Source organism: Canis lupus, chromosome 13 (assembly GCF_003254725.2).
Source record: "Canis lupus dingo isolate Sandy chromosome 13, ASM325472v2, whole genome shotgun sequence".
NCBI lineage: Eukaryota > Metazoa > Chordata > Mammalia > Carnivora > Canidae > Canis > Canis lupus.
In genome coordinates this window covers 23,974,887-24,046,975 of record NC_064255.1, presented here as the reverse complement: position 1 = coordinate 24,046,975, position 72,089 = coordinate 23,974,887, and the positions used below count along the sequence as shown (strand labels likewise).

At 38.8% G+C, this 72,089-nt stretch overlaps 1 long non-coding RNA gene across 2 annotated transcripts; it reads right to left on the bottom strand.

Moving 5' to 3' along the window:
• Positions 1-36,480: 36,480 nt before the first annotated feature.
• On the bottom strand, positions 36,481-52,168 carry LOC112662248 (uncharacterized). Of its 2 annotated transcripts, XR_007401551.1 has the most exons (5): positions 45,710-52,168; positions 41,618-41,697; positions 40,926-41,101; positions 38,920-39,179; positions 36,481-37,780 (listed from the first exon to the last, which is right to left on the bottom strand). It is a non-coding gene; the product is annotated as an uncharacterized LOC112662248 (long non-coding RNA). The 2 variants fall into 2 exon arrangements; XR_007401550.1 differs by lacking the exon at positions 41,618-41,697 and having other exon boundaries at positions 45,710-52,163.
• Between the last annotated feature and the right edge of the window lie 19,921 nt (positions 52,169-72,089).

Below are 72,089 nucleotides of genomic sequence, written 5' to 3'. Positions count from 1 at the left end.
TTCAACACTTCATACATCACCCAGGGCTCATCAAGACAAGTGCATCCTTAATCCCCTTCACCTATTTCCCCATCCCCCCACCCACCTGCCTCTGGTAGCTATTAATTTGTTCTCTGTATTTAAGAGTCTGTTTCTTGGGTAGACAACTCTGTATGTTGTGCTTTACTCACTACAAGTGTAGTTATCATCTGTTACCATACAACAATATCACACTACCATTTCTATATTCCCTATGCCGTATATTTCATCCCCATGATTCATTCATTCCATAACAGGAAGCCTGTATCTCCCACTCTCCTTCACTCAATTTGCCCATCCCCCCCCACTCCACCCCACCCCCGCAACTATCAGCACAATCCTTTTTTTCTTTTTATAAATTTATTTTTTATAGGTGTTCAATTTGTCAACATATAGAATAAAACCCAGTGCTCATCCTGTCAAGTGCCCACCTCAGTGCCCATCACCCAGTCACCCCCACCCCCCGCCCACCTCTCCTTCCACCACCCCTAGTTTGTTGCCCAGAGTTAGGAGTCTTTCATGTTCTGTCTCCCTTTCTGATATTTCCCACTTATTTTTTCTCCTTTCCCCTTTATTCCCTTTCACTATTTTTTATATTCCCAAATGAATGAGAAATATGTTTGTCCTTCTCCGATTGACTTATTTCACTCAACATAATACCCTCCAGTTCCATCCACGTCGAAGCAAATGGTGGATATTTGTCGTTTCTAATGGCTGAGGAATATTCCATTGTATACATAGACCACATCTTCTTTATCCATTCATCTTTCGATGAACACCGAGGCTCCTTCCACAGTTTGGCCATTGTGGACATTGCTGCTAGAAACATTGGGGTGCAGGTGTCCCGGCTCTTCACTGCATCTGTATCTTTGGTGTAAATACCCAGCAGTGCAATTGCTGGGTTTAGGGCAGATCTATTTTTAACTCTTTGGGGAACCTCCACACAGTTTCCCAGAGTGGCTGCACCAGTTCACATTCCCACCAACAGTGCACGAGGGTTTCCTTTTCTCCGCATCCTCTCCAACATTTGTTGTTTCCTGCCTTGTTAATTTTCCCCATTCTCACTGGTATGAGGTGGTATCTCATTGTGGTTTTGATTTGTATTTCCCTGATGGCCAGTGATGCGGAGCATTTTCTCATGTGCATGTTGGCCATGTCTATGTTTCCTCTGTGAGATTTCTCTTCATGTCTTTTGCGCATTTCATAATTGGATTGTTTGTTTCTTTGCTGTTGAGTTTAATAAGTTCTTTATAGATCTTGGAAACTAGCCCTTTATCTGATATGATAAGATACCTAGGAATAAACCTAACCAAAGAGGTAAAGGATTTATACCCTAAAAACTATAGAACACTTATGAAAGAAATTGAGGAAGACAAAAAGAAATGGAAAAATATTCCATGCTCATGGATTAGAAGAATTAATATTGTGAAAATGTCAATGTTACCCAGGGCAATTTACACGTTTAATGAAATCCCTATCAAAATACCATGGACTTTATTCAGAGAGTTGGAACAAATTATTTTAAGATTTGTGTGGAATCAGAAAAGACCCCGAATAGCCAGGGGAATTTTAAAAAATAAAACCATAGCTGGGGGCATCACAATGCCAGATTTCAGGTTGTACTACAAAGCTGTGGTCATCAAGACAGTGTGGTACTGGCACAAAATCAGACACATAGATCAATGTAACAGAATAGAGAACCCAGAAGTGGACCCTGAACTTTATGGTCAACTAATATTCGACAAAGAAGGAAAGACTATTCACTGGGAAAAAAGGCAGTCTCTTCAATAAATGGTGCTGGGAAAATTGGACATCCACATGCAGAAGAATGAAACTAGACCACTCCCTTGCACCATACACAAAGATAAACTCAAAATGGATGAAAGATCTAAATGTGAGACAAGATTCCATCAAAATCCTAGAGGAGAGCACAGGCAACACCCTTTTTGAACTCGGCCACAGTAACTTCTTGCAAGATACATACACGAAGGCAAAAGAAACAAAAGCAAAAATGAACTATTGGGACTTCATCAAGATAAGAAGCTTTTGCACAGCAAAGGATACAGTCAACAAAACTAAAAGACAACCTACAGAATGGGAGAAGATATTTGCAAATGTCGTATCAGCACATTTCTTAATTTTTAAGCAAAGAATCTCACATTTTTGTTTTGCTGGGCCCACTGTCACTGCTTCTGAGGAGAGTATACATGAGTTGCACATGAGAATACACCTATAGCCACAAGTTGTAAAGAAATATTATTGATTTTTGTTAAAACCACTATTTACACAGTGCAGGGGCAGAAATAAATAGGCTATAAATAGGCTCTCTCATTGCTTACATTTTTAAGTAGAGAGGTTCCCCCCCCATAAAATGTAAACAGAAGTTGCACTTTTTGCATGTCTAGGTTGGTCAGGTCTCTCCACTTTGGTTCCCTGACTTCACCAGACACTAGCGATGTGCTCAGATCCCCTCTGATCCAGTCTAACCTAAGATCTTCTTCAGAAGACTTTCATTGAACTGCTAGAGCCATTGTACTGGGTCTGCACAGAAAGCTAGAAGTTCCTAGGAGTTTATCCCCACAACCTCCCGCCACATACCCACTGATAATCACTGTTAGGGACAGGGCTTTGAAAACCCCATTTATTTTCCTTGGGTCATGATAAATTATTATAATATTATATTAATTTATTATAGTAATAACTAATCTCAATATATTAACATAATATAGCAATATGTTATGGTAATTTATTATAATATTATATTAAATTTAAAGATAATCATCTATAATCACTGAATAATAACATTAGAAGCCCTCTGTGAGATCAGAATAAGTACATTCAGAGGATTTTGTTTGAGATACACACCTTTTCTTTTGTCCTTTCTCTCGTTTCTTCCACTCGTTAACTGGCTTCCTCAGGCAGTAATTCCTTATCTTCCTGCACAACAATCCTTATTTGGGGGTCAGCTTCTAAGGAATTCAATGATCGGGTCTGGCCCTGGAGACTGGCCCCCTGCCCTCTCAGGCTGGAAGAATTCTGAGCTCCCACTAGGGGCTTAGATCCCAGAGAAACATGGGTTTGCAGGTTCTCATTCAGTTATCTCTGTGGTTTCAGAAGCTTTCCCTTTGTTACCTTTGCCCCTGAGGAATTCCCATATTTTCTTGTGCATTCAGAAATATATTTAAAATAAGTTTATTTTAAAACAATTATATTTATTTTATTTAAAATAAGTTATATTTTAAAATAAGTTTATTACATAAGTTAAATTACCCAGAATGCACATATTTTAAGGCAGCTGGGCTACTTTTAGAACACCTGGACTGCCATCCTGCTGGAAGTATAAGACTTTCTGCTTGTATTTCTAGATTTCATGCTGAATGCTTAGCTCAGCTCTCGATTTTATGCTGAATGCTTAGCTCAGACTGTATTTTCAGTATTTTTGGTTTTCTTATCAATGGATTAAAAATATACATGTGTACATATGCATATGTATATATATGTATATATTTAGCATCCCACACATTTTGTTCTGCATTGTTTCATTGTAATTTAGCTCTGAGTATTTCGTCATTTACTGTATATTTTCTTTAACACAGGGATTTTTTTTTAAGATTTTGTTTATTTGAGAGAGAGAACAAGAGAGAGAGAGCAAACAGAGGGAGAGGGAGAGACAGAAGCAGACTCCCTGCTGAGCAGAGAGCTCAATGTGGGGCTCAATCCCAGGACCCTGAGATCATGACCTGAGAGCTGAAGGCAGGTGTTTAAGCAACTCAGCCACCCAGGCACCCCCAACATGGAGGTTTTCTATAAGTACTTTGCTGGTTTAAAGACAGAAGTAATTTAAAATTTTATCTTTTTGGACATTAATGTCTAACTATGTATATCTTATGTGGTAAGAGAAATTGTATGGTACAATATTAATTCTTTAGAGATATAGAAAGGGAAATCCTCTTGCACCATTGATGAGAATGCAAACTGGTGCAGCCACTCTGGTAAACAGTATGAAGATTCCTCAAAGAGTAAAAAATAGAACTACCTTACAATCCAGCAATTGCACTACTAGGTTTTTACCCAAAGAATACAAAAGTACAAATTCAAAGGATACATGCACCACACCCAATGTTTATAGTAGCATTATTTACAGTATGCAAATTGTGGAAATAGCCCAAGTGTCTATTGTCTGATGAATGGATAAAGAAGACGTGGCATATATACACAATGGAATATTACTCAGCCATAAAAAATGAAATCTTGCCATTTGCAATGACATGGATGGAGCTAGAGACTCTTATGCTAAGCGAAATAAGTCAGTCAGAGAAAGACAAATACTACATGATTTCACTCATATGTGGAATTTAAGAAACAAAACAAATGAGCAAAGACATAAAAGAGAGAGAGAGGCAAACTAAATTTCTTAACTATAGAGAACAAATGGATAGTCACCAGAAAGGTGGTGGGTGGGGGGCTGGGTGACATCGGTCATGGGGATTAAAGATGCACATATTGTGATGAGCACTGGGTCATGTATGGAAGTGGGAATCACTATACTGTAAACCTGAAACTAACATTACATTGCATGTTAACTAATTGGAATTTAAATAAACGGTTAAAGAAAAGAAAATACACTGCATAAAAACAATTAGATACATCGGTGGTCTGGTACATGATAGATTTTTGTGACTGTTCCAATTGTTATGGAAAGTTCTCTGAGTATCTCTGGATTATTCTCATTAATCTACTCGTACATATCTATAATCCTGTTTATTTTTCTCTGTTCCATCACTTTCTTTTTTTTTTTTTTCTTTTAATGATAGTCACACACACAGAGAGAGAGAGAGAGAGAGGCAGAGACACAGGCAGAGGGAGAAGCAGGCTCCATGCACCAGGAGCCTGACGTGGGATTCGATCCCGGGTCTCCAGGATCGCGCCCTGGGCCAAAGGCAGGCGCCAAACTGCTGCGCCACCCAGGGATCCCTGTTCCATCACTTTCTGAGAGTGATCTGTTAAAATCTCTAATACAAGATTAATCACTACATTAATCTGTCACTTGTCACTTTAATATATTTTGGATTTATATATAATTGCATGCATTTATTTGCTGATCTATCCTCTGGTATCTTACTGTTTTTCATAGTAAGCAGTGTTTCTCTTTGTCACTGATTATGCTCTGCTATTCAAATCTATCCTGTGCTCTACTGAAATTGCTACTCCATATTTCTTCCGATTTACATTTGCTTCATATTTTTAACTTTGTTAAAATTAACTGTGTTTTTCACTCTTGTATGTCCATTAAGAAGGTCTCCTACAGAAATAAGTGATGAAACAGGAGTTTATCACATGCTTCTTGTTTTTGTTGTTGTTACAGAATACAATCTGAGTATAGATGATCCCCAACTTGATGACAGTTTGACTTAGGATTTTTTGACTTTAGAGTGGTGTGAAAGTGACACACGCTCAGTAGAAACCACACTTGGAATTTTCAATATGGATCTCTACCTAGCGATGAGCAGTTCAACCCTCTGATCCTCCTTCATGACTCTGGGCATGGAGAGCAAGCCACAGTTCCCAGTCAGCTAGCTACTGCAAGGATAAACAACTGATACAGCGACAACCCATCCTGTACCCATACAACCATCCTGTTTGTCATCCGATATTGAAAATAGCATAAATTTCGCAAAATAAATATCATGTATCAGTGCACTAGAGATACTCAAGCAGTACACATTGGAAGAAAAAAATTGCAGCAACAGTAAAGATTTAACACTAGTGGGATTTTTTTCTATTAAGAATTTGTTGCACGCTCCTTCAGCTTTTAGAATGTTCAAATAAAATTAGCTGATCACAGTATTAATTGAGTGGTTGCTATATGAGAGGTACTATTCTTAGAGCTTTACCTGAACTACCTTGTGCAATCCTCAGAAAGATCCCATAAGGTCCTAAAGATTCTTTACTTCAGGTAGTATGCATAACACTGCCATGGGAGTCAGAGAAACACTGCAACCCATTCATATTGACTGGTAAAGAGCAACTCTAATTATTGAGACTACAGATCACCGAATGATCTCATTCAGCAGTAGACTGAGAGTCAAGTAATGGGGTCTGGAAGTGATGCTGGGAGGCAGGAGAAAAGATGGCCGTTGAGCCCAACTAAGGCTACAGGGATGGATTTGATGGCATAGGCTGCTCCTGGGAAGCACACCACTGGCAGGGACATCTTCTGATCAGGTGATAAAATATGTGTCATTAATAGCAGCATTGTCAGCATGGACCAAGGTTCAGGCAACATAGGATACTTTAGCATCGAAGTGAATGCCCAGCTATTTTACAAGCAAGCATCCAGCCACCTCCTGGCTGCAACAAAGCATTAGATACCAAGGACTTAATGACAATCAATGTAATAGGGCTGTCGGGAAATTTTGATGCAGTTCTTATGTCAAATCATGGCCTAACAAGAGTCTCATTTAACCAGTTAAACAGAAGTTCACAATAAGAATTTCTAAAAATTAAATGATTTGTGAATTAATAAAAATGATTTGATAAGGAATTTACCCTGTAACATTTTACTAACACATTACTATATACTGTGTGCATCCTTAGAAAATAAAAGGGAATATGTTTCAATCTATTTATTTATTTAAATAGTAATTTATTTTACTAGGTGGTATTTTGAATACCACATCTGGGCTCTTATTTTACAGATGAGCAAACTAGGTACAGAATAGTCGAGTAGCTTGCCAAGGTTATAGACTAGTCAGTGTCAGAGCTGAGGTTCAAACACAGGCAGACTGGCTCTGATGCTTAGGATCCTAACCACTATGTTTTACTGCCTGTCAAGCTATCTTTCTAAGTTATTTTTCCACTGCTTTTTAACATGTCATTTTAATATTATTGCATGATGCTAAATTATCTTTTTAAGAGAATTACTGCACATTTGAAATTCTATTCTTTTGTCATAAATATCGATAAGAAACTGCATTTATGTTCTTTCATTACTAAAACTGTTTTTTTTTTCTTTTCACATATATACAAATCAACCCAGAAGCAAAACTATAACAGATATTTTCATTCTTCAACTGATTGGCAAGGCCTATTTAAGTAAAACACAAGTTTTTCTGAGCCAAATATCCTGCTTAAACTTATTTTCATTTTTAATTCCTAAATTTGTCCTATACCAGATTCACCAAAACACATGAAACATAGATTGAAGCTAAGATTTCTAAACCCCAAAAGACATTCATAAGCCAACCAGGTGAAGTATTGGGTATTCCAATTAAGTGATTTTCCTTCCAGCTGCTGGGGTTGACATTTCTTCTATTACTCTCTTTTGTGCTGTTTGCTTTTGTGCTTCCTTGCTCTTTTATGTTATTTTGTATAAGAACGAAGTTCCATTTGCTTTTATTTTCCCGGTGTTTTAGATAATTCATATATCTTGTTTTTGTAATTCTACAAATAAAAATTACTAAGTTTAAAAAAATACTTCTTAATCTCTAGTTCTCTAATTATCAGTGGCAAATGAAATGCTATACTTCTAAAATATAAGATACAGAAAGTCAGCACATTTTATTCACTTTCACCTTTATCACACCACTACAATACATACTTCACAATGTTCACAGAAGTAATCTGGAATTGTAAATTGGTATTATTGTTATAGTCATTTATTATTATATTAAATATCTTGTGCTTGCAAGTGGTATAAGCAAACATGAAAACACCAATGACCTTCCCTCACTTATGAAATAAAGCTTCATGAAGATAAATGAAGGTTTTTCTCGGACCACAGAGTTAACTGCTATCTTAAATTGAGTATTTTTCTTTCACTACATTTAAAAATTACTACATCTGCACTTTACTATAAATATGTGTATATATATATGTGTGTGTGTGTGTGTGTGTACATAGACATAATATATATCCATAAACCACATATAAGTGTTTTACATGCTTTTAAGCTTTATGAAAATGATGTATTCCACAAACTATTCCGCAACTTGCTTGTTTCACTCAACATTATTTTTTAAGATTATTTATATTGATATATGTACTTTCACTTGAATAACCTCAAAGTAATATTGAATAGAGTACAATTAATGTGATCATTGTCCTGTAAATGGTCATTAGGTTCTTTCTTATTATTACAATGTGGCTGTAAATATTCTCATGCATATTTACTCGTGAACAAATATCTAGGGTCTGAAACTCAGAAAACAGCAGTAATTTACCCCCTCCAGGGCAGCTGGAGTTTCCAACTTCATTTTTGTCCTTGCAAACACTTGGCTTTGCCTGAATGTTTTTTTTTTTTTGCTTGGCTGTGACACGTAAAATGTATCTCATTATGGGTTTTATTTTTACTTCTCTGGTTACTAGCAAGCCTGGACATCTTTTCAAATTTGTATATTGTCCATTAAGGTTTCTTTTTCCTGTACATTACCCATTCATTTTTTTCTTTTTGGTTGCTTTTTTCTTATGAATTGATAGGAGTTCTTCTACTTTTTATTCTGGATACAAAATCTTTATCAGTTGCATGTTACTCAAATATTCTCCGAGTCTACTGCTTCTCACTGTATTTTTCTGCAAAAAGTATAAAATTTGAAAATAGCCAATGTATTCTTTTTTATTTAGTGACTTGGGGTTTTGGGAATCTTTCCTCCTTAAACATTTTTTAAATTTACTTTACACATTAAGCCGTTAATTCACTTAGAATGTACTTTTGTGTACCATTTGAAGCAGAATTATATCATTTCTATGTGTTCATAACAGATTATTAAAACAACATTATTGAATTAATCTACTCTCTCTCCAGTGGTGTTAATGCCCTCTCTGTCATATATCATATTTCTGCATATTTGTGGGTCTTTACCTGGGTTCCTTATCCTACCTAGTCCAATGATCTAGGTCTATGAATTGAGTTTGGGAACAGTTTTAAACTTGCTTAAATATTATATGTCATAATACATCTTGACATCTGACAATGAAGCTTATATAATATTGCAATTCAAAAATTTAAAGTGTCCCTTTGCATCAGTTTTGATCAGACTTTTTCGTTCTAAATACGAGGCGAAAAATTCAGCTCAGAATGATTTTCTTAATTTTTTTATTATTAATGTTTCAGAACACTTACCACCCTGGATTTCTGCTTTACTCTTCCATGTCCACAGCTCTTTGTTTTCATCCATTTGTCTTTTCCTTCAGTATTCCTGGAAAGCTTATCAGCTGTGTCTTCCACATATCCGATCTAACATTTTATACTTTAAATTTGGCTTTCACTTTCTCCATGATAGCTTTGAACCTCATTTCATTTGCATTTCCTGTGGTCCTTCTTTATAACCTCTACCTTCTCTTGCAATTTATTTTCTTAGATTTCCCAGTCAGCTTATTACATCCTAATAGCATTCTGCACCTGTCTCATAGAGCTTTCTCTCTGCATTCTAGAAGGATTCCAAACAGAGTCCAAACATTTCATTCTGAGTCCAGCAGTAGATAATTCTCAGATATATCTTTCTCTTAGACTCCAGAATTTTCTTCTTATTCTCTATTATTTTGCCATAAGCTCTGTTTATAGGCTGGCCTCTGTACTCAAATGAGATGAGGTTTTGAGAGCCATTAGGTGTTGCCAGTTGGCAACAGACAGGGTACGTGACTTGTCAGGTTTCTGGCTGGATACTTGTCTCATGTCCACACCACTGGGCAGGTTATTATTTTAAGTTTCCAGAGTCTCCCAGGTAGAGCAGATATTCATCTAATGGAACTCATCTGCATTTAGACAGAAAGAGGGCATAGTAGTATCCTCTCAGCTCTCTTACTTGTTTCTTCTTTTGGTTTTGGTACTTTAAATTAATGGAATTTATGAAAATCTGTCACCCTCAGCATGTCGTGTCTCACTAGACCTTTAGTTTCAGAATGGTTACACGCCATGTCTAATGGACTTTGACACCTATATGTCACACCTCAACAGAGTAGTCTGTGCTCTCTGTCATCAATTTCCTATGCCATGCACTTTATCCACTCCCTTGGGACCAGCATCCCAACACTGCACTAAAACCATTCATGACAATTTACCAATGAACTTTGTCCACAGGGGCAAATCCAGTGATCAATTGTTAGTCCTCATCTTACCCTACATATGTAGAATTTGACACAGCCAATATAGTCTCCCTGTCAAAACACTTCTTTAATTGCCTTCTAGAAAGCTCTGCCTTCTTGGTTCTCTTCTCAGGCTGGCGTCCCTCTCTGTCCCTTTCCATTTGTCCTCAAGTCACTGCCTTCTTAGTGTTGGCATGGTCCAGTGCTCCGTGCATAGAATTTTTCTCCTTCACATACACTCACTTGCTAGTATCGCCTGTCTCATGGATTTAAATACATTTTATACACATATAAATTTTTACATCTACCCTGCACACTCCTCTGAATGGCAGACTCATTTATCCAACTGCCTGTACAATATCTTTATGTTGAGCATCAATAGGCATATCACACTATATGCATCCATAACAGGAACGACTATTTTCTCCCTCATATCTGACCCGAAAAATACCCTTCTACTTGTTGGTTAATGACTGAATTAGTCTGTTCAGGTTACCAGAGTAAAATATCATAAACTGGGGACTTTAAATGACAGAAATTTATTGCTCACTGTTCTAGAGGCTGGGAAGTCCAAGATTAAATTGTTAGCTCATTTGATTTCTGGTGAGGGCCTGCTTTCTGGCTTATAGCCAGCTGTATTTTTACTGCATCCACACATGGCAGAAACAAAAGTCTTCCTTTTTTAAAAGGATATCTGCCCTGTGGGATCAGGGCTCCACTCTCATGACATTATTAGTTATCCTTAATCACCTTCCTTTTTTTAAGATTTTATTTATTTATTCATGAGAGACCCAGAGAGAGGCAGAGACATAGGCAGAGGGAGAAGCAGGCTCCATCCAGGGAGCCTGATGCAGAACTCAATCCCAGGACCCAGTATTATGACCTGAGCCAAAGGCAGATGCTCAACTGCAGAACCACTCAGGTGCCCCTGCCTTAATCACCTTCTTAAGGGCCCCATCTCCAATACACTCCCATGGAGGGGGTAGGGTTTAGGGCTTCAACATGACTTTTGGAAAGACACAATTCAGTCCATAACAATGACATTTTCGTTCCTCTAAGTGCTTGATCAAAATACCTTAAAATATCCTTCACTTCTTTTTGTTTCTTATACATTGTACGTGCAATTTATTAGAAAATCCTGCTTTCCAGATGTTTCCAATGTCTTCAACGCTCTCACTATCATGCCTGCTCCCCAAGCAGCCATAACTCTCCACCTGGGAATAACCCCCTGGCTGGTCTCTTTACTTCTGTTCTTGACCATCTCCCTGCTGTTCCTTCATAACACAACAACTGGGATCATCGCTAGAAAAGATAAGCAGAAATATAACATTCTTCTCCTCAACCTTCTCCAGTGGCTTCCAATCCCATTTAAAGTAAAAGTCAAGCCTTTACAATGAGCTCTTACTCTCTACAATCCAGCTATCTGTGCCTCTCTGATCTCAATCATACCAATCTTGGTCTTCCTTTATTGTTCTTTATCAAACATTTCAACCAAGCCCTCACCTCAAGGATCTATGATTTGCTGCACCATCTTCCAGAAACATCTTTTTCTAGAGATCCCCATATTTTACACCCTTGAGAATCCCATGACAGCCTTAAATAAAAAGTCTAAGTCCCAACATTTCCTTTTCCCCTTACCATCTTTTATTTATTTATTTTATCTGTTGTCTTATCCTGTAGTAGAATGTAACCTCCATGAAGGCGTGATTGATTTTTTTGTCTTATTACCTACTTTATCTGGACCACCTAGATTACATGGCACACAGCTGATGCTTCATAAATGATGAGGAATTAATAGATGTACTAAAGGAGTAGCTGTTCACAATCCTGGTTGGCACATACCCTTGAATGAGTTAATCCCTTACATTTTTAAGTAGGCTGTCCTTTGTGAGAAATCAGTGAATTAGGATGGATAATGTTCTTCCATTTGACTCACCCCATGTTGGTTTTCTCATCTTTTTCTTTTCTTTTCTTTTTTTTTTTTATTATTTTTACTATGAACCTGGGACCTGCTTCATGATAGGCTGCTAGCTATTTGCAATTTAAAAATAGAAATTGAAGAAGCAAACACTTAACTGGAAGGGTGTATTGCTCTATGCTGGGTCTAAGCTATGAGGGACAGTAAAGTTGGGGAGGGGTCCAGGTCATACTTGAGTCACTTCTGCTGAAGACTCAGTGGCAGCCGATAACAAAGCGAGGTAATTCCTAAAAGTGACTGGGCCAGATGTCAGGTTCCATGTGTGAACATCACTGTCCCACTGTGAAGGGCAGTCTTCTCTGAATCCAACACAGAAAATAGATGATTTTGGTGGTACACTGAAAAATGGGAGAGAAATGACTCACTCATCTTTGGGGATGGCATCAAATGAGCGTAGAGGTTTGCATTGCCTTTCTGAAACGGGTGAACAATGAACACTGTCAACTGAGCAGGAGGAACATTAGTACTATTGTCCTTTAACATAGAGAATACCTAGTTTCTACAGTCCAGTATCAGTAGGTCACAAATTACCAAAGGTAGTTAGATGCCTATGAATCTTCCCTTGGCGCTGGATTTGTGGAAACACACTCCATAGATTCAGAAGATGGATTGCAATTCCTTCATCTTCCCCTAAGAAGCTAAAGAGTAAGGCAGTCAAAGCAAATGTCTACCACAGTTCCAGAACGGACGCTGGAGAACATGAAGAAAACAAGAGTGATATGTAACATATTTTGGTGAACAAACATAGCCTTCGCTATCTTTAAAGGCATGTGACTTGCTGGATCAGTTTATCTTTCCTCTAGCTTTCCCAAACATGTCTCCAAGTAGAGTGACAAGATCAGAGAATATTCCTGCATGGAATGGTGGTATACAACTCTCTCCTACTGGCTTTGAAACCCATCACAGATTGTTCTTCCTCAAAAAGTCCCACCACACAACCCAGGGAGTCCCAGAAGGCAGACAATTTATCTCATTTTTGTTTGTAAACTACATCCCTGGCACAAACCAGGTATTCCAGAATATTCAAAAGGACTGTTGAACATAGGAATTAGTGAATGTGGATGTTTAAAAATGGGGATAGGCAAATATTTATTGAATAAATAAAGGAACAAATGAGTTCAGCATTTATTGCACATAAAGTATTTACACCCTTACTTTTCCCCACCTTCAAGCCATGGTCCACCTCCATTTCCAGAATCAATCATTATGTGACTTACAATACATTTTACGTGTTCATTTTCCCTCAAGCACACTCCTAAAAGCATATGTTCCATTAGAAATGGATGAGTGCAGTCTATCATATTAATGGAACTACATAGAAAAATTTCACAACATCCCCATTGATGAGAAATATATTTGACAAAATTCAACACACAATTATGTTAAAACATTAAATAAAATATAAATTTGTAGATACACCTCTAACATAATAAAAAACACCTCTGCCCCCAAACTGGCATCTTCTTTAATGGGAAACACTATAGGCTGTATCATCTTTTCCACTGAAGTTAAGGAAAAGACAAGGTTGCCCACTATCTTCCTTATCATGTAACAGAACATTGATGACATTATGAGCCAATACGATGAGACAAAAGAAAACAATTAGGGGCATAGGGTTTAGAGCATAAGATGTAAGTTAATCATTATTTACTAATGATAGAGATAAAAATCAAGAAAGTTCTCCTTTTCTCTTTTGCACTCTCTGCTGTCAGCACATCCACACGAAGCCTGCTTCTTTAGAGCAAACCACCTCTATTTGGCTTGGCAGTGGCAGTAGAAAAGTGCCAGGATGCCACTTTGTTTTGAAGCCCTAACTGCTGGCCCAAAGCTAATTGATTTCCCCTACACCGAAGGCTATCAAGTATCCTCCTGATTACACAATTTGCAATTAACCCTTGTGAGTGTAGATCTGCCCATCAGTGTAAGGAAATGAACAGTGAAAGCTAAGATTCCCAGATGCTCACCCAGAAAACTTAATAGCAGCTGCATTGCAATCGGCTCTCAAAGGTCTCTGTATTGCTACTGCACCAAAGTACTACCACACACTGGCATTACTTTAGGGTTCTGGAGGGCGGAGCCCTGAAAGGAGAAGCTGGGGCTGAGATCACGGTGTTGGCAGGACTGTGTTCTTTCTGGAAGCCCTAGGGGAGAATCCCTGTCCTTGCCTTTTTCCAGCGATTGCAGGCTGTTCACATTCCTTGATTTGTGGACTTTCCTCCAATTTCAAAGGCAGCAAGGTTGGACATCATTCTCACACTGCCACTTCTCGGGTTCTCTCTTCTGCTTCCTTCCTCCACTTAGAAGATCTCTTGTGATTACATGGGGCCCACTCTGGGAATCCAGGCCACTCCTCCCATCTGGAGACCTGCTAATCAGCAACTGTAATTTCACCTGCAACCTCAACTCCCCTTTCTATGTAACCTAACATGTGCAGATTCTGGAAATTAGGACTCAGATCTCTTTGGAGGGCCTTCATTCTGCCTACCACAGGCTTTTAGATGAGAGGGCCCGAATTTTACAAATCAAGGCTCCGAGATCAATACAGGTAAACTGACCCACCTCAAATCACACAGCTAATTCTCATCCTGGTGGAGCATGGATAAGAATCCAAAACTCTCATCTCTCAGATCAGAGTAGTCTTCACAGAGCAGACCCAAAGCATATTGCATACGGAGTCCTCCCTCCATTAAAGAATTTTTAAAAATCACCCCATTTGTAGTATACAGACCATTTTCAAAGTGTAGTATGCCATATGGAAATTCTATATGCATTTTTCCTTTTAGATTCAAAATACAGTGCCTAATAATATTTTTAGTATACCAGGTGGTAATGAAGATGACAGCAAACACAAATAGGGAATTGAGGTTTTCATGGCTGTTTCTTCGAGTGTAACTTAACAAATCTGAGCACTGATATCAGAAAGAAGTTGTTCTATTAAACATACATTGAACTTGCACACATCTGAGGGGACTTTTGCCACAGCCTATCTCCGGGTTCAAATCTGAATTGACACTGCAGTTACCCTTCTTTTTTTTTAAATTAATAACTGTCTGGGCTTCTTTTTCTTGAAAAGGTCAGCATTCAGTAATATCATTAAGAGATACCACTCTCTCTTTTCAGGGACACAGCGGGGAATATTAGCTCCTGGCCATAGAAATTAGGGAAGTGCAGAGGTCAACATCTTCTCCAGTGTGATACTCAGGACTGCCTCACACAGAAACTCTTCAGTGATTTGGTTCTGTTCTATTTTGAGCTAGAAGAAAAGGTGCTGTCAACCTCATTTAGAAGGTTATTCCACATTTCTACTCATTAGGTGCTCTTTTCACTTAATTTCTTCCTTTTTTATTATAACCCAATGCTCTTGGTTATTATCTTTCACTTCCATTCATACACTGCCCCATGCACTTGTCCAGATAATTTGACCGGTGGAAAGAACCAATTAGCTTCTGTATTCTCTATAGAGATCTCCAGCCTCTTTTGGAGAAAGATGAGATAAGCAGAGGAAGGAATGAAAAGACTGACTCCATGGCTGAGTGTGAGGCCTGGGATTAGAAGGAACAGGATTGTTCTCTCAAGAATCATCTGTTCAAAAAAAGAAAAAAAAGAATCATCTGTTCATTCATGCTCTGATGCCGATTAGGATTCTGTACCTGTGAATCCTTGAAAATCTCAGGTTTCAGACAGGGAGGATTGATAAGGATGCCATAGGGCTACTGGGGAAAAGTCAATTCAATGTAATTCTACTGCAAATCATGAGGTTCTTTTCTACGAACCAAAATATTATGATGATAATATATAACACATATAAAAATTTGTAACCATATATGGTGATGGATGTGACCTGGATTTATTGTGGTGATCATCTTGCAACATATACAAATATCGAATCATTGTGCTGTGCACTTAAAACTGATGTAATGTCAATTTATGTCAATTATGTCACAATTTAAAAAATATATTTTATATAAAATATATAATACTAAAATATAAAAGTATGTAAAAATAAGTTTGTGTGTGTGTGTGTGTGTGTGTATAAAATGTTAGAAGCAAGGGAAAGTAGACATCAATTCCAGCATCAGCAAGGGAAAAGGATGAGGAGCTGGGACAGATTTATTAAAAAAAAAAAAAAAAAAGTCCTTTGAAGGTGGTGATTGTTTGGTTCTTCATTGGGATCGCAGTCCTGCATGGGGTGGGGAGCCTAAGTGTAATACCAAGAAGTTTTACTTTTTTCTGTCTTTCTGGAAAGGAAATATAGTTTATTTTATTTTATTTTTTTTTAAATTTTATTTATTTATGATAGTCACGGAGAGAGAGAGAGAGGCAGAGACACAGGCAGAGGGAGAAGCAGGCTCCATGCACTGGGAGCCCGATGTGGGATTCGATCCCGGGTCTCCAGGATCGCGCCCTGGGCCAAAGGCAGGCGCTAAACCGCTGCGCCACCCAGGGATCCCAGGAAATATAGTTTAACACGGAAAAGGGACTTTCTAGTTACACAAATCTTGGTTTGAAAATCACTGTAATATTCAGTAGCTAGGGGAGGTTTCAAAAGGTGTTTTATCATCTTTAACCCCAGTTCTCTCACTGGCAAGGATAGTGGGCCATGGTGTCTGGATTATAGGCTTGTTTGGTCAGTAAGATGTGAAAATACCCAGACACTTGAATCGTCCAGCATGAATCATGCAAATCTCAGGATTTCAACAAATAATTAAAATTCCATTCCTTGGTCTCTTTCTGCATCCCTTGTTTCCTCCTTTTTCCCTTCATTATGAAACATCACTAGAGGCAATAAAGTAAACAGAAATGTAGTTAAGAAGATAATATCCTTTGAACTATTATGGAATCTGCCGAACTTGTTTCCCCAGCTCTGTTGGCTCAGTTTCCCTTCCTGTCGCCCACCACTAATTCCAGCACTAGGCTCCAAATTCCACATGGCTGTGTAAGTTTGATGAAGACATTTTTTCAGTTCAAAATAAGAGCTCTTCAGTGTGGGATTCAACACCATGCACAGCCTGGTGCCTGTCTATTGCTCCAACTCAGATATAAGACTATTCATTCATTCAACAAACATTGATAGAACATCTAGGATGAGCAAGGCACTGCATTAAGTATTACGGGATTAAACCTGATTCTGATGGACAAAGGTGGTAAAGCTGTCATTTTATAGATTTAAATTTTCATTATTCCAGTTTATTTTGCAAAATAAATATGCATGACTTTGTAATTATTTTTAAAAACCATACTGGGTCCATATTATCCCTCTTTTATTAATTGAGGACAGAAAGGCTTAAGGAATTAAAGATTTTTTTAAATTTATTCATTCATAGAGGCACAGAGAGAGAGAGAGAGAGGCAGAGACACAGGCAGAGGGAGAAGCAGGCTCCATGCAGGGAGTCCCGACGTGGGACTCCATTCTGGGTCTCCAGGATCATGCCCTGGGCTGCAGGTGGTGCTAAACTGCTGCACCACCGGGGCTGCCCAGGCTTGAGGAATTAAGTAAATTTCTCAAAATAAAACAGGATAAGAAAAAGCCAGTTTCCATTCCCACTAACAGTTCAAGAGGGTTCCCCTTTCTCCACATCCTTTCCAACATTCGTTGTTTCCTGTATTGTTAATTTTCCCCATTCTCACTGGTATGAGGTGGTATCTCATTGTGGTTTTTTTTTTATTTTATTTTTATTTATTCATGATAGGCACACAGTGAGAGAGAGAGAGGCAGAGACACAGGCAGAGGGAGAAGCAGGCTCCATGCCCCGGGAGCCTGACGTGGGATTCGATCCCGGATCTCCAGGATCGCGCCCTGGGCCAAAGGTAGGCGCCAAACCGCTGCGCCACCCAGGGATCCCTCATTGTGGTTTTGATTTGTATTTCCCTGATGGCAAGTGATGTGGAGCATTTTCTCATGTCCTAGTTGGCCATGTGTGTCTTCTTTGGTGAAATAAGCAAAGGGTAGTGGAAGGAGAGGTGGGCGGGGGGGATGGGGTAACTGGGTGAGGGGCATTGAGGAGGGCACTTGATGGAATGAGCACTGGGTGTTATACTATATATTGGCAAATCAAACTTCAATTAAAAAAAAGAAAAAAATAATCAAAAAAAGAAAAAGCCCAGCAGACTTTGAATTATAAAATTTAAAAATGTATGATTTTTGTCTTGGTTTCTCCTTGGCCTTTAGATTAAGGAAAATCTTTCTTGTCTGTGTTTTCCCTAATGAGTTCTGATAAAGATTTTTTTATGTTTTCAGAAATACTTTCATTAAGGTGACATTTAACCAAACACTTAAGGACACTTTTTTCTCCCCTCTATGCCCCAGTAAAGGAATTTCCTGCCTTAGCCAGAAAATATTGAATGATACCATTGAGCAGTATAGTTCCTGCATCTCTATAATTATTTTCTGGCCTGGAGTTCTTCTCCTTGGGAGGTACAGAAGCATTATTTATACATGACATTTTGAGGTTGGTAACCCTCTTCACAAATTTTCTTTCCTTCCAATGTCAAGGAAAAGAAAATCTCTTTGCATACTTTTTTTTTTCTTAATCTCAAGAACTCTTCTGACAAGTAATCAATTTTGACCCATTTGGGGATCACTCTACCCAATGAGAAAAAATGGTCTCTGTGACCTTGGTAACAATTGCCCCAATTTTCCCACCAGAACCAAGGAACCAATGTCTTCATGACGTAAAACTTGTCAAAATGTTCTCACTCATGTTAGCCAGGCTGGGTAGTGGCCTAATTTATGGTGTTTGTTTTGTTTTGCTTTGTCTTCTTTTCTCCTTGGGCTCTAGTGTAGAGTAAGAATGTCATGCTTCTGCCAATCAAGGGCATGAATGACAAATCAAGGGATAGGAATGTGCCCTATGTTATTTTAGAGAAACTGTCTCTTTCTCCTCTAGGTCTCTCCTAAATTGGGAGCTTTTCTCATAATTCTGGCTCTGAGGGAGCATATCTGCCTAATACCCAAAGCTGCTGGGTCCCCTGAACTCATGCTCCTTCTCTCTTTCCCTCCAGTGTTGTCTTTCCCAAAATGTTTATGACTCCAGATTACATGTTAATTTTTGTATGTGAAGTCAGATTGTCTGATGCATCTCTCTGCAATGTGGGCTTGGAAGCAATGTGATTCTGAGGCTGTCTTCACTGAGAACACGAGATGTCTGAGAGGGACTGTCTGGAGTGACCAGTCATCCAGGGTACTGCCTCTGATATGTGACACGAACTGCCACGCCCTTTGCTTGCACCTGATGGAAGACATCCAGGTGATGTCTGTATGGTCAAGTACCAAGCTATTTCTTTGGGCAAAACCAAAGCATAAGTTTGTTGGTTGCCAGAGTTGCTTCTCATCTGAGTCTATGTCACTTCCAGGTGTGCAAGCTTTTTGCTGCCAACCTCAATTTTGTTATCAGACCTCCTACCGTGGCTTTCATGATAGTTTCCATTTTCAATTCTGCGTCGGCTATTTTCATCATTCAGGGATTTCTCACAGTTGCCAGTGTATAATATGACTCTTTTGTGAGCATCATGTGCATGGACTGATTTATTTATATATCATTTTTGTCATTTTGCACTTGGCACAAGAGCAGGAAGCTGTGGTATATTTCAGACTGCCATCTTAAACAAATAAATTGAATATATGCTTTCTGTATGCTCAAGAATCCACAAATATCACCAACAAACTTTGACAGCCATTCCACCATTTGCCTTTTGCCCTCAACAGATTGAGCAGTTGAAACCATGTCTGTCTTTGGGTCTGTTCCAGGTTGATCCCCAATCTGTCACCAGAAGAGAAATAACAATGAAGCTAGCAATAGACCCTCATTTCTGAAAGAATTCCGCCTTTTAGAAATATTCCGTCAAAAATTTTAATTTAAAAGAGAGTATGAGGAGATCCCTGGGTGGCTCAGCGGTTTAGCACCTGCCTTTGGCCCAGGGTGCGATCCTGGAGTCCCGGGATCGAGTCCTACATCGGGCTCTCGGCATGGAGCCTGCTTCTTTCTCTGCCTGTGTCTCTGCCTCTCTCTCTCTCTCTCTCTCTCTCTCTCTCTCTCTGTCTAAAATAAATAAATAAATAAATCTTTTTTAAAAATAAAAAATAAATAAAAGAGAGTATGTACTGTCCATAGTAGGAAGCTGAGACATACGAAAGTTCAGATTGTCTAATGAGACTCAAGAATCAGAGATTCTATCTGCTACTAGGCCACACTAACATCTTCAAGAATACAGGTCATCACAAAACACTGGCAAAGCAGGGAGAGGCCCAGGCTCCCAGTGCAGCTCCCCAAGCTCTTTCTGCCTAAATCAGATGAGCTATGGCCCAAGTTAAATAATTTGGTTTCTAAGTAAAATGTGTGATCACTTCACTAATTCTCAAAGCTTCTCCATTTTATATTCAGTTACCTAGCTTATCCATCCTCTTCCAGGGAGGCACCCATCATGAATCCATGCATCCCAGATTTGTTTGCTATACACAAACCTAGACAACCAGGCACATTCTACTAAAAGCACTCCTTAGATAAGGATTCTCCTACAAACCATTGTTTGATTGACAGGAGGTCTTGTATTAGTAGGTTAAAAGGCAGTTAGACCAGGTCACAAGGCTTCTTTCTCAGGAATGTCTTTTCACAGTTGCCAACTTCAGCACCATCTTCATAAAAGGACTTGTTGCTCATCTCCTCCCTTCCCAGCAAACAATCAGCATGAAATTGGCTTTATCTCATGAGGGCCATGATCACATTCAGTTCTAATTCAGCAGGTATAGAAAGAAACTAAATAGTTGTTGTTTTTTAAATTTTTTTTCTTAAATCTTGAAAATTCAAATAAAAAGCACAGATATAGAGCAGTTATGAGAATTATTCTTTAACTACATAGAACATATTTTTCTTTATTTCATCTTTTTAAAAATATGTTTTGCAAAGCATCTAGTTGGCTGCTCCCTTCCAATGTACCATACCATTAAGCCCATGAGATTGTAATTATTATAATTTCACTTTTAAAAATTAAGTTTCCCATGTTTAGTAAGTAGCACATTTACATAGAGGAAAAACTGATACTTCTCAAAGTCAGATGTAGAAAAGAGTTTCCATGGTGGTTGTCAAGTCCTATCCTTTGATAGGAACTACCTGGAACACTCTTGAGCAGGATTCTGAAGTTAGTTATAGATTTAATATCAACCAAAAAAAACTCTATTGTTAATTAGTAATTTTAGTCACGGGCATGGATCTTACCATTGATGATCTAAGTTATCAATAGACATAGTAATTTACAATTTAGTTGGAGTGAAGAACCTGAGAACAATTTTGATAGAGATCAATAACATGGTGCTGTCTGCCCGGGACATTTCCAGTCTTTGCCCATTGTCCCATGTAAGCTTTCATAGTAAGTTTTATTATCATTCACTCTTAAAGTTGTCCTGTGAAGAGACTATGTTGCATGGTTGTCCTAGTGATAGAATGCAAGAAACTTAATGAGGAGGCGTTAGACTGAGGGTCCTGTTAGGAATCTAAAAAAGAGGTTACAGAAAGTAAGATTTCATTAGGGACCATAGGAACAGTCAAATGTGGAGAGATAGGAGGATTATTGTGAAAAAGAATAGCCTTGATGAGTCTTTAGATCCCCTCAAACTTGAGATCCTGATATAAATATCTTATTTCACTCACTGAGTTATCAAAATCCAGAGAATAAGAGTTTAATTGAATTATTCAGTTGCATAGCCTGTTTCTGGCAAATCTACTGATTCCTGGATCAATGTCTCTTTCACATACATAAGGCTTGTAACACCATTTTTTTTACCATTTGTTTTAGGACAGCTGTAGTGGGTTGATAAATATCCCCCAAAAGTTTGTGTTCACCCATAACCTCACAGTATGACCTTACCTGAAATAGGGTCTTTACATCCAGATGGCTAACAGACACATGAAAAGATGCTCAACATTACTTATCATCAGTGAAATACAAATCAAAGCTACAATGAGATATCACCTTGCACCTGTCAGAATGGCTAAAATTAACAACACAGGAAACAGATGTTGGCGAGGGTGCTGAGAAAGGAGAACCCTCATGCACTATTGGTAGGAATGCAAACCAGTACAGCCACTCTGGAAAACAGTACAGAGGTTCCGCAAAAAGTTAAGAATAGAACCCTATAATACAGTAATTGCACTACCAAGTATTTACAGGAAGGATATAAAAATATTGATTCAAAGGAATACATGCACCCCAACGTTCATAGCAGCATTATCAACAATAGTCAGACTGTGGAAAGAGCCCAAATGTCCATCAACTGATAAATGGTTAAAGAAGATGTGGTATATATACAATGCAATATTAGCCATCAAAAGAATGAAATCCTGCCATTTGCAATGATGTGGGTAGAGCTAGAGTTATTACGCTAAGTGAAATAAGTCCGTCAGAGAGAGATAAACACCATGATTTTACTCATATGTAGAATTTAATGAAACAGTTGAACATGGAGGGAAAAAAGAGAGAGAAGCAAACCATAAAACAGAGTCTTAACTCTAGAGAACACACTGAGGGTTGCTGGAGGGAGTTAGGTGGGGTAATAAGCTAAATGGGTGATGGGTATTAGGAAGGCACTTGTGATGAACTCTGGTTATTGTTAATTAACTGGAGTGTAAATAAAAACTTGAAACTAAAACAAGCAAACAAACAAAAGAAATAGGATCCTGGGCAGCCCCGGTGGTGCAGCAGTTTGGAGCCGCCTGCAGCCTGGGGTGTGATCCTGGAGACCCAGAATCGAGTCCCACATTGGGATCCCTGCATGGAGCCTGCTTCTCCCTCTGTCTGTGTCTCTGCCTCTTTGTGTGTGTGTGTGTATGTGTGTGTGTGTGTCTATGAATAAATAAATAAAATATTTCAAAAAAGAAATAGGATTCTTACAGATGTAATTAATCTCAAAACTAAATCAGCCTAAGTTTAGAGTGGATCCTCAATCTAATGACTGGTATTCTTTTTTTTTTTTTTTTTTTTTTTTTTTTTATTTATGATAGGCACACAGTGAGAGAGAGAGAGAGAGAGAGGCAGAGACACAGGCAGAAGGAGAAGCAGGCTCCATGCACCGGAGGCCCGACGTGGGACTCGATCCCGGGTCTCCAGGATCACGCCCTGGGCCAAAGGCAGGCGCCAAACCGCTGCGCCACCCAGGGATCCCCTAATGACTGGTATTCTTATAAGAAGAGGAGAGAACACAGAAAGACACAGACACACACGGAAGAATGTTATGACACCCAAGTGAAAATCAGGATGATGCATCTACAGTTAGGGAATGCCAAGAATGGCAGACGACCAGAAATTAGGAGAATGGCATGGAACAGATTCTCCCTCACCATCCTCAGAAGGAATCAATCCTTTCATGCCTTGATTTCAGACTTCTGGCCTCCTATTCCCTCCTGTGAGGGAAGATACTTCTGGTTTTTAAGCTATCTAGGCTGTGGTGCTTATTACAGCAACCCTAGGAAACTAATATACCAGCTCTCCTCATTCACATAGATTTCATAAGGTCTTTGAATTGTAATTTTTAGAGGGCAAGAATAAGATTATGTTGGTTCATGTGTCTTTTCTATTACGGAGGAATGAATTTCAGTAGTTTTTTTGATGGGATGGCTAGAAACCCAGAAAAGCTAGAAACCCTGCTGCCTTGTTTATCTCTACTTTCTCTATTCCCTCTCCAGCCCCCCAAACCTCCACCCCAACCAAAACCAATTTCTTGGAGAGCTATATATAAGAAGCTGTGGTCACATAGAAAACAAAGCACTATTTTATTCACTGGCATAGCATCATGTAATTCCTAGAGCAAAGCTCTGGTAAAAAATTAGACTAAAGTGTGTATCTCAAGTTTAAGGATTAGATTGGACCTTTTGGTTCTCTCCTTAGTTTGTCTTAGGATGGAAAGTAGACAAACAAATCATAGATTCTGATTGAAGGAACAGTTCTTTCTTTCTTGGCAAAGAACTAGGAATTAAGTGGAAAAAGGTAGAAGCTTCCTATCATGGAAAAGAATACAACAGTGGCTTCCTGCGCCTACCTCCGCTCTCCAAATTGAGCCAATGTCTTGCATGTAGTGGGGCACTCAGTAAGTGTCTACTGAAATACCAAAATCAGTTCAAATGATGCTCTTAAATTATTTTACTGTCCAATTTATTGGACCCTGTGTTGTCTCATTTTTGCTTAGATAGAAGGGAAATCCCAATGTGTTTTTTTTTTTTTAATTTTTTTTAATTTTTATTTATTTATGATAGTCACAGAGAGAGAGAGAGAGAGAGAGGCAGAGACATAGGCAGAGGGAGAAGCAGGCTCCATGCACCGGGAGCCTGATGTGGGATTCGATCCCGGGTCTCCAGGATCGCGCCCTGGGCCAAAGGCAGGCGCCAAACCGCTGCGCCACCCAGGGATCCCCCCCAATGTGTTTTTATGTCTGCTTATTCATTTAAGAATATATAAAGAGACTGTTCAATTGTAGGGGCTTTTTGATGGGCCCTCGATATCCAAAGGTTAGGGTAAAAATAGTTTATGGAGGTCAATCCAATGGGGATATGTATAGAAAAATAAGCAAAGATCTATGATACTTGGGATAAATGCCATCATATGGATATGTTCAGATGTCCACAAAAGCACAGGGGAGATATACCTAACTCTGAATGTTAGGAGAAACAAGATTAGGAAAGGTGATCTCTGAGATGAGTCTTGAATGATAAACACAAACTTTGATCAGAAGAATAAAGGACAGGGGATCCCTGGGTGGCTCAGGGGTTTGGCTCCTGCCTGTGGCCCAGGGAGTGATCCTGGAGTCCCGGGATCTAGTCCCACATCGGGCTCTCTGTGTTGGGCCTGCTTCTCCCTCTGCCTGTGTCTCTGCCTCTCTCTCTGTCTGTCATGAATAAATAAATTATAAAAAAAAGAAGAATAAAGGACAAAAAGTAGAATATTTGAGTATAGAGGAGAGTTTGCACAAAATCTTGTGGAAATAAAATAAGTTGGGTGGAGAGAGGAGCCACACACAGTTTAGACTTTCTATAGCACTGGGTGTGGGTAAGCAGAGGATATAGACAAAGTTAGAATGGCAATCAGCAATCAGAGGTCCTGCCACTGAGAGTCAGGAGTGGCTGAACTGCATATCAAAAGCTGAAGATTCATGATATCCATGGTGATGATGGCATCTTCAAGCAAAGACTAAATGAAGTTAGTTTTGGCATATTCTGATTGAAGAGGATTCACTTAAAAAGTACAGTGTTACTTACCAGAAAGTAAATTCATAATAAGTTTTTTTAATAAATGAACTATATAGAAATAATTCATCTATTTTATTAATAAAATTTATATTAAAACTAATATGTATGACTAGTGTTCTAAACACATTTAACAAAATATTATCTCTCATAATACAGTAATCCTCCAAGGTAAGAACCATTATTGTCTCCATTTTACAGACGGGGGAACCTGAGGTATGAAGAGGTTACATATCTTGCCCAAAATGAAATACCTGGTCAGGCCAGGATTCAAACTGGGGTTATTAAATCAGGAGCATGTTCATTTATACCAGTGCATTACCATTTAATTAGCAACAGACTACCATGACATGAATGATGTGGGTGCCCCCACAGATTTTGAGCTCAGTTAGGGCTGAAATCCAGGATATAAAATCAGGGGTGGCTCTACCAGGTTTAGAGAAGTCCTAAGTGAAAGCCACACCTGAAAGAACTTGTTGTCCTCTGCCTCTACTCGTTTCTTTTTCTGCATAGCCTAATCCATCTACCTTGCTCTCATCATATTGTCACTGTAGACAATTTTGTGATAGGTATAACCTCATCTTAGTAGTCACTAAATGAATGGTTCCTTGTTTTTTCAACCAGTTTACATTTCTTATGAATTGACATATCATCTTGAACTAGAGTCTGAGTTCTTGTACCTTTCATAAACAAACCACTCTAAGTGTGTGACTCACACAGGAGCAGAGTCTGGCTAAGTTCTGATTGGTTGAAATCACTTGTGCCATGATAGATCTAAGCATATGGATATCACATGCTCTGTGGTGCATATAACAGCCTTTATGTGCTCTATGTGAATACTTGGCAATGTATCTTTCAATAGATCCTGCAGATGCCCTATATGCAATATCTTCCCTTCTAAAAGGCCAAGGCAGTCACAGAGAAATTGAGGCTGGGGTCCTTGTTAAAGGCTGCCCAGCTTCCAAATTTAGCTCCACTCTGTTAGCTGTTCCCCCTGACAACTCACTGATGTTCGTAAGCCCCAGTTGCCTCCTCCGAGGATGATCATTATGCCTAGGGATTTTTTTGAGGATCAAATTTGATACTGCACGCAAAATATTTACTATAGTCCCTGGCTTATCTAAGCACTTCACCAACATTGGTTACTATCATCATCATTATTATTATAAGTGGCTGATTCCAAATACATTTATATTATGTTGATTGCTAGGCTGCACTTAGGGCTGAAACAGGAACATCGAGTTTTGCAATGATGGAGTGAGTGTCCCAAATTTCCAAGTAAGCCAGAGGAGATGTTTGTTTGCAAATTCGGATGTGCAGTGGTTGGCTCTCACATGGTGGCTAATTTTATAAGTTAGTTTACTTAAAATCCATTCCTGACTCTACCCTCCTCCCTCATAGTAGGAAGGGGACTAATACTTTATTTTCTTAGCCCAGTGTTGAGATTGAAATAGGAGTCTTCTGGAAAGAATTTCCCTTCCTAAATGAAAAGACAAAGCCCATTTAGTGCCCAGATCTTGGTTTCTAATGCTGTTCTCCAATAGAACAGACCAGGGCTCCTAGGGGAAATGGTTTATTCTAGGATTGGAACCGGAAAAACACAAGATGAGCATGAAGAATCTGGTGCCAAAAAGTAAGGAGTGCTCAAAACAACAATAGAGGTATACCAAAAGGACACAGGAACAAACTGAAGGAGCTCCCAAAAGCCAAAGCTAAAACAATTTGAGCAAAAAAAAAAAAAAATACTTAAGGTAATACTGGATTATAGTTCAAAGTATAAAATAAAAATGTCAATAAATGTATATGAACATAAAGGACGGGTTATATAAAAGAATTGTAGGGCAGCCTAGCTGGCTCAGTGGTTTAGCACCTGCCTTCAGCCTGGAGCATGATCCTGGAGACTGGGGATCAAGTCCCACATCAGGCTCCCTGCATGGAGCTTGCTTCTCCCTCTGCCTGTGTCTCTGCCACTCTCTCTGTGTGTCTCTCATGAATAAATAAATAGCATCTTTAAAAATAATAATAATAAAATAAAATAAAGGGAGAGGAGAGACAAAGGCTCTGTGCAGAATCTAAATCATGCCCTTGTGCCTTCAGTGATAGGCTTTCATTCCATAAGTACTTTTGCACTATTATTCATGACAATAATGCTGCGATGCTAAGACTGGTCGCTGTCTCATCCCAGTTCTCATACTGAATCTGCTCATACCCCCCAGAGCACAGTTGCAGGCATATTTCTTTCCATACATTGACCATCATCAATGACCAGGGCTCATGCACTTAGGAGAACTCAAGGATGGTGAAGGTGGTTGTTCCATAGGGTAAATTAGTCAAGGACCAACCAAAGGGTAAGAATGGATATCTGTCCACAGGAAGTTCTGACTGTGCTTTGAACACTAGTGACAGCATCACTAGTGTAACCCCTCACATGGGACAAGGACAGCGCTCACTCAAGAGAAACTGGGCCTTCCTGAAGTGCTGATTCTACTCCTCCCATACAACTTTTCCAATTCTGGGTACCCTCATCTGGAACCCCAGTTTCCTCTCCCTTCGCACATTGTCTATGTCCCCTTCCTCTCGACAAAGCCTGGGGAAATTATTTTCTCATGTCATGGATGGAAGCCTTGCTCCTCTCTTCATATATTCCATTTATGCCTTAAGTTATTTCTATTGATCACGGTTTAGGATTTTGAATCTCAAAACCATCTTTCTGCTGCCAAATCCTTTATCTGAGGCACTCAATAAACAGCCTCGCTTAAAGAGAACCAAATGATGACAGAGCTAGAAACAAAAAATAGCTATTTCAAAAACATTCCATTTCAATCTCTCTTTCCTCCTTCCCTTCCTCCAGGCCTTGAAACACGTACATATTCCTATGATCATAATGCAAGATAGAAAGTCTCCAGAGCCTTACAGCAGGCACAGATGAAATGGGGGTACAGATGAAGGAGATAACACTGTCAGCTTCCAGACAAACCTTGAAGGATGGGGAGTGGACGTGCAGGACTTAGGAAAGGCCCCTCTAGGCAGGGAGCAGGGAAGTGTCCATTCACAGCAACTATAGCTATATATGGTCGATGTGTTTGGGCACAGGCCAGAAATTCGGACTTTGCTGACAGTGTGAGGACCTGCTGAAGGTAACAGAGTAGAGGAAGGGTGATAGAACGATGCTTTGTAGAAATGAACTGCTGAGATCTGAAGGACAAGGACAGGCAGATGAATGAGAACTGAACATGGAAACAGTTAAGACTGGTCCAAAAACTGTGCTATGACATGAGAGATAATAAAGGGCTTAAACCAGGGCTGCGGCCACAGAAGTGGAGAAGAGTATGATCAACCGAAGTCTACTTGCAGTTCTCACAACTGGAATTCTTTACCAGCTCGCTGCGTGCCAGACACAAACTTCAAGTTTTACCTGGACTGTTATGTTTAATCCTCACTGCAAGCCTATTAGAGTTACATTATTATTACCCTATTACACAGACAAAGAGACTGAGGCTGGATGACGATCCTTAGAACAGTCCTGGGCTCTATCTCATTTCCTAGTGTAATTATTGAGATAGCTTCTCTCTGAGAAGGCCACCCACTGTCATTCATTTCCTCTTGAATGTGTTATTTCCCCATCAAGAGAGGTGGAGTCTATTCATCTAGCCCTTCACTCCATGCTGTGCTAGGACTCCTTTGGACACAGAATGTTGTGGTTGTAGCATCCTGCCATTCTAGGTATCACTTTTGCTCAGACCTGCAGTTGCCACCTGTGTCTCTTAGAGCAGTTGCTTGTGTGCATGCCCCTTCTCAGAACCTAGCCACCATAAGAAACCCATGCCATGTGAAAAGGCCTTAGGTGCTCAGGTTGGCAAGCCAGTGGAAGTGCCAGTCAATAGCCAGAATCAACTGCCAGTCATATAAGGGGTGTCATCTTGTATATCCAGCCGAGTCGAGCCTTCAGATGACACCACTCCAACCAAAACCCATAGGAAAGACTACAAGTGCAAACCACCCTCCCAAGGTTGGCTATCATGGGAATCATGATCATTTCTGTTGTAAGCCACTAAATTTTAGGGTAGTATGTTCCACGGTAATAGATAACAAAAGCAATTACCGATAGCACCTGTCTCTCAGAAGTGCTCTGCTGGGGACAATATATTGCATGGTTAACCTGCGTTAATACTCAAACCCAGATCTGTCTGTGCTTTTAACCATAAGTTCACTACATAAGAGAGTAAATGGTGTGTGGGTTTAAACTCCCTGGGAAAATAAGATGTTTAATAATCTCTTCACACATCAGATTACCAGGCACTCTGTAAGTATGGAGTTAAATGCCTGTTAAGTGAATCATTAAGTAAATGAATGGGTGAGAGTTAGCAGCCCTTGGTTAGTTGGTAAGAGTTGGGGAGACCATAGTACGCTTTTTTTTTTTTTTTTTTTGCAGAAAAATAAACCAGTGAATACATTTATCAGCTCACAACATGGTCCCACTGCTTATTCTTCAGCTTAAGCTTTAAACATTGTGGGGAGGAAAGGGTGGCTGAAAAATCTAGAATAAAACCTAATATGAGGTTTTAGTAAACTCTAGGGTAGACCTTTTTTAAAAGAATGATCTGATTTTTTTTCTAAAACAGAAATTATGCCTGGCCTTTTTAATGGCTCAGACCTTCCTCAAGCACTTTTCTCATAAATTTTAACATTAGCATCCTTGGTGCTGCTAACTGCAGGTAATGTGTTTTTTCAACCATATTCTTCTCCTAGAGCTCATTAAAAGCCCTCACTCCTCTAATGATTTCTGGGCCTCCAGTCAGACTTATTAGTGCAAAAGGAGCAATAGATGCCTAAATGTCAGGTCTATTTACCAGCTGAAAGGGCTGTTACTGGAGAGGCATTTGTCTTTTGTGGGACGTGCTGACTGTGGCTAGTTAATTCCCATCTTCCTGATGGGAAACAGTTTTCCTGAATCCAAAACTATTTAGTCCCACCAGGCTCCAGCATGGAGAACTGCACTCTGGGTCATAGAACTTCCCAGTGTGTTTTTAACTGAAGGAGTGATTACTGATGTTGCCTCAGAAACTTCCCAGCAGGCTAGATATGCCTCCTGGGCAGGCACTAAACCTGCAGTTAGCATTTATCCCCCAATATAAATATGTGTGGAAAAACCAAAATAAGGCACTAGAGATGCTGAGCGTAGCACCAAGAAACAACATAGTTCCTTTTTGAGATGGAGGTCATGCAGCAGATCCCATCGCCAAAACAAAAGCCTAATGAAACATTTTAGATATAGGAAAAAATGTAGAATAACAGAATAAAAATCTGTGCACCTAGCACCCAGTTTAAGACAAAGATAATTACATATACCTAAAATTGATTTTTTTTTTTAGGGTCAAAAGAGTCTATGCATTCAGAACATTGCCTGGCTATTAAAAATTTAATTAAAAAGCACAGCACATTGCTTAATGCAATAAATGTCCACTCGCTTCTCTTTCTCTCCTTGCAAAATGTGTAAACAAGCTCTCTGGCAGTGAGACTTCCAGATGGAAAGATGTGTTTGTGGGTAAGTTTGGGACAGTGAAATTGTTACAAGTGAATAAAAGCAATTACTACTGTTGTACTTTCCAAATGAAGTAATGTATTCTTACGGGAGACTTATTTCCCCTTTTTATAAGTAAAGATTTTGTACTGAAAATGCTTTGGAAAGCTCCCAGGGATAATTCTACTATTCAAGTACAGTCTTACAGATTCTGAGGGTGGAGAATGAATAATTAATTCCACTCATTGTGAAGGTTTTTTTTGTAATCTCATGTTTTAGTTCAAGCTTGGGGGGCGGGGGGATATGTCCTTGTGAATCTGTAGAGAAATTAGCCAATATAAGAATCAAGAAATCAGGCGAGATAAATAAAAAGAACATAAAAGGGCATAACAATAATAAGCTACTTTCACTGACCAGCTCTCAGGTGAGACTCATTGTGTTAAGTACTTTACGGATATCAATCTGTTTAGCCTTTGTAGTAACTTGGAGTGTTAGGGATTGAGATCCATTTTTTTTCAGCCAAAGAAATCAATCATTAGAGAGGTTGAGAACATGTCTGGGATCACGGAAGTGGGGATTTCCTATAGCAGGGTTCAAATCCATGTTTTTAACCACTCTGTGTACCATGTACCATTCAGAGTATATTGCCAAAGACAATCCTCCAGGGAACAGCTGCCTAAAAGATTGTTTTTTTTCCACACCAACCCCTTCATTTTACAGATGAGCAAACTGAGGCTAAATGGGGCAGCACTTCTACAAGATTACAGAACTGAGGCAAGGATTCTGATCCCTGAATCTGACTCAATTCAGGACGGTGTCATTTCTTTTTTTCATACGTCTGAAATGGAATAGATCTTTTTGCTTCTGAAACCTGTTTCCAGATCCCATGAGGGGCTGGTGTTCTCAACCCTGGCTGCACTGTAAAGTCATCTGGAGAAGATTTAAAATATGACGAACAAAAACGAAACCAGAGTACCACCCACGAGACTTTTGTATGATCTACATGCACACAGCGGCTCACTTCAATTCTAGGTCTTTGACCTTGGATCCAAAACTTCTGCATCTCAGTAAGTGGCCCAGTCAAGTTGTTCAGGCTAGAAATCTAGCATCTACCCTCGATTCCTCTCTTTCTCTTCCATCTACAACCAAATCATTGGGTTGTGTCACGTGTTGGGTAAAAATATTTGTTAAATGAAGAAATCTGACATTTATTGTGTGGGTCTTCATTTGGAAGGGCAAAGTTTTATAAATTACATATGTTTGTGTTGGTGTACACACAGACCTTGTCTAGACTACCTCTTCTGCTGTTCCTATGCATTCCTTCTCTGAGAGGGTCAAATTCACTCTAAAGACAGACTTGTTACTCTGAATCACACCCTGACCCCATGATGAGAGTGTTTGGGCACTTTTGAGCTCTTACTCTTCTCAGTTTTATTCTTCCTACCTATCACTCCTGCCTGTTTCATCATTGGCATATACACAGGTAATTTGTGCTGCGCTGAGAATTCTCTGCTCTGCAAAGAGCTGACAAAGGTTCTTTAAAGCAATAATCGCCGCCATGTTTTAGTCAAGCAAGCAATAAAGGATTGCCAAGATTGATTAAGCAGAGAAGTCAAGCAGAGGCCTCTCATCAGTCATGAGTGCTGTCTGTCTAGAAGCTACTGCTACAGAGAAACAGATCCCCCTCCTTTCCTACCCTAGACCTGCCCTTGCAGACCTTAGACTCCATAACACCCATGTTATGGAGGGCCAGTGACAGGCTAACAATGTAAAACCTATACAGAAGGACATTTTTCTCTTTGGATGTTTATGAGGTCACGTGGAAGGTACAGTCTCAAAGTTTGTGCTTTGTATTTTTGCCTGAGAAGTAAAGAATTGCTATGGCAGTGCTATTAAATAGAAGCAAATATGAGCAACATATGAAATTTTAATTTTTCTAGAAGCCTTATTAAAAATAGTAAGAAAGGTGAAATTAATTTTTTAAGATTTTATTTATTTATTCATGAGAGATACACAGAGAGAGACAGAGACACAGGCAGAGGGAGAAGCAGGCTCCACGCAGGGAGCCTGACGTGGGACTCGATCCTGGGGACTCCAGGATCAGGCCCTGGGTTGAAGGCAGGTGCTAAACCGCTGAGCCACCCAGGGATCCCTGAAGTTAATTTTAATCATATATTTTACTCATCCCAATATATAAAAAATTACCATTTTCTTAGATAATAAATATAAAAAATTATTAATGAAATATTTTACAACCTTTCTTTATAATATGTTCCTTTCTACATGTCCAAATGGAATGGATCCTTTCTGCTTCTAAAATCTGTTCCTGGGATGCCTGGGTGGCTCAGTGGTTGAGTATCTGCCTTAGGCTCAGGAGTAGTGATCCTAGGGTCCCGGATCGAGTCCCACATCAGGCTCCCCACAAGGAGCCTGCTTCTCCCTCTGCCTATGTCTCTGCCTCTCTCTGTGTGTCTCTCATGAATAAATAAATAAAATATTTTTTAAAATGAAATGAAATAAAATAAAATAAAATAAATAAAATAAAATCTGTTCATCCAACCATATTCTAGATTCAATGCATATCTTATGCTTATAACACATCTCAATTTGGATGCTACATTTTCAAGACTTTAAGTGAAATGTTGTCCTACCAGAGCAATAGTTACATTTAATGGAAAAATATTTTAATTTTTAAACAAAATTAATTAACATTAAATCAAATTAGAAATTTAGTTTCTTGCCTACACTATCCACACTTCAAGTGCTTAAAGCCGCAGATGGCTTGTAGCCATTGTATTAGACAGCACATCTCTGGAGACTAGAATATGGCTTTTACTTTTATGGTATTCACAGGACCTTTTAATCAGTCCTTGTTAAATGTTACTGACTGGTTAATAACTAATAAAAATATAACAGATCAGTAAAAGGGGCGGAGAAAGAAAGAAAGGAAAAAAAGAAAGAAGAATAAAAGAAAGAAAGAAAGAAAGAAAGAAAGAAAGAAAGAAAGAAAGAAAAAAAGAAAGAAAGAAAGAAGAAAAAGAAAGAGAAGAAAGAGAAAGAAGAAAGAAAGAAGAAAGAAAGAAAGAAAGAAAGAAAGAAAGAAAGAAAGAAAGAAAGAAAGAAAGAAAGAAAGAAGGAGGGAGAAAGAAAAAGAGAAAGAGAAAGAAAACTTAGAATAAGATAGAAAAGTAAGTTTTTTTGTGTGTTTTTTTTTTTTAGGAATAAAAGTAAGTTTGTTTTACATCTCATAAATTCAATTTCCTCATCTGTGAAATGATAAGTGCCATGGCACCTTCTACAATTCATCTGTGGACAAATGATTCCAGACCAAGCGAGTTTGGTGAATGCTGCAAAGTACATACTAATCCATCTTACTGGAGGTTCACAAAGCAGATTAGCATTACTGTTTTCATTCTAGGACCAAATATATAAAGAACAATCCTTACTTCATATGCTTACATCTTTGGTCTACAACCATTTCCTTTTCTCTTTCTTTTAGCAATATTACAGGCATGTATAAGCCTACTACTCAATCACAAGTCCAAAACTTTTGTAGTAGCTTACATTTCTCAACTAAGATAGCCCTCATCCCAAACTCTATGCTTATTATTTCCTTTCACTTGATACAGTCTATATCACAAATATATACTATTAGGAATGCTACATATAATTTATTACATATACATACAGTCGTGGTATAGTGAGTTGCTACACTACATAAAATCTTGACACTTGCCTAACACTGAGTCAGGTTTTAAAGTCTACACACTTACTAGCTCCTCCAATCTCTAGTCAAGCCCTTATCATCTCCAAATAGATGATTTTATTATTTTTCTGAATATATTTTGCCTAACTTCTGTCTTTCCCCTCTTCTGTCCATTTTCACACAGCCCTCAGAGTCATCTTTCTAACGCACAAACTAATCATAGAATTCCCTCCTATTCATACATTTCAGAGATGCCCTGAGGACTGAAGGATAAAGTCCAAAATCCTTGTAAGGACGGTGGCAAATGGTTTAATGCCCTAACCCCTCCTATCTCAGTAAGACACTATATTAAAATATGGTTTTGCCTTCCCCCTCGCCTAACTGTGGAATCTGTTTCTCCATCCTCTTGAATCTAGGTTAGGCTATAACTTACTTTGACCAATGGAATATGGTAGAAATGACATAATGTGACTTTGGGGTTAAGCTTTAAAAAGTCCTATTTCTTCTACTTCTCCTACCTCAGAAAACATCCCAGAGACAGCCAGGGAAGGCAGCTGAACTAACCTACTGGCAGACGAAAGACCACGTAGAGAAAAACTGAAGAATCTCAGCCAAAAGCTAAAACCAATGGCCAAACATGTGAGTGAGGTCCCTTTGCAGCTTCCAGTACAGCTGAATCTCTAGCTGAGACAACACATATGTGAATCCAGGCAAAATCAACATAGGAATCTCCAAACTCTCAGACCTATTAACAATCATGATTGTTTTAATTCACTAGGTTTTGGTATGGTTTGTTGTATAGCAATGGGTAACTGTAAAACCTTTTTTAAGATCTCCTTGAAATACTGAAGGTGGTACATAGTAGATGCTCTCGGGAAGATAAAAGAGCTGATCTTCTTCTTCTTCTTGGGCAGCCAGAACTAGAAGATCTGACTCAAAAATAATTATGGATGAAGCTTTTGTGTCATAGAGTGAACCTCTAATCAAGTTCATAAAAAAACCTACAAAAGTTTTGATTTGATTTTATTTAAATTCGATTAACATATAGTGTCTCATTAGTTACAGAGGTAGAGTGCAGTTATTCATCAGTTGCATGTCACACCCAGTGCTTATTATATCATGTGCCCTCCTTAATCCCCATCATCCAGTTACTCCATCCTCCATGCACCTCCTTCCAGGAACCCTCAGTTTGTTTCCTATGTAAGAGTCTCTTATGGTTTTTGTCCTTCTCTGATTTTTGTATTATTTTATTTTTCCCTCACTTCCTATGCTCCTGTTTTGTTTCTTAAATTTCACATATGAGTGAAATCATATAATTGTCTTACTCTGATTGACTTATTTTGCTTAGCATAATACCCTCTAGTTCTATCCACGTCATTGCAAATGGTAAGACTTCGGATTTTTTTATGACTGAATGATATATATATATCATATATATGATATATATATATATGATATATATATATATATATCATATATATACCACATGTTCTTTATCCACTCATCTGTCGATGGACATTTGGGCTCTTCCCATAGTTTGCCATTGTGAACATTGCTGCTATAAACATTGGGGTGCAGGTGCCCCTTTGGATCACTACATTTGTATACTTTGGGTAAATACTTAGTATTGTTGGGTTGTGCAGTAGCTTTGTTTTTAACTTTCTGAGGCATCTCCATACTGGTTTTTTTTTTTTTTTCAGAGTGACTGTACTAACTTGGATTCCCATCAACAGTGTAAACTACAAAATTTTTAAGAGAATCATATTGGTGAAAATGCTGACAGTTTGAATTAAAAAGGACAAAGGTAGTTCAAAATGGGCTCCCAGTTTTCTATATTCGGGAAACAGGCTATAGTAAGCTAAACATCTACAAACATGGGTCATTTGTTTTCTTTTGTTTTTACAGCTCTCTTGAGACATAATTCACATACCACAAAATTCATTCATTTAAAATGTACCATTATTTTAATTTATAAATTTGAAGCCATCACTACAATAAATTTTAGAATATTTTTATCATCTCAATCGGAAAAAAAATATGATTTAGCTAGCGCCTACCATCCCCTCCTCCCTACCCTCCTTTCCATCCCTAAGCGACCAATAACCTATTTTTCTGTTATTTGAAGGACTTGTCAGATTGTTTTCCAAAGTAGTTGTGATTTTGCTTTCCCACTAGCAGTCCAAAGGTTTCTGGTTTCTCCACATCCTTCCCAACACTTATTATTATCTTATATTTTGACTCTAGCCTACTGGGTATGAAGTAATATCTCACTGTGGTTATGATTTGCATTTACTTGATGACTAATGATCAACAGCATATTTTCATATGACTATCAGCCATTTGTATGTTTTCTTTGGAACAATGTCTATTGAGATCCTTTGCCCTTTTTGTATTATTTCTTATTTTTATTATTCAGTTGTAAGAATTCTTTATGTAAGAAATCTTTATGTATGTACAAATTCCTTATCAGATATATGATTTTCAAATATATCTGTAGTCTTTAGGTTGTCTTTCTACCTTCTTGATAGAAATCTTTGAAACATAAAAATTTTACTTTGATGAAGCTCAATTTATGTTTTTCCTCTTGTTGCTTATGTTCTGGGGTCATATCTAAAAACCCATTGCCAAATCATGAAGATTTACCTCTGTATTCTTCTAAGAATTCTATAGTTTTAGCTCTTACACTTAGATTTTTTAATCCATTTTGGTTAATTTTTATATAGTGTGAGGTAAGGATCCAACTTCATTCTTCTGTGACTATATCCAGTTGTCCCAGAATCATTTGTTGAAAACATTATTCTTTTCCCATTAAATGGTCTTGGCATCTTTGACAAATAATAGTTGTCCATATATCTATATACACAACTTTTATTGGAGTCATGAAAAAGAATGGACTGGGAGTCTTATATAAATTATATGGAGAAGAGTGGTGCCTCTTTTCAGTAACTCCTTTCCTGGAAACAAAAGATGGGGTATTTATTAACTATCACTGTTTTCTAAGAATACAGAGCTCAGATAAAGTCCAACATTGTTAATCTCTACTTTTGCTCAATACGAAGGAATAGAGTAGGTTTCTGAACAACTAAAGGACAAGCATAAACCTTCTGAGTGAGACAAAGTAGGATCTCTCTAGGACTTTTGTTGGTGTTGTTGATATAAAATAAGTTGAACCATCGGTTTGAGAGGTTACAGCAAAAGTCAATTGTTTTAGAATCCAGAAGTCCAGACATCTTAAACAGGGATACCTGAAATTAAAAAGAGAAAATATTAATATAAAAGATTGAGTTAAAGCAAATAACTAGGAATCGACCCTGTGAGTCACAGATTTAGTGGATTCCAAGAGGCTGGTGGAAGAAAATCTTTTGATAAAGCAGTACTGCTGTGGAAATAAATGAAGGCCACCCAAATGAGAATGAGCAAAGACTATTTATTTAGAGCTTGCTATCATATGGGAGTCAGCCACCATCACTTACTTCTAGCAGAGACTCAAGGCAGGAAGATTAGTGGGCGACCTGTATAATAGACTAAAAAGGAAAAAAGACTTTAGGTATGCCCTGATAGAAAGCAGTTGGCATGAAGAAGTTGGGATGAAACTAACTAGAATTAGGGTATGCTATGTAACTAATTAGGGGAGCATTTTTGGCTTTTTATAGTTGGTCTTAAATCGGAAATGAGGAACAAAAATTAGGGAAGCAGGCAGTTGTTGGTTAACCAAGATTTAACCATTGGGGCAGTTGCTGCAGAGATGGTGATTTGGCTTACCAGGCTAATTGCTACTGAGGTTATGGAAATTTTTCTGTGTAGGTGCAAAAAGAAACACCATTCCTTATAGTCTTATTAGACTATTCCTTATGGTCTCATTTGATGAGACTAGAATTGCCCAGAGGTTTTATAAAGGGATGCAGTCATAGATGGCATATCCAGCTGTCAGTAAGACTGAGGGTAGTGGCTACTATTTGAGATAGTCTAATGATGGAATTATGATGAATATGTTCTGACCTAATAATTACATAAGGAGGGGAAAGAATAGAGAGAAAAAGCCATTATGTGTGAATAACAACCAAGGGTCTATAGGAAATAAGGATGATTATTAACAGACATATAAGGCAAGAATCAGACAGAGGTCTAGGTCCAACACTCAAGGCAGAAACTACTCATCATCTGAAACCATCTATTGTTCCGAAGGTATTCAGTGAGCTGTTTCCTTCCCAAGATGATGTGTGTTTACAAGATCTCTGAATATCCTCAATGTGAATTCCCCAATTAGAGTAGCCTTCCAATTGTGTGAAACTCTGAATTGCTTCTTTAATCTCTTCAGTCATAAAACATGAAACCAAGCATTGACTCTCTGGCATTTTACTATTTTATTTGTTATTAATCATACCTGATAAAGCTCCTTCCATTGAGATCAAAGGCAGTGGTTTTCCTCTGATGTATCTTCCAATAGACAAAATATCTTAGTTGAAGATCATAAAAAGGAGCACCTGAGTGGTTCAGTGGTTGAGCGTCTGCCTTTGGCTCAGATCGTGATCCTGGGGTCCTGGGATCAAGTCCTGCATCAGGTTCCCCACAGGGAGTCAGCTTCTCCCTCTGCCTGTGTCTCAGCCTCTTTATCTGTGTCTCTCATGGTTAAATAAATAAAATCTTAAAAAAAAAAAGATCATGAAGAGATGATTTAGAAAAATGATTTAGGGTATCATCTTAACCATTGATGATAGAACTGGGTGTATAATACAAGAGTCCCTTGTAAATTTTTGCCATGTCACCATGCAGTAGAGTGAAATCTAATATTGGAGATAAAATTCTCAAATATGTGCATCTTGCAGTCACTAGTTCATAGGGGGATATCTGATGTGTCCCTGAGGGAGTGAACTGCATAGCTATAAGAGCTAGTGAAAGTACTTTTGGCAAAGAGAGCTCGAGGATTTCTCAAAGTCTTGTTAATTTAAATTTAAGAATTTCCATCAGTCTTTTTAACCTTTTCAGGAAGGAGATTGTGGGTGATAAGAACAGTATAGCTTTTAAGTAAAGGTAACATCTTATAGAATTGTCTTACAAGGCTGTCGGTTAAGTGTGCATCCTGACTTCTAGATATAAAAGCTGAGATGCGCCAGGTTGAAAACACAAAATCAAGCAGTTTTTTAGTGACCATGATGCCTGTAATTTTTCAACAAAGGAATGTTACAGCACATCCTGAATATAGATATACAATAACTAAAACCTTTTCAAATCTCATATAGGTAGAAGCTAGTTAAAATCCATCTGAAGGTGTTCAAAGTGCCACCGAGGGTCCTGGCTGTGACTCCCCTTTACAGTTTTTCCCGGATTAAGCTGTTGATAGATGATACATGACTTGAAAATAACCTCAGCTGTCTTTTTAAAGTTTTCTCACCAATGTTAAGATAATAATCACTTCATCTCTTCCATGATGAATAGTTTCATGAAGAAATTTAGTTAATACCCATTTTAACTTATCTGATTTAACTAGGCAGCCATTTTGAGAGTGCCAGAGATTATCTGAGTGAAAGATGCAACCAGATCCTTCTTTTTCAAAAACTGGATGCTATATATTGATGTTTTTAAAGGTCTCTTTGAAACCCTCCAGAGATATATCCTTTGAGGGTTTAGGTAAGATCATAACCTTCATTAAGGCAGCATTTTTAGCATAATTACCTGCTAGAGCATTTTCTTTAGCTTCTGTATTATCTCTTTTTTACATAGGCCTCAATATTTATAACAACCATCCTTCTAGGAATCTAAAGATTTCTTAATTTGCTGTCCATTTTTAGGAGGAAACCAGCAGAGCTGAGAACTCCCTTTGCTGTGATTAAAACATCCCAGTGTCTTGTACTTGTCCAAAAGCAGATCTGCTATCTATGTATTTGTGTCTGCTCTCTGATCTTTAGCTAGTTGAAAAGCTCTAGGAAGTGCAATAAGTTTTGCCATGTGGGCTGATTTTACTTCATGTAGGGGACTTTATTCTAAAGAATGATCTTCTTAAATTACTGATAGTATATTCTGCTTAATAACTCATTTCAGGTGAAGAATCGTCCCTCAACAAATAATACTAGATCAGATTTCTAGGTGGGATCTATAATATATTGTTTCTTCCAGGTACAGAAATCTCTCTAAGGGAAATGAGACAATCATATTGTTGCCATTCTTTTAGAAACAGGGGAGTGGTAAGTTTCAGGGTGTTTCAGACGTGAAGAGTGATGTGAGAGGAGAGAGTAACAGAATCTCTTAAGAAGTTAACCAGTTGGCTGAAAAGTACTGTGTGTTCTCAGTCAATAACAATGTCTGTGTTGCATGAGGAACCATGAGGTTAAGTAGAGAGCCTAGAACTAGTTCAGCAGAAGCATGGACAAGTCTTGCCATGAAACTGATTACCTTAAATCAAAGGGAAAAAGCCTTTACAGCTGGGTCAAAGGTGAGTCAGTAGTAAGCAACTGGCTTTTGATGATTCCCATGAAATTGAGTTGAAACCTTAAGGGCTTGTAGAAATTGTTCATGCACAATTCAAGTTCAATTCAGTTCAGTGAAATGGCTTTTGTAGTTAGGAATGCCTAAGGAAAGAGACTATTGTTAGACTTTCTTTAGGGTATAGAAGACCTGTTTGGGCTCCCAGATCAGAGTCTCTTACTGAAGACTTAGACAATTCATAAAGAAGTGTTGCAATCACAGAAAAGTTTGGCACCCATAGCCTTTAATTTCCAGTTAAGCCTAGAAATCCTCCTACTTGTCACCTTGAAAGAGGTCTAGAGTAAGTTTGGATAGTCTTTAATCTATTGGGAGAGTGTTTCCCTACCTTAGAGGGGTCATTTCCTAAATAAAGGACAGTGTTCTGAAACATTTGTCATCTACCTTTTGAAACATTGTGTTCTTTTCCTATTAAGGCTGAGAATAAGCAAATGATCCTTTTAACAAGCTTCCTTGTTCCCCGAACAAAGTAAAAGATTATATTATATTATATTATATTATATTATATTATATTATATTATTAATCAGAACTGAATAGCAAGGGAAATTTGGATCTTGATTGATTAAGGATATGAGAAAAATAATAGATGGCTTCCGTGCACCTCTGAAGCATGACCTCCCAGGGATGTTGTCCTCTTCAGTGAAGGCAAAAAGATGTTGATTCTCTTGGTCTAGAGGCATGCTGAAAAAGGCAAGGGAAAGATCTACCACAGTGAAGCAAGTGGCTATAGGCAGAATAAATGACCGGGTGGTATTTGAATTACATACTACATAGAAACAAAAGATAATAATTTTGTTGATGGTCTTGAAGTCTTCAACAATTTATAACTTCATCCTATGGTTTCTTTTTTGTCAGGATGAGAGTGTTACAAGGGCTACTACAGACTATGAGATCTTTGAATATAAGGTTTTTAAAATAGCTTTAAGCTCTTCCTTTGTGTCTGGCCTCAAAGGATATTGGGAAAGTTTGGGTGATGATTTGATAGGGTCTATCTGAATTGTAATAGTTCTCCTCCAATTCCATTCCAATTCCAATGTTGGAAATTTTAGCCCATAAAGTGTCAGGTATGGTGTCAAGATCTTTATCAGAAGTATGTAGTAAATATTACAGAGAAGGCAAAGGTATATCCAGAGAAACCCAATTTGATTATAAATAGAGGAGTCTTCTCAAATCCCAAGAAATAGTTCCTCTCATGTGTGTTTGCAAAACCCACTTGCATAATATATATTTCCTTACTAACTTTCCAAGGATGGCAGAGAGAAAAAAAAAAGGAATATTTTTCAGTCAAGGATACAAGGGTTACAGTTAAGGGCTGTGAATTATGTAAAATGCCTGCTTCAAGATTTGTGTGGAATCAGAAAAGACCCCAAATTGCCAGGGGAATATTGAAAAAGAAAACCAGAGCCTGAGGCATCACAATGTCGGATTTCAAATTGTACTACAAAACTGTGATCATCAAGACAGTGTGGTACTTGCACAAAGACAGACACATAGATCAATGGAATAGAATAGAGATCCCAGAAATGGGCCCTCAATTCTATGGTCAACTAATATTCGACAAAGGAGAATAGACTATCCACTGGAAAAAGGACAGTCTCTTCAATAAATGGTGCTGGGAAAAGTGCAGAAGAATGAAACTAGACCATTCTCTTACACCATACACAAAGATAAACTCAAAATGGATGAAAGATCTAAATGTGAGACAAGAATCCATTAAAATCCTAGAGGAGAACACAGGCAACACCCTTTTTGAACTTGGCCAAAGCAACTTCTTACAAGATACATCTATGAAGGCAAGGGAAACAAAAGCAAAAATTAACTAGTGGGACTTCATCAAGATAAAAAGCTTCTGCACAGCAAAAGAAATATTCAACAAAACTAGAAAACAACCTACAGAATGGGAGAAGATATTTGCAAATGACGTTATCAGGTAAAGAGCTAGTATCCAAGATCTATAAAGAACTTCTTAAACTCAACTGCAAAGAAACAAACAATCCAATCATGAAATGGGCAGAAGACATGAACAGAAATTTCACCAGAGAAGACCTACATATGTGCACATGAGAAAATGCTCTACATCACTTACCATCAGGAAAATACAAATCAAAACCACAATGAGATACCACCTCACACCAGTGAGAATGGGGAAAATTAACAAGACAAGAAACAACAAAAGTTGGAGAGGATGTGGAGAAAGGGGAATCCTCTTGCACTGTTGGTGGGAATATGAACTGGTCCAGCCACTCTGGAAAACTGTGTGGAGGTTCCTCAAAGAGTTAAAAATAGAGCTACCCTATGACCCAGCCATTGCACTGCTAGGGATTTACCCCAAAGATACAGATGCAGTGGAAAGCCCAGATGCCTGCACCCCAATATTTATAGCACCAATGTCTACAATAGCCAAACTGTGGAAGGAGCCTCGGTGTCCATCGAAAGATGAATGGATAAAGAAGCTGTGGTCTATGGATTCAACGGAATATTTCTCAGCCATTAGAAATGACGAATACCCAGCATTTGCTTCGATGGGGATGTAAATGGAAGGTATTATGCTGAGTGAAGTAAGTCAATCGGAGAAGGACAATCATCATATGATTTTACTCATACGAGGAATATAAAAAATAGTGAAAGGGATTATAAGGGAAAGGAGGGAAACTGAGTGGGAAAAACTAGAGAGGGAGACAAACCATGAGAGACTCCTAACTCTGGGAAACGAAAAAAAGGTTGCAGAAGCGGAGGTGGGTGGGCAATTGGGGTAACTGGGTGACGGGCACTGAGGATCAGGGCACTTGACAGGATGAGCACTGGGTGTTATACTATATGTTGGCAAATCTAACTCCAATAAAAATATATTTTTTAAAAAATTAAAAAATAATTTTAAAAAAATTTTTAAATACCTGCTTTTATGTGCTATGTTTTCTCTGAAGAAGAGGTTGAGTAATGATGGTAGAATTTAAAAAGAAAGAGTATTACTCATTATCTACCAGGAATTAATGAGGTTCACCATCTATATTTGTAATTCACTTTGCTTGCTTAAAACTAATCCAGAATAGTGAATGCATTTTCCTTTCTTATTGATCTAAATTGAAGGGAGTTTTTTGTTTTTTTGGTTTGAATTTTGTTGCGGTGAGACAATTATTTTTCCAGTGCCCCTTCTTTTTACAATATCTACAAGTGTCCTTATCAATGGGTGGCTGGTTGGGAAGTGGTCTACTTAGCTGTTTGATCTTTAGGGCTACACATTTAAGTCTTGTCTCATTTTTATCCTAAAGCCATTTCAAAATGTTATGTCAGGTGTTTTACTTCAGATAACGGGGCTATTTCCTGTTATAAGTTATTTCTTCGAATTAGGTACTTAGTTTCAGGTTCAGCTCCATTAACAAAATGAAATAAAAGGGCTGCTAGTCAATCAGCATCTTCTTTCACACCCACGTGTTTTTGGAAGATATGTTTTAGTGTAACCTAAAAAGCGTCTCATAGTTTCATCTTTTATTGCATGATTGATTTATGGTTCAATCAATGTTTATTGATTGAATCAATGTATGGTGTCCGGGAGACTTTGCCCTATTTTTTGAGCTTTTTTGTGACCCTCAAGCTTATTGTTGGAAAGAGGGATGCTGTAGGTCCCATTCTGTGTAGGTCCAGTCAGCTTTTACCATATAGGATTCAGCATCTGAGCTTCCAACCAACTCATGTACAAGTTAATATACATCAAGTAACTCTGGGTCATATGCACCAAAAAGAATTCTAAATTCTTTTATGAGTATTTGTTGATCTTGTTTAGGTTTAAAGAAATCTGGATTTACTCAGGAAATTACTTTGTTGCTTATGTTTGCCAACTTCCTCATAGCTTTGGTCAAAGAATCTTTCAGTGAAGTAATATTTTATTTAAACTTTCTTTGGAGGTCTCTGCATACCAATCAAAAAGTGTTGCCCATGAGGACTGAGAAGTCATATTCCTTTATTTTTTCAGGAATCTTTCAAATGAACAATTTTGTGGAAGTCAAATGCTCTCCCTCATCCTGAGTGCCCATTAAAGGCTTAAATTGTACTAGGGAAAATTATGTCATTTGGAAAGATAAGTATAAAAGTAAGCACTGTCGTGAGAGTGGATATACAAAGCAAGAGTTTTCCCGGAGGAGGAGAAGACTGAGATTTAGATGATTCCATGAGAGCTGCCAGTGCTGGTAGAAATGAAATGGTTCTGCAGTTCACATCTCAAACCCCAAACTCAACAATCTGTGCCATCTAACACATGGAATATCAGAGAGAATGCTCTTTCTCAATCAAAAAGGGAAAACAAAAAAAGCCCTCAGGACCAAAATTTAAGACAGAAACAGCACCTCATCCACTTTTACTGGTGACCTACAACAAAACTTGTCCAAATGGGCAGTTGTGGCAAGAAGAGCAAACTCATAGGTCTGTGAGGCTGGTGAGCAATAGGCTTAGAAAGCATATGCCTGTGTTCTACTATGATTCTTCTTCTTAGATATAACACTTTTAGACGGTACTCCATGGGACAGTAACACAAATGCAAAAAAAAAAAAAGAAAAAAGATGAAAAGAATAGCTTGATTCCACCAATGATGCCAAACAAATGGGTGGGCACTGATAACAAAACCTGGGTACCAAACTCAGAAGAAATGACCAAAGAAATCAACATGAAGAGAGTAGAGTTCAGGTCTGTGCTGACTTACCACTTATTGTGGACTTGACAAGCAGTGAGCAGTGAGGCACAATGGGTTCTATGTGCCTGGTTGAAAACTGGAGGCCGTGGTGATGGTCGGCGCAAACTATATCTTGATGGAAACTCTGAGAAATCTGTAGTAATAAATGAAAATCACTGAAATGAAAACAAACAGATGCTATTGATTCAGAGCTTGCTATAGCAAAGGAGTTACCACCATCACCTGAGATGAGCAGAAACTCAAATGCAGGTAGAGTAGTGGAAAGCTCTAGAGTAGAAAAGGGGAAGGTTTCAGGTAATGCCCTAACTGGAGACTGTTGGCTTACAGAAGCTAGAGGACTAACTAGAAGTGGACCATCTTATATGATTGGTCAGAGTACATATTTGACTTTCCATGGTTCATCCTAAGTGAAAAATATGAGCAAAAATTAGAGAAGCTGGCAATTATTGACTAGGCCCTGATTTGGGACTGATGTTGATCAGGTTATACTAAGCTGCTTAGACTAATTGCTATAGAGGCTGTTGATCAGGGCTCCATTTTGTATATGGTCTGGCCATTATTTGTTTCTGTATTCAGTCTCTTACCACTCATTGATTTTTTGAATCCGAGACACCAGTTGTTTTGGTGGTGTTGTCCACAGCATTGGTTACTACTCCAGTAAGGAATGGATAACCTGAGACTTTCACCAGACTTCTTGGTAGTCCAAACAGTGGACTATTCAGGGAAAGAACTGGACCATGAATGGTTAGTTGGCATGATGAGTCCTTCTAGTTTTATAAAAAGTTCTTAGACTTGAGCTTGCAATAACTCTTCAGATCTTGCAGGCAAAGACCAGTTACAAGGCAACTTTAGAGTCCCAACAAAAACTTGGCAATCAATTTGTAGTTCTCAATGACTCAATGACAAGCAGGAGGCAGAAAAATTGAAAACCTTGCTTTTAAGCTATGATTAGTTTGTAGCCAAATATTGAAGGAACCTGGAAGAACTGAAGAACTGAAAATTTGGTAAGAGTTCACAAGCTGTGCAAGGTGAGAAAATGCAATTTAGAAGTAAACACCGAAATGGTTTTTCAACAGGAAATGAGAAACCTTGGTTACCAGACAAGACAAAGTTTGAATATCCATCAGATACCTGCAGTTTATAGAGGTGTAAAATAGCCCAAAGACAATGAATAGGGTCAGAATCTGGTAATCCAGAAGAGCATGCCATAGTTTCCCATTGAAATACAAAATGCTCTCTTTAGTCCCTTTCTTCCCTTTGATCAAAGACAATCTCAAAGAAAGATCATTCTTGATCACAAAACAAAGCTGATCTCATTAGACATGGCCCAGCTGTTTACATAGATGCAGCAAGAATGACAAACTACCACATAGGTCTTCTATTTTGCTTTGAAGGACATTTTCATAAAGAACTTCAGATTAGACTTTCCAATGCCTCTTGAGGATAGGAAGCCAAGCCACAACTTCACCATCATTTTTCACCTGCAGTACCTATGATTTGGTGGAAGTCCTCTTTTCCTGAGGTCCCCAAAATGTCCTAAGCTTCCTGAGTCCGCCAGGAAGTGACCTTCCTTGCTCACCTATAAGGCTGAGAACCCTATAAAGCCAGTTACTGGGCCAGTTTTCCCAAGAAGGACTTGGTAAGTGTTGGCCCCAGAAAGTCAACCTTAGTCCTGAAAAATGTCTGGTCACATCTGTTGAAATGAGCATCACTTGCAAATGTGATGTTGTAGACAACGCCAGCCTTGATTGCATAACCAGTGTTGCCAATTCTGTCCTCATAACAAGGTGGACGGATTCTTACTGAATCTATGCAAATAACTAGAGTGCCATGAAAACAGGAATCCTCAATAAGAATTCCCCAAATTGGCAGCCCTGGTGGCTCAGCGGTTTAGCGCCACCTTCGGCCCAGGGCCTGATCCTGGAGACCCGGGATCGAGTTCCACGTCGGGCTCCCTGCATGGAGCTTGCTTCTCCCTCTGCCTGTGTCTCTGCCTCTCTCTATGTGTCTCTCATGAATAAATAAATAAAATCTTAAAAAAAAATTCCCCAAATTTAGAAGGATGAGTCAGAGCAGAAAAGATAAGGGTTTCATTTTTGCTTTACAAGAGCATAGTCTACTCAATTGTTATGAGTAATGAATAGCTCAGCAGAAAAGAGAGAGTGGTTCCTTACAACCAGAAAGCAGAGCATTAAAGCATCAGCACTGTTCCAAACAAAGCCCATATCTATGCAGTTTATTCAATTCATTCAGTGCTTTATAATTAATTCCTGTTCCACTTGATCTTGGGTTAGTCATCTCATGAACACATCTGCTTCTTGACTGGATGTCTGGAATTCCTGACTCAGTCCACTGGTAGGATCTCATAGTTATTGAAGTAATACTATCAGAAGCCTGGACCCAAGAGTACCTGGCACAGTCTTCTTCACCAGGCTTTTAGTCCTTTGTTGAAGCAATTCCAGGTGCTTTCATGGAAGCATCAGAAGTAAAACAAAACATGCAAACTCTCTGTAGATGACAAAAGACTAGAAATATCTATTGTTTACTTACTATGAGAATGATCTGAAGAGAATTCATTACAAGAATAATGCAATTACGAGCATATCTGATTGTTTCTGTGGCATGCAAAATGAAATCAAGTCAATCCAAAAAAGTTGTTGACAAAATATGTATAAACACAAAGATTTATGCCTATTTTCAAAGAAGAGTAGAGATTACACCTATTTTATGAAAATAGATTAACATCATCTTACAGACAAATTATAAGATATAAAAATTCCAAAACATTAGATACCATATACACCTAGCACAAAGTTAGACTATACCAACAATATATCAAGATTATCAAGTAAATAGAGCCAATACATCTAACGTAGGTTCTAAACATCAGTAGTAAATTAATAAAACTCTATAGATAAATGATGTGAATCCCCAATAGAATACTACTGCCCCAAATACACTAGATTCAAGTTCAAAAGTAAAGTTACAACCAAGGTAATGTGTTTTAAAAATAATTGAAATTATGTCCGCTAATACAATACTGCTTTTGTCTCATAGGCAAAGCAACACCAAGACTGATAAATAGAAACATATCATGGACAGCAAAAGCATTGATCATCGTCTATGACCTTCCCATATACAATTTTTTAAATATTTATTTTAATAACATCTTACCCACACAAATTTAACCTAGGGAAGTCTAGGCATTTCTTCTGATTTGAGAATATTTCCCATGCAACTCATCGTCAGTAACATACCAAATAACCCTCATTATTCCTAACATTTCTCTTTTTACAAGGTGAAAGAACAAAAATCATAGTGACTTTTGGGAGACCCTAAAATTTGGGTGCTGACAAGGCTAATCAAACTTTGAGCTTGATAAAACTTTAGGACCACAAGGCCTTCAAACCCATGTATATTTTCTGTGCTTAAACTTGCTCACCCATCTCAAGTGCAGACCCCGCCCTATGTGCTTAGCCACAAACCAATACTTCCTGCCTTGACTTCCCTGTTAGTACAATATTTGATGAATATTAAGTTTTAAGAACGCACTCGCACACCAGCTTTCGCATCCCCACCTCCTACTCTCCATGGCCACCTATCCCAGGTGTCTCTGCATTTAAAAGCTTTGTCCACCCACCCCTCCCCAGAGACATTCTTGACTTAGTCTTCATGCAGCTTCCTATAATGATATTTTCTTCCTACTGCAATAACTTTCTTAAGGAAATCCTTCAAACTAATGTGCAGATTGCATTTTTTTTCTTTGACAGTTATGACGTTGTGACTCTGACAGAATGCCAAATAACCTCAGGATCTTGCTTTCTTCACCCCAGGGTCAACGCCATCTTAGCAGATGCTGGGTCCTTTCATGGCTGGGATGGGAAGTCGGGATCCACAGTGGTGAGTCTCACTCCTGGTCCAGTGTTCCAAACATGTGTCTGTTTTAGTATGGTAAAGACTGGGCTTTATTCTTCATTTTTGTCTTTTTTCTTCCTTCTATTTCTCTCCTTCTTCTGGCTTTCCTGGGTGTGATTAAAGCCTCTGCCTCTCTCCTGGGATATCATACCTTGGATTAAAGTCCTTAGCACCAACAGGTATTCCTTTCATTATCAAGGGAAATTGTCAATCTAACCATAGTTCCACACACTCTTCCCTGTGTGGGGTAAGCTTGGACATTATTCACACTGATTTCACCCAATCTCTTCAAAATGACAGAATTTCACTGAAAAAAAACAAAAAAACAAAAACAAAAACAAAAACAAACAAAAAACCTAGAATTTCAATGGCCTCTTTGGGGAACTTGGGATCTTTGCAAATTTGTTTATTCTGAGTAGGGATTTTGAATCTCATGACTCCAAGATCACATCCAAACAGTGAACTGCTTGTATTGTTTGGTACAAAGAAACAGAATAATGTCCCTCTCACAAAAACTTTCAGAGACCACTGCTTCCTTCAAAAACCAAGTCCCTCCTCAGTGTCTTCTAAGACCTCTGCCTTCCCATCACCATCGCCTAACTTCTGCTTCCTTTTTTCCACCCCCAACTTGTCCTTCAGCTCCCTAGAATCCTTTGTTCTTCCCCTGTCAACACGTCTACCGCCTCCTCTCCATTATCCACGCTGCCAGTTCTTCCCTCTCTCACTCAGGGTCCTCAACTCCCTGTAGACACCTGAAGTTTAAGTGCCCTGCTATTGTGGGGGCTCTGAGGAGTTCTACTACACCAGGAGAAAAAGCCTGCGGCTGCAAAAGCTAATTGGAACAGGCTGCATGTTTTCTCCGCTCAGATGGGCTTCAGAGACACCAGATGGCCACTTGGTTTCTCCTCCATCATTCTCCCAAAATGCAGCCCACAACCTCCACAGGATTACAGGTCAGGGCAAAGCACATCGTAAGGGTCTCCTCCACAAATACTGGGGGAGCTGCTTTACCTCTTACATTGAGCAAGTTACTTCAATTTGCCCCATCTGCCAGAAATACAATCTTTGTAAAAATGTAAAAGTAAGGCAAGATTAGAGTCAGCTCTTTTGTATGAGCCAGTGAGTTTTGAGTTTCCGTGTTTATAACTTGCACCAGGGCTAAATTTTTTAATTAAAAATTAAAGCTATAAGCTTTTTGTGTCTATCTCTATGTGTGTATATATATGTATATACATATGTTCTATTATGCATGCATAGTATTTTCTTACCTCCAAATGGTATTACCACATTAAATTCTAAAATCCCTTAAAAGAGATCCTTTTGGATTGGCTAAGAGATAAATAAGAGTTTATAGAATTTTGACCTTCCTGGAATTCCCAGAAATCAATAAAATTAAATCTCTAATTTGTTGAATATGGGGGGGAGTATTCTTATAGAAACTTACTAAAAAGTTTTTAAAATTCAAGTTCATATGATTTAGGTAAATCTTTGGCAAATGAGACTATTTCTAATGTTGTTGGTTTAATAAATACAGTAATGCCTTTGAGTTTTCAGCCTTGCAAAAACACTTTTTTATTTTACTCAAGTGTGTTTTTCCTAAACTCATTCAGGTGCTTACATTTTGCTTGATAAAAGTATATTCTAACAATATGTTTAATATGTTCATGGCATATCATGTCTCAGAATTATTATGTTGTATTTTTTTCTCTGTAAAAAATATGCTTATACACTTTCATAAATTAGATATAATAGCCAGTCTTCTCTGAAAATATGATTAATTACTCTGGCATGTTTTGTCTAAAATTTCTTGAACTGACTTTTTAAAATGTCACATAAAAATCTAATTTCCTTATTAATTGTACTATTTTTATATATTTTTAGAGTGAACTTTGATCAGATCTTTCACCTTTAAAAATTATCAAAAATACATCAACCATGGCTATTTTAAGTTTTTTGTTATCTACAAGTGGTTATGTGTTTTAGTCTAATGATTCCCGAAGAGCCTTGCAAATCAGCTCCAGCTGTGTGCTTCCTCTTAAACCAAATATCTTAGAGACCTGTGGAAATGACCATTCCAGGTACTCTTGGGTATAGGCTTCTAGTGGCATTGCTTCAATAAATTGGGGACCACACTGTTGGACTAAAGTCAGGATTTCTAGAACTCTAGTGGAAAAGAATATGAATTTATAAGACTGCTAATCCAAGTTAGAGCAGAACAAGAATTAATTACATAGCACTGGATGAACTGATGATTCATGATTATGGGCTTTGTTTGGAACAGTGCTGATGCTTTAATGCTCCGCTTTAAAGGAACCACTCTCTCTTTTCTGCTGAGCTATTTATCACTCATAACAATTGAGTAGACTGTGCTCTTGTAAAGCAAAAATGAAACACATATCTTTTCTGCTCTGACTCATCCTTCCAAATTTGGGGAATTCTTATTGAGGATTCCTGTTTTCATGGCACTCTAGTTATTTGCATAGATTCAGTAAGAATCCGTCCACCTTGTTATGAGGACAGAATTGGCAACACTGGTTATGCAATCAAGGCTGACGTTGTCTACAACGTCACATTTGCAAGTGATGCTCATTTCATCAGATATGACCAGACATTTTTCAGGACTAAGGTTGACTTTCTGGGGCCAACACTTACCAAGTCCTTCTTGGGAAAACTGGCCCAGTAACTGGCTTTATAGGGTTCTCAGCCTTATAGGTGAGCAAGGAAGGTCACTTCCTGGCGGGCTCAGGAAGCTTAGGACATTTTGGGGACCTCAGGAAGAGAGGACTTCCACCAAATCATAGGTACTGCAGGTGAAAAATGATGGTGAAGTTGTGGCTTGGCTTCCTATCCTCAAGAGGCATTGGAAAGTCTAATCTGAAGTTCTTTATGAAAATGTCCTTCAAAGCAAAATAGAAGACCTATGTGGTAGTTTGTCATTCTTGCTGCATCTATGTAAACAGCTGGGCCATGTCTAATGAGATCAGCTTTGTTTTGTGATCAAGAATGATCTTTCTTTGAGATTGTCTTTGATCAAAGGGAAGAAAGGGACTAAAGAGAGCATTTTGTGTTTCAATGGGAAACTATGGCATGCTCTTCTGGATTACCAGATTCTGACTCTATTCATTGTCTTTGAGGTACTTAGCACCTCTATAAACGGCAGGTATTTCATTAATATGCAAACTGTCCTGTCTGATAGATGCTTAATTAGCTCCCTTTCCCATTATGGATAAACTACCTACTTATAAATTGGACTTGGATCTGTTACTTTACAGAGATTGTCAACTCTTACCAAATTTTCAGTTCTTCCAGTTTCCCTCAATATCTGACTGCAACCTTTCAAACTAACTTGTCCATCTTTTCTCCCCTCCCTCCTGACTTCAAGTCACTGAGAACTAAAACATGATTGCCCAGATCCTTATTAGGATCCTACATTGCCTTGTAACTGGTCTTTTTCCTCAGGATCTGAAGAAACACTGTATTAGTCCTTGCAGGAACCCTACTTCTACCTGGACAAGCTGCTGTGTGGGTCACTAAGAAAGTCCGGTGAAATGTTCGGGTCATGCATGCCCTCCTAAGGGAGGGAACCCAGGCTCTGGACTACATAATTAAGAGCCTAATACAATTCAGGGAGCAGTGCTGCACAATCAAACTCTTTCATCCACTGACCTCCTGAATTTCACTGGACTAGATACTCTTTGGGTTTGACATCTGGCTCTTTAATAAATTCCTTTGCATTTTATCTTTTTTATTCAGGCATCCCACTGAAGGACACAGAAACAACTGACCTTTGCCTGAACATCAAACAGATGGTTCACTAGTCTTCTGCTAGGGATAGCACTGAGAAAATGCTGATATCAGGGTCTGTTTTGCTCAGCCATCCCCTCTTTCAGTTATTCCTGAATTGTTCATGGAGAGTGTCTCTGAGCCCACCTCAAACAAGGAGAGGGACTGAAAAGCTGATGAAACTTTGTGCTTCACAGGAGTTTAGGCTGCTTCGCTGAAGACCACTAGGCCTCAACTCTAAATTCACTTCCCACACTTTAGTTTGTTTACTTCACCTGAGACCCAGAATCCCAAGCCCACGTGTTGGAGCACAAACTAACTTTCCAGCTTTAGCTTCTCTATTAGTACAATATTTGATGCATTTCATTAAGTTCCAAGGCTCCTCCCGCACACCAGATGTTAGCATGGCATCGTTCTTGTGCTTTCCACAGACACCTATCACAGTGTCTCTGCTTACAGAAGCGTTGCTCCCTTCCCCTTGCCTGAAACTGTTCTGGCTTAGATTTCAAGCATCTTTCTGCAATGGTTTTGCTCAATAATGTCTTTCCTTACTCAGGTTCAGACTTCACTTTTTTTTTTCCTTGACAATTTCCTTGGCAAAAGATATCATTTAGGATTTGATTTCTGGAAGGTGAAATATAAAAAGCAGTCAGGAAGTTTGAACACTTGATTAAATGGGACCATGGATTACTAAGAAACAATAGTTGGTCATCTAGTTAACCAAAACAACAATATAAGTTTTAAAGAAGATATATGAGTTATGTGACTATAAAGGACTTCAGTTCTTTTTAAGTGAAAAGGCTTTGTTCTCTCAAATAATTAAAGATATGACAAAGTCAACAATATAGGAAATTATTCTAATAAGACCCTGAATGGTTGTTTTATAGGCAGATTATTTTCAAGGTAAAAAAATATATATATTTTACAAGCACTTATTAAGAGAAGACCAGTAATCCAAAAAAATTTGTTATTTTAATAGAAAACCAAATGTTAGTTTTGAAATAGTATATTTAGTACTAATACTCTTACTAAAAAAATCTTATAAATAAACTTGTAAACCTTAGCCAGCTTTGACTATAAGAAGTAAAATTCCCTTTCCATGAACCATCTGCAACTTTCTCTATCCAGACAAGTTTTATCATATACTTCTCTCTCTCTCTCTCTCTCTCTTTCTATCTCCCTTTCTTTCATTTTAGAATAAGTCATTTTACTTTGGAACAAAGCTTCCCTTGTTTTCCTTAACAAACTACCTCCTGCACACATTGCATGCAAAGCTGTTCCTCTCTATTGCTCTCACTCCTAATAGAGCCTTATTCACATATATTGATTCTAAGTTTTTGCTACAGCCACTTCTATTGCATGGAGAAGACTAGGAGGTGGTGTATGAGAAGAGGTATTCCCAGGGCATGTGTTCAAATGGCAAGGCAGATCTTATTAGAGCTACTGCAGTAAAGGAGAGACTTCTATATAGACCTGAGTCTTATCCCATACAGCACAGTCAGCCAGAGATCTGCAGCCAGCGAGCCAATTGAAGGGGTAGGTGGATGGAAAATTATTGACAGAAAAAAAAGGGGGGGTTAATTATTGACAGGAACTTTGTTAGACACCAAAATAGGGATATTCCTGCTAAATTGGCTTAACGGGATTCTTACTAAAAGCAGGCCAAGGGTTTAGATATCCAGTGCAGGGTACGAAGAGTTCAATCAGACATCAAGGATAATCAGATATAAAGGATGATTGTCAACTAACTAGCATAAGATTCCTTGCTAAAATGGGGCTCAGCAGGCCAAGGTCAAGGCCTTATCTAGAAGAAGGCTCAGAGGAGCCTGACTAAAGTCTGGTCAAGGAAGGAGTGTTTGCTAGTAAAATAACTGTAAACTGTCTTTCATACACCAGTATTTTCTAGCAGACTAGCAGAGCTTATAAATATACATCTCATAACTTTTTATAGCCATGAATGTCCCTCATAGTATAGCTTCTCAATGTGGCAAAAATGAACATGTCTATTAACAAACTCAAATAGATAGCTTCTCTGTATTATATAAAAATGAGAGGCAAAAAGTATATAAAAATGAAATTGTTTAACAATTAATGCTTCAGTATTTTATCCTACTTAGTTATGCTCTAGGTATCTAATGAATATTCATGAATTAACTCAATTAGCATCAGCCCAAGGTTTTAAGTTACCAAATGATTTTGGAAGCCTTCTTAAAGCTGACATTCTACACAACATAGTTACTTTTGAAATTAAGTTTGTCCAAATAATGACTTAATTTGACTAAATATAAATTTACATTTTTTATAATCTTGAAATATAGTAACTGAAATGATAGCACATTAAATCAGCAAAACTTTATAAGTTAAGGAGAAATATGCCCACGTAAAATAAAAAATATATGTTTGTATTACACTTAATGCTGACAACTCAGAGGATATAGCTATTTTTATTAAACCAACAATATTAAATTAGTTTCATTTGCCAAAGTTACCTAAATTATGTAAACTTGAATTCTTAGAACATTCAAGAATGTATTCTGAGCACATTGAAAGTATTCGAAATTTAATTTTTTTCAGTATTTGAGAATTTTTAGGAATAGTGCCATTTGTGTAAGACCTTAGTTAGCTCTAAGTCAAATAAAACACAGCTCTTTCTAAAAAATTTGTAATCTATTTAGTAATACCATCTGGAGGTAGGAAAATACTACATACCTATAGACACATAAACATACATCTAAATCTAGAAAACTTACATCTTCGATTACAAAATTTCATACCATATATCAGGGGTAAACCCAGAAATACAAAACTCACTTTCATATACAACTCATTTTCTTCCTAATTCTTACTTGATTTGAGGTCAAAATGGAGAAAAATGGACAACAGAGAAGAATAACAAACTCCATTTTCTGTCATCTTTCATTCGATAGAGACAAAGTATCTATAAACCAATATTCATTTGCAGAGATAGCCAAATGGTCTAACTATAAAACAAACAAAACAAAATGAAATCTATCACCAGAAACCAACTAAAGTACTCAGAAAGAATCAAAATTAAATTCTTAGCATGCTTCCAACAGACAACATCTGGAACATAGGACCAGAATCAGGACTTACCTTTAGACCCTTAGGTTGCCAGCCATAACTACAGTACAAATGGCTCCAAATGGCCTTATTACCTGACTGGAGCAGATGGGAATCTGAAGGCAAGTTCTGATCCTGAGTCATAGCACCAAACTGTCAAAGACAAAAAACAGACAAGTTAGGAGAATAATATGATATCACAAGCAGTATCAACCCCAGTCTAAATATCTTCGGAACAGCTCAGCTTTTATACACATTTTGCAAATGAGGTGGTTTACACTGTGGTTTTTGCAAACTGAAAAATAAGCCCTAGTCATCAAAACAGGAAATGGTTGGTTTTCCCAAATATGGTTAACTTCAGAGAACAAAGAGGTTTAATCTCCCTTAATCAATCATGAGATAAAGAACAGGAAGCTGAAGTGTCTGTTTTGCCTTGTCAGCAGATTCAGACCAAAGGAGAAAGTTTGCTGGGTTTTGTCACACGTGATCAAAGATCTGGTAGCAAAGAGTTCAAGCAGAAGTGACAACAAAAGGAATGAAATTTCTAGCCACCCCTGAAGCTAGGCTCAGTCATGTCTCCTTCCTCAGCCTAGCACACTCTTCTGGCTCTTCTGTATGGAGTGCACTTACTTTCCATGCTCCCCTCCACCACACACACACACACACACACACACACACACACCTCCTTCCACATAGCCTTCCTTCCCCTCTTCACACTTCTACCCACATCTCTCCATTTCCAGTGATGGCAGCCCATCACTCTATCACCTGATCCCTTCAAGGCCACTGTAATATCTCCTAAATGGTCTCCTTCCTTCCAGTCTTTTCTCTCACAATTCAATTTCCATGGAGTTGTCAAAGCAAGCTAAAGTGAAAATCCGATTTTTTTACTAATCTGTTCAAAAATTTCAATCTCTCTTCCAAAATGGTCTATACCGCATAGCAGAAAATTCAAGCCCTTCACATTCTGACTCACCTCCATTCTTTTGCCAGCCCTGAGCAGACTCTACATTCCAGCTCTTTTGAATATACAATATTCAATATCCAAACACCCCATGCTCTCCTCCATGTCCAGATTCTTGCTTATATTTTCCTTCTGCTTCTACTGCCTTCTGTCCATCTAGCTAAGTCCTTAAAGCACATCCACATGAAGTTTAGATGGCATGTACTCTGGGTTCATCCCTGGGTCCGTTTGTTCTCTTAGCCTTCCCAAATCTGAACGGACTGGAATTACTCTCTCCTTAGCATTTGCCATACCATTTGGAAAATTCCTCTTTCTTTGCCTATCTCTGCAAATAAACCAGAAACTCCATGCAAGTTGAGACCATGTGTTTTCACTGCTTTTTCATGGCAAGGGGAGATAGAGGGTTGTGGTACTGGGCGGGCATCTGTTTCCAGAAAGCAGTGCCTGGCACACCACAATCATGCAGTGAACACTTGTGAAATCACTGAATGGATGAACTTACCATCTACCTTTCCAGTTATATAATATGGTGGGATGATGCAACACATCTCACAATTGTGTTGTGGAAACAAAACAAGCGTATGTAAAGCAATTAGAAAAAAACTAAAGACTATGAGGTAGAACATGAAATAGATTTGTTTTTACAAAGACTGTCGCATTTCACAAAGCCTAATGAACACTAGCACCCACCAACCAGCCACCCTAGGGGTCTGGATATGCACTTCTCTGGGAATTGCCTTTCTACACTCAAAAAACCGGAAGGAATTCCTCCATAGATCCTGATTTCAGAGACAGTATCTGAGCAAGTTGCATTCTTGAAAATCTGCTTCATTCCTTTTTAGTTAACCAACGTGAATATCCTCCTGGCTTTCATGACTATGGGATGCATTCTCCAAAATCAAATTTACAATTACAATGATTTTGGCACCACACAGTGCCCTGTGCATAAACAAGACTTGATAAATACTTGCTGAATCAGTGACTTGCAGAATAGCTTCCCATCACTTTGGGAATGAATGTGATTTCCTTAATTTCCTTGATTTTCTTCTCCTGAAACATTCCGCTTGCAATGCCACTCATGATTATTCAGACCATAGTCAAAAGGAAAAAATAAATCTTTATCCTGTCTAGCCATATTCATAACCATGAGTTACGGAGGCTGAAATATTTTCCAAAGCAGTATGCTCTGAACCTGCCGAGCAGCACCACAGGTAAATTGCCTTTTAAAGAAACTGCACCTTGGCGGAGAACCTTCATGGGAATATTACAGTTCTGAGGTTGAAATGATCTTCATTTAGGTCCCCCCCCCCCCCCCGCCAGAAGCAGATCCTGATACAAAGATTTATTGCGAATAGACTTGGAATAAGATCCCAGGAAATCTCAGGAGGAGGATGGAGAATGGGGACAGGCAAGAAGGGGCAGCCAAGAGAATGCCCTTGTGGGAGACTGGGTCTCTGCCTCCGGGGGGCAGTGTAGTACACATCTCAGAGACGACTGGAGGACTCCGAAAATCTGGGTCATTTCAAGCACTAAACCCCATTAGATGAGAACTGCTCTGAGGATATTAATTCCCCAGCATTTACAGCCCACCTGACACCAGGCCAAGCATGTTAGCTTGCTAGAGGAAGCTCTTAAAAAACCACAAGTTCTTGTAGCATAGAGCAGTTTCTTGAACCACTGAGTCCTCAGGAGACACGGATGAGGAACAGGGCCAGTGTCTCTAAGCCATACTTTGGTATAGTCAAGTTCTGAATTGCAAGATGCATTCACGGAACTTAGACTCGGTCACATTTCAGCTGAACCAAGGCAACGGCACCTGAAATAGGCTGTCTCAGCCGATACACAGCAAAAAAGGAATTATGAATTTCTTTAGCTTCATTAAATTTCTGCAATGCGTGCCATGCAATAGCTGGATTTCTAAACTCTTCTCCAAATTTTTATTCACTCCTTTTGTACCTAAATGAGACCAGTTCCCTCAAGCAAATGAAACATGCTTATCTTCTCCTTGAAAGCTTGATTCAATCCATCCTTTCAGAAGTAGACCCTGCAGCAGGGAGTCCTGTGCAAGGGATGTGTTAAGAAGTGCTCCCACAAGAAAGCAGGAAGGGAGAAAGGAAGCAGAGGAGGGAGGAGGAGGAAGCCAAGCAAGGGTGTGATGTCCATGAAGCCCCAGCCTGCAGCCCGATCCCTCAGAGAGCTCTGAAGTATAAATTACACTCTCATATGCCATTTGCAAATATCTTCTCCCATTTTGTAGGTTGCCTTTTAGTTTTGTTGGCTGTTCCTTTGCTGTGCATAAGCTTTTTATCTTGGTGAAGTCCCAATAGTTTATTTTTGCCTTTGTTTCTGGATGGTCACAATTTCTGGGGGAAATGTTATGAAGAGAAAGTTAGCAGAGTAAGGTAAACTTCTGCTGCTGCCTTTGGACCTCAGACCACCAGGTGGTACCCATCCTCTTCCTTCTCTGCCACTCTTCTATTTTTTAAAGATTATTTATTTATTTAAGAGAGAAAAAAAAGGGGGGCATGAGAAGAGGGAGCAGCAGAAGGAGAGGGAGAAGCAGGCCCCCCGGCTGAGCAGCGAATCCCAGCCTGGGGCCTGATCCCAAGACCCCAGGAATCATGACCCGAGCCAAAGGCAGACGCTTGATGAGCCGAGCCCCCTCTAGCTCAGGTGCCCCCTCTATCACTTCTTTTGGTTTCCCTGAGCTCTGGTGGATACTTCTTGCCTTCATCCCTGAAGAGTCTGGTCCCCCAGTTGCCATGCTTTTTGAGGCCATCGCATGGGAGTCCTAAGAGAAGCCCCAGTGGGTTTCCTGAGCGCTAAACATATCTCTGCCTGCTTCCATCATATAGCAGCAACCCCTGCTTATGCCCCAGTAACTCACCTCTTTTACACCTCTCCTGATGCCATAATCCCGCTGAGTTTCAGCCCAAGATCTCACCTTTCCACAAAGCCTTCCAGGTGCTTACAGACCTCAGAACTTTCACAGAACTCCCTGCTAATGCCTCACATCTGGCCTGCATCACATTCTACACTGTGATTCCTCATTTGGTTGACTTCTGAGTGTATGTCTTGTCTTTCCTGTGGGAACCTGACCAGTGTTTACTGGCTACCTCCAGGGCCCAGCACAGACTGTGTGCAAGCCCAGGGCTTTGTGAATACCTGTTGGATATGCAGCTGAACAGCTTACAGAATGGCACCTCTGCACCCTCGGACTGGATCCTGACTTTCTCATCAGAAGTCTTGCTTCCCACACTTCCCTAATTCACTTGGCTCTCAATGACACTTTCTATCACCAAGTTCACAATCATCTCTGCCTCTCTCTCTCTCTCTCTCTCTCTGTCTCTGTCTCTCATGAATAAATAAATAAAAACTTTTAGTCATAACAAAAGCCAAAAGAAAAGAATAATAATTTTGATAAATTTAACTTTTTCACATTTTGAAACCACCTCAAACCCTTAAAAATATATTTTAGATATTTTATTACAAATTACTCATAGATGGAGCCATCTATAAATTTCCCAACACAGAGAAATTTTCTCTTTTTTGTCATTGTTTTGACTTTGAAGTTAACAAACCCATTTTGTTTGAGGATAGTGAGTATTTGTGAAGAAGCCAAAGAAGATATTTTAAATAATCACATAAAAAATCAATTTAACTTCCTGTGAACACTTTTTTGGTGCCAGGAACTGCCCTAGCTATTTTATACAGACTGGATTGTCCACAAATCTTTTTTTTTTTTTCCCCTTCTCCTTCCTGAAGCTCATATGTTGCAGTGTTTTGAAACATGGCATAGTCCCTTGCAGAAGCCTGAAAAGAAAGGGGGAAAACTCAAGTCACTTCATTTTGCAATTAATTACTTTTTTGGGGGAAGGCCTTGCCTTGTAGTGGTAATATTTCTCTCTATATATTTATTATTTCCGATTGTTTCTGTCTTATATACTCTACCTAGAAACAAAAGAACGTATACAAAAATAGAACTAATCTTGACTATGTGACTCCAAGTATGTAATCTACTCTCTACAAGCAGTACTGGAATGAAATAAAATATTTATATGACTATAATAAAAGGTAAGATATATTGAATGCTTGCCATGAGCCAGGCATTCTGTTAAGCACTTTATATACCCCGTCTCATTCAATACTCCTAACAGGTTCCAGAAATAGGTACTGTTATTAGCTCTGTTTTACAGATAAGGAAATTAAGGCTCAGAGAGGCTGAGTTACTTCCCAAAGTTCTCAGAGCTAGTAAGTATAGAGGCAGTGAAGGGAAAAGAGCCCTGGTCTTTTCTTTACAAGTCACAACCTCACCCCTGGTCTTGCTAGCCAAGGGATCAAAAGTAGGGCATCCCGGGTAGCTCAGTGGTTTAGTGCCGCCTTCAGCCCAGGGCCTGATCCTGGAGACCCGGGATGGAGCCCCACGTCGAGCCCCATGTCGAGCCCCACGTGGGGCTCCCTGCATGGAGCCCGCTTCTCTCTCTGCTTCTCTCTCTGTCTGTCCCTCATAAATAAATAAAAACTTAAAAAAAAAAAGTAAATCACAAACTCTATGTCTCTGTTTCCTTTTTTTTTTTTTAAGATTTTATTTAATATTCATGAGAGACACAGAGAGGCAGAGACATAGGCAGAGGGAGAGGCAGGCTCCCTGCAGGGAGCCCAATGCAGCACTCAATTCCAGGGCCACAGGATTACACCCTGAGCGCAAGGCAGATGCTCAACCACTGAGTCATCCAGGTGTCTCTGTTTCTACACTTATTAACTATAACCACTGACATTCATACAGTTTATTCACATCTATCTACCCATCCATTCGTCTGTCTTAGAACATTTAACTTTCATTGTGTGATATTTTGTTTATAAGAGTTACTGGTAGCTCTCAAAGAGCAGAAAATATGTCATATTCATCTTCACACTCATAGCTCCCAGGCCACTATTCCATATGCTTAAATATATTAACTTACTTAATGCATATGATACCATGTGGAAGGTTTTATTTTTATTGCCACTTATTTCACACTTAAGAATGTTATTGGACTCCAAAGACAATTATATAAATGATGTCAGATGGATCTGAACCTAGGTTGTCTGGCTCCAGAATCCATGCTTTTAATGACCATAATATCCAAGAAAGTAACTTACTTTCTTTTTAAATCCACATCTAGTTAGGAGTTGGTTTTTAAATCATTTGTTTCTCCCCTTTCTCTTGACTCTTTCACTCTTGTTTTTACTCTGTGATTTGTATTTAGTCTTGTGTAATCAGGCATGTGATTTTCATTGCTCTCTATTTTAAAAATCCCAGGTATTAAATCTCATATAAGTATTCATATTACTTTCTCATTGACCTTTCTTAAAAGCATGATTGAAAGAAAAATGCCTTCCCCTGATTTTCAAGTCTTATTGCCTTAAAACACGAAAGGTAGCAAAATTGGCCACCTCAAAATATACCAGTTTAGCATATGGATCATTTCAGACTGAAGGCAATTAAGAAGGAGCAGGCAAAAAAAAAAAAATGTTCTGTGCTCTCCTCTTATTTTCCTAAAAGCAAGACACAAATTTACCCAAGTGTATCGCCTCTCCCTTCTCTACTGAAAGGACAAATGTTAATCACCAGAGACGATTTTAGTCCCTTATCCAACCTGGAGGTGACACAAAAGAAATCTACAAACCAAACTGTGGTCACTAGACTTTATCTGCCCTTAGTTTTCCCTTGTAGTTGTTTTCACACAATTTGTTGCCCCTGGAGGCCCAACGTCATTTTCCTTTGTCTTGTCACTTCCTAAAAAGTGTCTTTCCTTACTAAGACCAGGTTCTAAATAAAACTCTGAGTTACTCATCCTGAGTTTCTCCTACGCATATGTAAGATAAACATGTTACTAAAACTTTCTGTTTTTCTCTTGTTGATCTGCCTCTTGTTATGGAGCTCTGATATGGGGCCTTGAGCTAATGGTCAAGACAAAATTCTTAAGCTGTTTTTGGTGTGAAACATTGTTTTTATTACAGCATGGGGACAGAACTCATGGGCAGAAAGAGCACTGGGATTGTGAGGGGCGATTGATCATATGCCTTTAAGTTAGTGGGGGTTAGGGACAGTGTTATATCTCTAAGGAATTTGGAAGCAAGGCTTCCAGGACCCTGAGGGGTAGCTATACCATTAAGATAAGGTTATTTACTACTTTTAGTAAAACACTAGACCTGAGACCCTTCTGATGTATATCAGTAGGCCATATGTTTAAAGGATGATTGCTGACATATATGGGGCTGGAGGGATATTTACAGTTATCAGAGTCAAGTAACACTAAACAGAGCAAAGCTCTACTGGTAAAACATTAAAGAAGTCCGTGAGGTAGCTGTAGAAGTGTTATAACCTGTATGCCTCAAGAATCCTGCCTGGAGACTATAAGCCACAGGAAAGTCCAGCCTTTGTTCCTTTTTCTCCCATTGAGCCCTAGCTGAAAACCTAGAAGGGTAGACAGAAAAAATTTTTTTTTCTTCCCCTACAAATGCAAGGTCATAATCTCACACAGTTTCAGGAGGAATGTAAATAACATAAAAGATACAATAATATGAGTGACTCTAGATTTTGCCTCTTAGACTATGAGAAGTCCACGGGTGAGATAAAAGTCAACACAAATCTAAGATAAACAAAACAATCACCATGAGCATTAGGTCCCAGATATGCTAATTTCGGTCTTGCAGGACACAGAAAACATATAATACATAGAACCAAAAAAGTTCATTAACTCCTTAAAAAGATGAAAGTAATAAATAGTTCAAGAATAAAACTAGTGACCTCCATACCATGGCAGCCACTCTAGAAAACAGTATGAAGTTTCCTCCAGAAGTTAAAAATAGAGTTACCCCCACACCCCAGCAATTGTACTACGACCCAGCAATTGCACTACTGAGTATTTGCCCCAAAGATACAAATGTAATGATCTGAAGGGGGCCCTATACCCAATGTTTATAGAAGCAATGTCCACAATAGCTAAACTGTGGAAGAAGCTGAGATGTCCTTTGACAGGTGAATGGATAAAGAAGATGTGGTCTATATATACAATGGAATTTAGCTCAGGCATCGGAAAGGTTGAATACCTACCATTTACATCAATGTGGATAGAACTGAAGGCTATTATGCTGAGTGAAATAAGTCAATTGGAGAAAGACAGTTATCATATGGCTTCACTCATATGTGGAATATAAGAAATAGTGCAGGGGATCAGAGGGGAAGGAAGGGAAACCTGAATGGGAAGTCATCACAGAGGGAAACAAACCATGAGAGACTCAACTCTGGGAAACTGAGGGTTGCTAGAGGGGTGGTGGTGGGACAATGGGATAACTGGATAATGGGCATTAAGGAGGGCAAGTGACATGATTAGCACTGTTATATGCAACTGATAAATTGTTGAACACTACATCTGAAACTAAGTATATGTTGGCTAATTGAATTTAAATTTAAAAAAGAGAAAAAAAGAAAACTAAATGAGATATCATCTTAGAAAATAAACACTTTTAATTATTTTTTTAAATAAAAAAGGAAGTGGTAAAGCATCTGAAGAAAACTAGTCAATTAGGCATTTCCTTGTGAAAAGTTTAAAGTATAACCAAAAAAATATCCAAAAGAATTTCTGACAATCAAAACAACCCCAAAAGATGCATAGCGAGAAACAAAGGAATCCAAGCCTAAAACAGAAACAGATTCACTTTTTAAGGTGACTTTTATCATTTACTTAAAAAATCTGCATTAGGAAATATAAAAGTAACATTTACCAGGTCCCACATGACCACTCTCCCACAAATTCTTAACATATTGCAATTCACTACTATAGGCATTACCAAAATCATGTACATGTACCTTCTACCCAATTGTCTTGGATCCACTAGGAAGAGATGTTCTTGTGGCCACAAGCTAAACAAATTCAGAATGGAATGGAGTGAATACAATGTAGAATGGAATAGAGTAGAGTAGAGTAGTGCAGAACAAAGTTCAAGCATACAGGAGCAATATTATACAAGGTAAAGGATGGATGGATGGATGGATGGATGGATGGATGGATGGATGGATGGATAATAGATGATTGATAGAGAAAAGAAGAAAGGAAAAGAGAGAAATATGGAGAGATTTCAATAAATGTGTGCTTAAAAAGGTTAATCACAGTGTTTTCTTAGGATGTTTAGCTTTGGAAAGTGATACTCCAAGGCTGTCCACAAACCAGCACAAGTCTGTAAACTGTTTACCACCCATCTGTGACAAGACGAGTACTGAAATTAAGAGTAAGTCTGGCAGAGAAATTTCATGCCTGTTGAATCTAATTATGCCTTTTAATTTTTCTGCTAATTCATTTTTATGATCTTTTATAAAAGAATCAGGCTGTGATGGATGAGAAATTTAAAAAAATAAAACTGTCCCTTTTCCTCGGGTAGCCTGAGAAGCAAAGCATAAAGTTATGTTTGGTTAAGGGGATGCCATGGATTCCTCCTCTCTCTGTGGTTGTACAAATCCCCACTTTCACCTTCCCAAGAATTGTTATTATTCCCTTGAGCTGTAAAAGAGACGAGAGGAGGTGGATAAGGTGAGGGAAAGGGGCAAGTGGCCTTCCCGCTGAGCAGCTACAAGCTGGAAGAGTAAAGGAGGTGCACCCTCAGAATCCCGGGGGGAAGGGCAGCGTGAGGCTGTAGTCTGTCCACTTACACCACCTGGGCTGATAATATTTTTCTTGCTTCTCCACACAGGTTTTCAAAACTTTGTCCCGGACTTCATTAAATCACTCACGGACACCACAAGGTAACCTTTCCCGTTAAGGTCTAGGCTAAAGGGCAATGCATTCATGGGAACCCTTTCTGGCTTTGGGGAGTTAAAGCAGTATCTATGATCTGCACCCTTGTTTGGTGGCACCCATCCTATGGAAGTGGTTTGCTGTCTGTGCAGGGCAGAGCGGACCGTCAGCGATGTATGTCTGTACTGGAGGTGCTCGGGGGTATGAAGAGCTAAGTTCTTTCTGCAAAAACAGCATGTTAAGTCTCAAGCTTACACCTGCTTCTTCCCCCCAATATATCCTGCTTAGCTCCAAACCACAAAAAGTACTTTCTCAGATTTGTTTACTTTGATGTCAGATTTTCCGAGAAGAGACAAGGGCTAACTCTTGAATTCACGTCTCCAAAAATTGATAACAGGTCACTGACCTTAGGGAGCATCAGCCTGGCCCCCCCATTCCCATGACCCTACTGCTAGCTTCACTTGTCTCAGGACCCGCTTTAGTTTATATATTTGAATTTATCCACTGTATAAACTGAAAACTGTAACAATAGAATTTGGAATAAGGAATGGGAAATCTAGGGGCACCTGGGTGGCTCAGTCAGTTAAGCATCTTCTTTTGGCTCAAGTCATGATCCCAGGGTCCTGAGATGGAGCCCTGAGTCAAGCTCCGTGCTCTGTAGAGAGCCTGCTTCTGCTTCTCCTTCTGCCTGCTGCTCCCCCTGCTTGTGCTTTCTGTTTGTCTGTCTCTCCCTCTCTGTTAAATAAATAAATAGCTCTAAAAAAAAATTAGAAATCTAGTAATTTACTTGTACCTGTATAATATATATTATTTTACTGTATCTATAGTGATTTATTTCTGTGTCTGACTCCCCTAGTGGATAGAGACCTTCATGGGGGTGGGTGGTAGGCTATGTTCAGATTCTGGTTTCCCACATAATAAATGCTTGGTAAATGTTTTTAAATTAATAAAAATGGGAAGAAAAAGATTTTTAAGACATAGGACAAAAACTAAGAAATTTAAAACAACATAAAAGGTTTATAGCAACTTAAAAATAAAAGCACCTAAGTCAGACGTATTTACTGGACAATGTTTCCACATATCTGAAAAAAAGAGAGAAAAGGAATATAAGAATGAATGATTATTTTGGAGGCAATCATATGTGCTGGGCACCATGCTCAGACTTTACACTTAAAAAAAAAAAAAAGGAGATGGGTCACCTGGGTGGCTCAGTGGTTGAGCATCTGCCTTTGGCTCAGGTCTTGATCCCAGAGTCCTGGGATCAAGTCCTGCATCAGACTCCCCACAGGGAGCCGGCTTCTTCCTCTGCCTGTGTCTCTGCCTCTCCCTCTCTGTCTCTCATGAATAAATAAATAAATAAAATCTTAAAAAAAAAGAAATCAATGTACATCTGACACACACACCACGCACATACCACACCCTAGATGCACAAGAAAACACATATCTATGAAGACGCAAAGTCTCCACAAGGTTGAAAGGAGTTTTTAAAATACCTGTATTGTTTGTTTGTTTTTAAAATACCTGTATTGCTCTAAGTAACCGTCCATTTCCATGATATTGGGTCTAAGTCCCATCATGCCCCAGCTACACTCCATCCTAACCTTCACCACCAGATCAATGATCCTAAAATGGAAATTTATGATGCATCCACTAGTCCAAAACTTCCTTATCCACCAGACCCCAACCTTGCCATAGCAAAGAAAAAGATAAAAACCCGAAGTCATGAACAGTGGCCCCATCCATTCTTGAGGTATCTCCACTTACTTTTTTCAATTCATAATTATTTTTTAACTTTTAAAAAAGATTTTCTTTATTTATTTTAGAGAGAAAGAGTGTATGCATGCAGCGGGAGGGGCAGAAGAGAATCCCAAGCAGACTCCATGCTTAGCACAGAACCCAACATGGGGCTCGATCCCATGACCCTGAGATCACAACCTGAGCCGAAATCAAGAGTCAGACATTTAACTGACTGAGCCACCCAGGTGCTCCTTTTTGATGTTTACATCAAAACTTTAAAATTGTAGAACATTCATAATGAAATTTACTCTTTTAACAAGTTTTTAAGTCTATAGTATTGTTAACTATAGGTACAAGATTGTGCAGCAGATATCGAGAACTTAACTCCTCTCGTGTAATGAAACTCAGTGCCCATTAAACAGCAACTCCCCATTTCCTTCCCCCAGCCCCTGGCGGCCACCATTCTACAATTCTATTTTAGGATCCTCTTGCAAGTAGAATCACACAGTATTTGTCCTTCTGTGACTGGCTTCTTCACTTAGAATAATGTCCTCCAGGTTCATCCACAGTGTCACACTTAGTTTCTATATTTTCTGACTTCTCCATGTTGCCTATTAACTGACCTCCAATGCCCAAATGCCCACTCCACATGCTCTGCACCCCTGCATTTTTCTATTCTTGTGCCTTCATGAAGCTTTTCCAGATTTTTCCAACTTAGGCAACCTATCCCTTCATCATACAATATATGCCACCATTTCCTGAAAACTTACACTTCATTAGGGCTTTTTTGAGGAGCTTTACTTGTACTGCAGTGTACCGGTCTGTGTGTTTCTCTCTATATTTCCAGTTAGGTTAGACATGTATCCCATCCAACATTTATATCCTTCATATCCTACTTAGCAGAGTGCCTTACACATAGTAATTATGCAGTAAATATTGTTTAATCGATTGGATGGTTGTAAACTTCTTAAGGGAACGTTTTACTTACCTTAATATCCCCAAGTCTAAGATGTGCTTGATGTATAGTAAATGCTCAATAACTGTTGTGTTGTGTATGAGGAGAAACAGAGAGAAAGTGAGATCATTTTTTGAGAGCACTTTGCTGAATACAATTCTCAGTTCTCTCCTTACTTGACTGAGCAACAGCATTGACCCAGCTGCTGGCTCCTTCCTAGTGGAAACACTTCCTTCACCAGTCTTGAGGATCCCCTGCTCCAACTCAGCCTGATTTAGTGCCCCTTTGTCTTGTCCCAGCCTCTTCACCTTTTAATGCCTCAGAGCTCAATCCCTGGCCTCTCCTCTCCTCTCCTCTCTCTCCTCTCCTCTCCTCTCCTCTCCTCTCCTCTCCTGATCTGAGAGTCACCATCATTGGTTCCCCAGATTGTGAAAATTGGTGGCTGAGGTTGATTCCCCCACACAGCAGCCAGGGAGACCCTTTCAAAATGTTACTCAATTCATGTCACTGCACTTTCACAACGCTGCACCAGCCCTCCACTTCACTCAGAGAAAAACTCAAAAGTTTGTATGAAGCAATATCTAACAGGATTTCCCACATACCTTTCCAACTTCATCTCCCTGTGGATTAATTTCCCTGTGGCCCACTCCCCTCTACCTACAATGTCCTCCTTGCTATTTATCTCAGTCATCTATTGTTCCATAACAAACTACACCAAAATTAATTGGCTTAATACAATCTGTTGTGTCTCGATTGCTCTGTAGGTTGATTGACTTCAGCTGGGCATTCTTGCTTAAGGTTTCTTGTGTGGTTACAGACCACTGTCAGCCAGATCTGGAGTAATCTACTGGTTCAAAAAGCAAGGCCCCAAAGATGACTCATTCTCATGACACACAGTTCTGGGGCTGCAGACCAGAGAGCCTCCATATGGCCTCTCTGTGCACCTAAGCCTTCTCACAGCATGGCACAAGGTGGGGTGGGGGGGAGTTGTCTATGTTCTGGAAAACAGTGTCCCAAGAGCAAGTGCACCAGGAACTAGGAAGGAGAAGTTTCCTGCCAATTAAGACAGGGCCACATCTAGAACTGGCATGGTGACACTTCTGCTATAATCTATTGGTGTCGGCAGTCACAGAACCTGGCAGGATTTAAGGACATGGAGAAATAAGTTTTCCCTGTTCATGGGAATGTGGCAAGATCGCATTGCAAAAAAAGCATGTGGGATGCGAGATATGATTGAGGCAATCTTTGGAAAATGTACTCTGTTGTGCTATTTTTCAAACACAACAGCTACATTCTCACTTCAATGCCTTGCACTAGGCTTCCCTCCACCAGAAATGCTTTTCTCTCAATATCAGCTTTTTGTTTCCTCATTGTTCTGAAGTCTTTGCTTCTTCACTTACTTTAACTCTGACAATACGCCAATGAGCCTACCCTTGACTGCCTTATTTAACATTATTCATAAACACTCTTCGCTATGGCCAAGTGCACACAATTGCCCATGGCATATCCATTGAACTTTGCTTGACCAAATTGTAATCGGCCTTCTCTGCTCCACACAGGCCCTTAAACGTTGGCTTGACCTCAAGTTCAGGCAAATGCTAAACTACTACAGTGCAGAACATCCGCCCCTAAACAGCTAATTCTGAGAATCTGTTAACCATAAAGAAAAACATTTCACTGTGAAAATGCCCCAAAGATGCCACTTGTCTACCCCACCCACTTGCCCTACCCGCCCCCAAAGACTTCCTGCTAGTTCTGCTCACCCCACCCTATAAAAGCCTTTTATTTTTGTTGAATTTTGAGATACTTGCAGGTGTCTGGGATCAGAGAATTTTGCCTGATAGAATAGTCTTTTTAAATAAGGTCTCCCTTTATCTAAGTCTGTATTTACTTCGATTTGACACTCAGCACTCCCAAGCCTTTATACCTTGCACCATTTTTTTCATATCACTTATTCCCTTCTAACATACCATATATTTATCTATTTATTGTGTTTATTGCCTTTCTTCCTCTATTAGAATATAAACTGTGTGACAGCAGGATGGTTTTCTACTTTGGCTACTAAATTTCCATCACCCAGTGCACCCAACTGCAGGTGCTCAAAAAGTATTTGTCAATTTCATGGATAAACTCTCATGTGCAATGTGATGAAAGCATATTCATCTAATGCACAGAGACACAGAATAAAGAAATATTTGCTACTGATCTTCTAAGATCTTATTCTCCACCCCCAGATAATTGAGTCTCTGACATGTTCCTTGAGCCAGATTCTCATTTCAATCATGTGGTTCCTATAAAACTCTTATTGGGGCTGTCATATTTTTCTTAGTCTCCCCTGATTTCTTTCCCTCTCTCTTCTGGAAGTTAGCTCAGAAACTGAAGCCTGGTTATATATGTGAGTCTTTTTTTTTTTCTGGTGCTGTTAGCCACTGGATTTTCCATCATTTTCTTTTGGCATGCTCCTGCCAACTTATATTAGCATGCTCTATTACATGGTTTCAGATACTGGCCTGGACAATCTTTCCTCTTGTCCAGCTCATCCTGTCCACTCGAGCTTGTCCAGCCTCATTAGGCAGGTACATGGCTGTTTCTGACACCTCCTAGTCTTCCACATCCTGCCTGAGTGATTTAAGTCCTTCGTAGACACTTCCTGAGGAAAAAAAAAAAAAAGAAAAAAGAAAAAGAAACATGATCTTTGTGATCATGCATAAGGCAAAATTTAAGGAGTGAACTTTTGTCAAAAAGATCTCAGGGTACAATGATTTTATGTTCCAAGCTATGCTTCCACGCCTAGGTTCTAGACGGAGAAAGAGGGAGAAAAAAAATGATCATATGATCATGATGAGTTTCAGTTCGTGATCACAGAATTCATCTTGTTATTACACACTGCTGCTCCTTTAAATAAAGTACCAGAGCCCCATTAAAATGAATGAGATACAGATGCTTCAGAACTTCATCCAAGCATTGCTAAGGAGTTGGTCTGTCTTATCTAATATATAAAATGTATCATTAGGCTAAAATAGTAATTCTCAATGGTTGGCAGTTTTGTCTCCCAGAGGATATTTGATAATATCTTTGACATTTGCTTGTTGCCAACTGAGTAGTGGTAGGGGCAGGGCTTGGTACTGGCACCTAGGAGGGCAAATCCTAAGGTGCTGCTAAACATCCCACAGCACA